We start from the raw sequence: 60,948 nt of genomic DNA on the forward strand, positions 1-60,948 counted from the left end.
TTTATGTAACGTTTTGTACAAGACAATCTCAAAAATCATTGCTATCAGAATAAGGAATGTATTATCTATGCATCTGTCCCCTGAACAACACGGTTTTCTCAAGGATAGGAACATCTTGGACGCGGTGGCCCTCACTCAAGAAACACTTCATTCTATACATACTAGGAAATTGGATGTTGCTATATTAAAAATAGATCTAAAAAAGGCTTATGACAGCGTGGACTGGGGCTTTATCAGATGTCTTCTAGCGAGGGTTGGACTTGATTACAGGTGTTCCAGGTGGATCATGGCGTGCGTGGAGGAGGTAAATTATGTTGTCTTGATCAACGGATATCCTACTCCTTTTTTTAAAGCAGCTAGGGGGCTTAGGCAAGGATGTTCCTTGTCTCCACTCCTATTCATCCTAGTAATGGATTCTCTCAGCCTCCATATCAAGAGGGCGATTCAGCAAAATCTCTGCCGGCCTCTTCCTATATGTAGAGGGATATTCTTATCCCATAATTTGTTCGTTGATGATATTCTCATAACTGCAATTTTGTGCAGAGCAACCTGGATGTGCTTACATGTGATCTTGGTAAGATTCCAATTCGCCACTGGCATGTTTATATAATGAAGGTAAATCTTCATTTCATGTTGAAGACATAAATGGGGATCTGATTCCTTTTCTTACTCAACTTTTCAACATCAGAGCTATTCCACTTCGAAATGGGCTCAAATATTTGGGATTCAATTTGAAATCAGTCGGATATAGAGTGGCGGATTGGTCTTGGATTGTAGACCGTTTTTACAAGAAAATTGCATCATGGGAATATATATGTTTATCTAAAGGAGGGCGCATGATCCTGACTCAAACAGTCCTTGTTCAAACAATGGTCTATTGGGCGCACCTGTACTATATCCCATCTGCTATTATTAACAATTTGAATAGGATGATTGCAAATTTTATTTGGGGATGCAACAAAGACCAGTATAAGTTCCACTTAACCAAACTTTCTGTGCTGGCGCACCCAAAACATATGGGAGGATGGGGCATATTAGATTTATCACATTTCAGGAAGGCACTGCTTTGCAAATCTATGTGGAAAGCATTAATGGGTGACTCGCTGTGGAGCTCGGCCATTCGCGCCAAATACATGGACAACAAGGACATGTCTTATTGGATCAGGGAAAATCATATTGGGTCCTCACTTGGATCTGCTATTTGGAGGGGCTTCAGGAAATTGGAACCATATTTCAGGCAAAATCTAATTTGGAAATTTCAGACTGGAGCAAAGATTATGATAGGAAGGGACGAATTTGCTGGAGGGGCTGGAAAAATAACTATATCTCCTCGGTTATTGAGACTGCTTCATAACAGGGGTATCTTTTTCTGGGCTAGCGCCATTCGAAAATGGGAAGGAGCCATCCCCATATGGAAAACAACGAACGAATTGCAGCTCCGAGATGACATGGAGGCTCAATGGAATTCTATTGTGACATCGTTGAGTGCTCATGGAATATATCGCTCCTCAGATAAGGATTTTCTCATATGGAAGGGTCTGGGAGGCTCATCGACAGTACAGGTAAAACATATATACATGAAGTTTCTAATCTCTGAGGACAGCAATGCTAGGGATATTTCCCTTTCCCTTCTGGAAATTGGGATGCCCCACAAAGATCATTATCTTTGCATGGCTGGTGTATCACAATAGCAATCTCACTTGGGAAAATTTACATAAACGAAATTGGCACGGGCCTGCCATATGCCCTCTCTGCAGGAATGACTCTAAAAACAATATGCATCTTTTTTCACTTGCCCACAGGTGCAGCCTATCTGGCAGAATCTTGCTGGCCACTATGGTTTCTCGCTATGCTCCTTCCCATCCATTACAGAAGCATTCAAAGTTTGGTGCTCCATGAAAAAAGAATGGCGGGCCATCCCATTATTGACCATATGGGCCATATGGAAGTGGAGAAATGGCAGGATTTTCAGCTCAAAAAAGGAATCTAACATTTCTATAGCTGCATCTATTATATCTCTATACAGCGCTCTCGACTTGACTGGACAGATCAGGAACAGGAAAGAAAGAAGTCAAAAGGCATCAACAAACAAGAACAGGAATGGAAGAAGATCCACAACATCGATGACCACAGTTTCTCCATGTGCATATTTCGATGGAGCTGCCCAACACGGGATATGCGCATGTGGTGTATACATCAAAATCACAAATGACCAGGCTATTGAAATTTATTGGAATGCTGGACCGGGGTCCAATAATAGAGCTGAGGCGGTGGCATTAGGGGGCCTTCTTTCCTTTTGGAACTTTCTTGACATTCCGAAGTTGCAAATCTATGGAGACTCGAGGATAATAACTGATCATGTTTTGTCAAAACACAACATAAAAAACATTCAACTTGCTAGATGGCTGGACAAGATTGCAGCTATATGGAACAACAAGAAGGACTATTCGATTTCACACATTGACAGGAACAAAAACAAAAAAGCAGATGCTTTATCCAAAATGGGCCTAAATTCTCCCCAAGGCGTTTGGAGGATGCAGATCAAAATGGACAACAACCGCTTCCAGATCCAGGACTTTTGTCTTCCGGGTATATAACTCTTCAGCTATGGAAAATTTTCTGGTATGTTTCCTACACGTGCTCATACAATGGCTTATCTCATAAGTGAAGGTATGCATATATAATTTTACTAATATGGTAATCTTTTTGTTTTCCTATATCTGTTGATCATAAGTATCTAAATCCACAAAAACATTATGCAGCATGAAAAAGACATCTTTCAAATGTTTTTGTTAATACTCTAGATGTGGCGTGGCCCACACATTACCCTAAACAAATGGAAATATCTGCTAATATGTATGTCTATGTTTGAATATAATAAAAATACACTGCTTTTTTTCGTGCTCAAAAAAGGAAAACATCGACCGCGGTTCTGAAAGTTGTTAATAGAAGGCGAAGGAGATAAATAGAGCATTATAACTTGGTGGGATAGATAAATATAGCATTATAAATGGGATGAATGAACATCCCTGTCTGTCGCCTGGGAGCTTGGGAGTGAGTTTTCTGGTGAGTTGGTGAGCTGCAGGTGCCGATTCGAGCCCGGGAGTGAGTTTTCTGGTGTTTTGGTGAGCTGCAGGTGCCGAGTCGAGCCCGGGAGTGAATTTTCTGGTGAGCTGGTGAGCTGCAGGGGAGTGCCAGATGTTGAAATATAATTTCAACTGCAAGTTTATTTTATTTGCGATGCGATCTATCGCATATCGCAAATTGCAACTCACCTTGTCACCCTCCGATATGTGTTGTGTTTTCTGGCGATGCGATCCGATCGCATATCACAGATCGCATCATATGTGTGTGCCCCAAATTTTGTGTTCCGACCAAATGGGATTTTGCGATGCGATCTAATTAAAGTCAAAGGGTGAAGTATAGGCCAGCATTAAATGAAATTTTAACGTGAAGTAAAAGTTTTTTTTCTTACTGCCAGTAAATGTCAGTAAAACAGTAAATGTTATTTACTGTGGGTTGGTAAGTTTTGATGAAGTTTTTAATTTTATTTCAGCAGGAGTATGGGCACAAGTAAAAGCTAGTATGGGCACAAGTAAAAGCTGGTAAAATCATTTAATTTTATTGTTTTTTATTTTACGGCAGCTTGGCAAGTGAAAACGTATGTAAGTCCTTTTGTTGTCATATATATTGTGTAATGTTTTTTTTTGGGTATGTAGAAGAGGAATGGTAATGCACAACAGTGCGAAGTAATGAAATTGAAGAGTGAGGCACAACAGTGCGATGTATTGTAACCCACGCAGCAGCGTGAAGAAAATCTGTATAATTTCCACACAGCAGTGAAAGTAATTTTTCTGTAGTTGAAGTCTGTTTTTACAACAGTGAATGTAGAAGAGATTCTTACACACAGCAGTGTAAAATCTCAGGAGAAGACTGAGTAAATTTTTTTTAAATGTTCTCGGTGAATCCCTCTGAGAGAGAGGAAGAAGGTTGTAACAGCAGTTGCTTTTATTAATGAATAGAAATGTGTGGTGTGTGAAAACTCTGTCTGCTGCAAATAATTTTTTTTGTTTCCGCTGTGTTAAAGATCCTGTGTGTTTGAAACAGAGCATTGTCTCTGTGTTCTGTGATTTTGTTTTTGGGATTTTGACAGAAAAATCCCCAACAGTGGTATCAGAGCCAAGTCTAGGCTCTTTGAAGGGTTCAAAGAAGCTGAAGGAAGGATTCTTATTGCAGCAACTTCTCCAGCAGTGTGAAGACTCAGGAAAAAGAATCCAAGGTATTTCTCTTAAATACTTGACTGTATTTTGAAGCATAGTTAAGAGTACAAAAATGGCTAGCACCAACACCAGCAATAGCATGGGTATGCAACTCCCATTATTTGATGGTAAAAATTACGACTATTGGGCAATAACAATGAAAGCCTTGTTTGCTTCCCAAGACTTGTGGGAAATAGTTGAGGATGGTTTTGAACAACCAGCAGATGAAAATGAGTTTAATGCATTAACTCAGGGAGAGAAGGATCTATTAAAGAGCCACAAGAAGAAGGACTCAAAAGCCCTCTTCTTCTTGTATCAGGCAGTGCATGGAAGCGTGTTTCCAAGGTTAGCAGCAACTAAGACATCCAAAGATGCATGGCAAACTCTCAAGACAGCCTATCAAGGCATGGAGAAAGTGAAGACAACAAAACTACAGTTGCTGAGGAAAGATTTTGAGAACCTGTGCATGAAGGAGTCAGACAATATTGACTCATTCTTCACTCAAGTAATTGGTCTGGTCACACAAATAAGATCTCATGGAGAGATACTTGAAGAAAGGAGGATTGTGGAGAAACTATTGAGGTGCCTACCCTCAAGGTTCCATGTGATTGTCACCACCATAGAAGAGACAAAGGATCTCTCAAATTTTTCAGTTGATGAACTTCATGCATCACTGATCACACATGAGCAGAGGTTGAGTAGAAATGAAAACTCATCTCTAGAGCAAGCCTTCAAGACCCAGAGGTCCTTTGGAAGAGGAAGAGGTCAAGGTAGAGGAAACAAGAGAGGAAGAGGCAGAGCCAGATCAGAGGTAGAAGGAACAGTCCAGCAAATGCTCAAGGAAGAGGCAGAAATCCAAATCAGAACCAAGGTCAAGGCAGCAGCCAACAAGGAGGACAACATCATGCTCAAGGACAAAGGTATGAAAAACCCAATGTCCAATGTTATTATTGTAAAAAATATGGGCATTATGCCAGTGAATGTAGAAAGAAGAAGCATGATGTGAGTAATAGCTCTAATGCAAATATTACTAGAGAAAATGTCAGCCAAGATAATGTATTGTTAGCTTGTAATATGGCTGAAACAAATAGTGAAGATATATGGTTTCTATACTCCGGTTGCAGCAACCATATGACAGGAAACTTAGCCCTGTTTTCTGCTTTAGATCAAAGTGTGAAGTCACAAGTCACACTTGGGACTGATAGCAAAATTTCTGTTATGAGTAAAGGAGAAGTTAAAATATTTACAAAGCAAGGTGAAAATAAAACCATAGCAGATGTCTATTATGTTCCTGGAATGAGATGTAACCTCTTGAGTATTGGACAGCTTGTCCAAAAAGGTTACAATGTTTTCTTTGAGAATGATGTATGCACCATCATGGATATTCCACCCAGCAAAAGATGTATTGCTAAAGTGAAGATGACGAGGAACAGGATGTTCCCTCTCAGAATAAGGGAAGATTTGAAAAACAAAGGAGAAATTGCAGCAGTTACCCAAGAGGCTCTCCAAAGCCAACCAAAAGATGAAAATTGGTTGTGGCACTTGAGATTTGGACATCTCAACTTTGGAGGTCTTAATTTGTTGAGCAGAAAAGGAATGGTAAGAGGATTACCATTGATAGAGAAACCAGACAGCCTTTGCGAAGGCTGCATATTGGGAAAACAACACAGAGAAAGTTTTCCAAGTGGGAAAAGCATAAGGGCAAAAGCTCCCTTAGAAATTGTCCACTCGGATTTATGTGGACCAATGCAAACCCCATATTTAGCAGGCAACCAATATTTTCTAACATTCATTGATGATTTTACAAGAAAGACTTGGGTTTATTTCTTGAAGAACAAATCGGAAGTGTTTGAAAAATTTCGAAATTTCAAAGCACTTGTGGAAAATCAAAGTGGGCTGCGTATTAAAGTCTTGAGAACAGACAGAGGAGGTGAGTATATCTCCAAAGAATTTTTATGTTTTTGTAGAGAAAATGGAATTCACAAGCAATTCACAGCAAGGTACACTCCGCAGCAAAATGGAGTTGCTGAAAGGAAGAACAAAACCATTATGGATATGGCGAGGAGCATGTTGAAGGCAAAGCATTTGCCAAATGATTATTGGGCTGAAGCCGTAAACTGTGCTGTATATATCTTGAATAGGTGTCCTACAAAAGCTGTAATGAACAAAGTGCCGGAAGAGGCATGGAGTGGGAGAAAGCAAGGAGTTACCCACATGAAAATTTTTGGATGTGTGGCCTATGCACACATTCCTGATCAGCTAAGGAGGAAGTTGGACAGCAAAGGGGAGAAATGTATCTTCATTGGATACAGTGAGGAATCCAAAGCTTACAGGCTGTATATCCCATCCACCAAGAAATTCTTTGTGAGCAGAGATGTTCAGTTTATTGAGGAGGAAGCTTGGGATGGAAGCATAGAGAAAACAGTTAATGTTAAAAACTGTTTGTCTCATGATGAAGATGATGAAGAGGTGGCTGAAATGCATCCCCAAACAGTAGCGCCAACACAAGGACAGCAAGGAACACCCTTGAGGAGAAATGAGAGTGCTTCTCCAAGCACACCACAAGGAGGAAATTCAAGTGCATCTTCAAGCACTTGCACACCAAGTGAACGAGGTAAGAAGTTCATAAATTTAAGTGACATTTATAATGAAGGAATGAATTCCTTATTTGCCTTGTATTGTCATGTTGATGACCCTATTCATTTCGAAGATGCTATTAAAGATAAGAAATGGATAGAAGCTATGGATGAGGAGATGAATGCCATAGAAAGAAACAAGACATGGGATTTGGTTGAGCTACCAAAAGGTAAAGAAGTCATTGGAGTTAAATGGGTCTATAAGACCAAGTGCAATGCTGAAGGCAAAATTGAAAGACACAAGGCAAGACTTGTTGTCAAGGGATACAAGCAGCAATATGAGAGAGATTATGAAGAGACTTTCGCACCGGTTGCAAGAATGGAAACCGTGAGAGCAGTGTTGTCCATAGCAGCACAAAACAAATGGAAAGTCTACCAAATGGATGTGAATTCGGCATTCCTAAATGGAGTGTTAAAGGAGGAGGTTTACATTGAGCAACCTCTAGGCTATGAGAAGAAAGGCCAAGAGCACAAAGTGTGCAGATTGAAGAAAGCTCTTTATGGGCTGAAGCAAGCGCCAAGAGCGTGGTACAGTAGGATAGATTCCTATATACTTGAAAATGAATTTGACAAATGTGAGGGAGAACCCACAGTCTACATCAAAGAAAAGGATGGCAAGATTTTAATTATTGTCTTGTATGTTGATGATGTTATTTTTACAGGTAATGATGACTACCTCATTGAAAACTTCAAATCAGTCATGAAAGAGGAATTTGAGATGACTGACATGGGTTTGCTGAGAAACTTCTTAGGAATAGAAGTAGATCAAAATGAAAATGGAATTTTTATCTCTCAAGCAAGATATGTAAATGAAGCGTTGAGCAGGTTTAATATGCAAGAGTGCAAAGCAGCAATCACTCCCACGGTAATGGGATTAAAACTCAGCAAAGAGGGCAACAGCAAGGATTTTGATCCTAGCTTATATAAGAGCATAGTTGGCAGTCTTATGTATTTAACTGCAACTAGGCCTGACAAAATGTTTGCTGTTAGTTTGATTTCCAGATTCATGGAGAGGCCAAAAGAGGCACATTGGCAAGCAGCAAAAAGAATTTTGAGGTATGTCAAAGGTACAAAAAGATTTGGCATTTTGTATACTTTTTCAGAAAGTTCAGATTTAGTTGGATATACTGATAGCGATTGGGCTGGAAGTGTGGATGATCGGAAAAGCACTTCCGGTTATGTCTTTCACATGGGTTCAGGAGCAATTTCATGGGCTTCCAAGAAGCAGCCAATTGTGGCGTTGTCTACAGTAGAAGCAGAGTACGTGGCAGCTACAGCAGCAGCATGTCAAGCAGTTTGGATGAGAAGGATGTTAAGAAGTCTATCCCAAGAGCAGGCAACAACAATGGTGATTTTCTGTGACAATAGCTCAGCTATTGCATTGTCCAAGAATTCTGTGTTTCACAAGCGAACGAAACACATTGATACAAGGTTCCATTACATCAGAGAATTGGTGAACAATGGAGAAATAAGTTTGCAACATTGCAGCACTCAGGAACAGGTTGCAGACATTCTGACAAAGCCATTAGACCAGAAAAGTTTTGAGTATTTAAGGAAGCGTCTGGGTATGATTGATAACCCAGCAGTTGAAATTAAAGGGGAGTGTTGAAATATAATTTCAACTGCAAGTTTATTTTACTTGCGATGCGATCTATCGCATATCGCAAATCGCAACTCACCTTATCACCCTCCGATATGTGTTGTGTTTTCTGGCGATGCGATCCGATCGCATATCGCAAATCGCATCATATGTGTGTGCCCCAAATTTTGTGTTCCGACCAAATGGGATTTTGCGATGCGATCTAATTAAAGTCGAAGGGTGAAGTATAGGCCAGCATTAAATGAAATTTTACGTGAAGTAAAAGTTTTTTTTCTTACCGCCAGTAAATGTCAGTAAAACAGTAAATGCTATTTACTGTGGGTTGGTAAGTTTTGATGAAGTTTTTAATTTTATTTCAGCGGGAGTATGGACACAAGTAAAAGCTAGTATGGGCACAAGTAAAAGCTGGTAAAATCATTTAATTTTATTGTTTTTTATTTTACGGCAGCTTGGCAAGTGAAAACGTATGTAAGTCCTTTTGTTGTCATATATATTGTGTAATGTTTTTTTTTGGGTATGTAGAAGAGGAATGGTAATGCACAACAGTGCGAAGTAATGAAATTGAAGGGTGAGGCAAAACAGTGCGATGCATTGTAACCCACGCAGTAGCGTGAAGAAAATCTGTATAATTTCCACACAGCAGTGAAAGTAATTTTTCTGTAGTTGAAGTCTGTTTTTACAGCAGTGAATGTAGAAGAGATTCTTACACACAGTAGTGTAAAATCTCAGGAGAAGACTGAGTAATTTTTTTTTAAATGTTCTCGGTGAATCCCTCTGAGAGAGGAAGAAAGTTGTAAAAGCAGTTACTTTTATTAATGAATAGAAATGTGTGGTGTGTGAAAACTCTGTGTGCTGCAAATAAATTTTTTTGTTTCCGCTGTGTTAAAGATCCTGTGTGTTTGAAACAGAGCATTGTCTCTGTGTTCTGTGATTTTGTTTTTGGGATTTTGACAGAAAAATCCCCAACACCAGAGTGGAATTGGTCACGAAGCAGCCCGCGGTTATGTAAAAATTTGAATTGAAACTTTCATTAACTTTCCGCAGCAAGAATGCGATGGAAATCAGGCAATCCTGTCCGACCATGACTTTAATGCGGAAAGGGCAGAGGGGGAAGAATTGCCGACGGGGAAGAATTGCCAGTGGCGAGAGCCAGAGGTTTTTCCTGAGGATGACAGAAATCGGGCAATTCCTAACTATATTTTTTATTTCCTTGAGATTCGCCTCTCCCCCAGTCTCCTCGGCGTTCTGTTCAATTTCAGGAGTTGGGGTCTCATTATCCTTTTGGCTTCTTTGATGGGCCTCTGCTGATGGTAATTGCGGATGTGGGGCCCTCATTAAGCTCTGTCCTAGCAGGGAATTTCATTTTTTTGGAACGGCGGTGGCGGCACAAATTGTCGGGCAGAGGTCGTAGGGATTATTTCAGAGCGCTGTCTGGCTGGCCATTGACTCCATAAAGATCGTCGGTGATTTAAAAATTGTCATTGGTTAGTTGTTGGAGTGGAATTCTCTAGAGGTTGCACTGCTTCACTATTTGGATGACATACATTACTATTCTTCGCTCTTCTTTTAATGACATATCTTTCCTCCACCTTTACATGAGAAAAATGTGGAAGCGGATGCTCTGTCTAAGCGTGTGATTTCTCTTCCTCCTGGCAGAATGTTTTTTGAAGTCTTGGTTGATGGGTACATTTTCCATTTGGGCTCCTTTGAACTCTGATTTCTTCGGTTGATCGGACTCATGGATCCTTTTTCTTTCCTGACTGGGCTCGACTAAGTTGCTGCCTGTTGATTTTATGGTGTTTTGCGGTTCTGCTTGGTCCTCTTTGATACTGTTTTGTTTTTTTTCTGTCTTTTTTGTCTGGTTATAAATGCATCTCGTTTTTTGCCTTGCTCCTAAATTATGTAACTTCTTTTACTTTAATGAAGAAGATCTGTTTTTTTTCAACTGAAAAAATTTGTTGCCAGAAGCAGACAATACCTTTCTTAGTAGAGCTTTGTGGTTTAAATTTTGAGATTTTGGGTTTTACTTTTTCGAAGATAGGTTTCCTCGGATCTTTCCTTTTTTTCCTTGAATATACAAAGAGGGAGATTGACCATTCAACCACAACTTACAATAACAACTATTAACTATCCGAGTTTAAACCTGTAAACTATAACCTCTCCATAAATTGCTTTGTAACCTTCCCGCAACATGCTTTGTGCTTTGACGAAATAGGTACATGGTATTGAACTAATACCTTGAGACCCCATCTTCTGTGCCTTTCACTTTCCTTTTATGAGTTGTTTTTGTATCCCTCGAAATTGCCCAAACTATCTGACTGCTCAACCAGTGTCAATTATCTGACACTTGAAAATTGTGCGGCTTCGTGATCCCGAAGTTCCAGAATTTGAGCTCTGTTTCACCTCTCATTTACGCACTTTCTGAAATGCTGCTGCCCTGCAACTGAAGCTTCTCAAAGACACTGTCAATAATAATCCCCCAAGATGCCCTTTTAATTATTCAACCTCCTCTTGCTGCAGAAGCCCATGATGGTCTTTTAATAATTCCGAGTTTTCTTTCAATGATAAGCGTTGAAAAAGACACTAGAAACAATCTCAATTATAATAATAATTTACTATCAAACTAGACCTCAAATCAAATTAATATAGGAGAATTTTTTTGTTGTGGGTATCTCCGATAAAATTTATTCTCTTTATATTTGAAATTACACATACAACACTAATTTAGATGATTATATAAAAATAATAAATTAAAAGGAAAAGCTAGGAAATATGTATTGCAATGAGCATTGCTTCACAGAATTGTTATGAAATTGGTTGCCATGACAAACGCTTTGGCTGATAAGTGAATATTGTGAAATTCGTTGTATAAATAGCCTTATCATCTTATAATTTAAGAATAATATTAATAACTTAATAATACTGAAACCGAGAAAAATGTATTCCAAAAGATGCATCAACAAATTTTACCAACATCAAAGAAATTACCCCTTAAGTTTTAACGGGAAGCTAATAACAATTTCTACCTTGTAAACTGGCTTAAAGCATCATAGTTTTTACAGCTTTAAACATAGCATGAATTGTGAGAACATTTATCATTATATTATGAAAGGCCTGATATATTTCCATAGACAGACATTACCAATCCTTTACCAATTCTCCTACAGTGACTATCAATTGGGATGTCATTGCCACAAACATCAAACTTGTGAATATTATATTCTACCATAGTGCAAATCTCCATCTATTTTAGGGAAGCAACAATCAAATAAAAAAATGCAATTTAATTTTTTCTTAGTTATCCATTGCAAGTACTCCAGACTTGTAAACCATATGACTTTAGGCCATGTTTTCCTATCATCCACTAAATTTCTTTTTGCATTCTCTTTTTATCACAATACATTTGTGAATGTCTCCAATGTTTTCCAATGTTTACATATGTAATATTCCTTTTTCTTGATATGGTCAAAATGGACGAAATTTGCCCATGATATTTACTATGGTATTTTCCTTATTTTTTGAGGGAAAACAATAAAATAAGGTTTCTTTGTTGAGAACTTGACAAGGTCAGTTCTGGTTTGATCCGAAAACCTCGTGGGTGTAATTTTTCTGGTGGATCCATCCAAGGTTCACGATTGTGCTCCAGTGTCTTTGATTTCTCATTTGATGAACAACCATGCATTTCATTGCAGAGGTTCTCATATTATTTTATGGGCATGTACTATTTTCTTGACTTAATAATATAAATAAAGGGTTGCATTTCCATATCTTGTTTGTGTTCTTGTTTCTTACCTAAATTTTTTTATTAGAACACTAAAGTGTGTTATATCCATTAAAATTTTCAACGTTTGGAATCTTACAATGGTATCAAAGTTGTGCACCCTCCCAGCCTAAGAGATTTATGCAAGGAACTTTGATGGAATTTATTCTCACCCTAGCTGGCATTTCCATCTTCGGTGGTATTTAATATCACCCTAATTGATCTTTTTTAGAAATTTTCCGCTACCCGTTCGAGGAAATGATTCTGATCTATATTGAGGTGGAGGATTTCGCAATTGAAAAAAAAATCTTTTTTAGAAGTTTTCCGCTACCAGTTCGAGGAAATGATTCTGATCTATATTGAGGTGGAGGATTTCGCAATTGAAAAAAAAAAACTGTGTGGTTGCATTAGTTACATACTTATACCCAAGGGTTGACCACAACATTCAACAAGACTGCGGATCTCTACGTCAAGACAGGTTGCAGTAAGAAAGAAAAGGTTGTGTGGTGATCACAGCACTCTGGGCACAACATAAGAGCAAGGGAACACCATTGTGTTGCACATAGCTCGTAGCACAGGTCGGTGAACAAATTTTCAACACCGTCAGGAGAGCGGTGATTTGGTCTCGCTGAAGGATCGAGTAGGGGGTCAAAACTGTCGGGAGAGTTGCGTGAGGGCATCAGCGATTTGGCCGCATTGAAAGAGATCTCGTAGAAGGTTAATTTGGGCTTCCAGTAGCATTTGGTCATATGGTGGGCCAATACACTAACTTGCAAGTGTGAGAGCGCCATATAGACAACACACCAAGGATGAAGGGCTGAACAGCCAACTGCACAGTAGCTTGAACCTCAGATTCAATTCGCCAATCAAACAACTGGTCGTGTAGGAGCAGAGGAGGTTGAAGGAAGTAGGCACCATGTCATAGATCAGTGGGACCATAACCCATCGCAACAGAAACTCAAGGTCGAAGCGAATCATGCTGATAGGCCACAAAATTATACAGAGCGTAAGCCATATTCCAACGACCGCCAAATTTCGAAGACGGACCATACTTTGTTACAGCAAAGGATCTAGCATTGTGGAGACAGGGATGAGAGGCAATTTTCTCGTTCTCGGGTAGTGATTACAAGGTAGAGAGAAGTAGCCTTGAGGTCTTAGGAGAAGGGTCGAGCGACCACCGATTGATGCATTGAGTGATTCTAGGTTGGGAATCAATAGCAAAATTAATATTTTTAGGCCGAAAGCAAACCATGACGCTGAATCATTAATTTTGTTAAAGGGACCAAATTTTTAGAGAAATTTTTCGGCGAAAATCACATGGAATTTTATTTGTCAACGCGTTTCGAACCAACTAGTGTGGTTCATCATGAGGACAAGTTGAAGAAAGAGATCCAGTCTAGCAAGTTAAATAGTCCTCCAACGGCTACAAAAGATTAACGGCTAATTTCTGACTCTAAAACCCAGGTTAAATTATTATTTTATTAATTTAATACTATTATTATTATTTATAACCAAGTAAAAATGAATTAATGGTTAGTTTTTAAAATATTACTTTTATATATATATATATATATATATATATATATATATAGATATATAAATTTTAATTAAAATAATAATAATCGAATGATAAGAAAAGATTAGGATTAATAAAATAAATACTAGGTTGGTATAAAAGTTAATTTCATTGTTATATATTAAATTAATATATATTAATTATTATTAATATTTACTATTTTAATTTTATAGAACTAATGTGAATTAGGTACAAATAAACAAATTAATGGTTAGTAATTCTTATATTTATTTAAATTATGTATATATATTTAATTAAAATAATATGTATAAATTAACCAATGGCTAATATAAGGACCATTGTCAAAATAAGTTATAATGGGTGAAATATATATATATATATATAAAGTAATTATAATTAGTATTAAAGGATGGTTGGAAAGTCAGTAGGTGTTAGGTCCCAGCGCTCTCCTCCTAGTCGTTTTTCGTCTTCTGTGGTTTTTTTTTAGCTCATAATTAATTTTCTAAATAGCTCATAATTATTAAATAATATCTTTTAAACGGACTATTAATACTAATAATAATTACTTCACCTAATATAACTTATTTTGACCATGGTCCTTATATTAGCCATTGGTCAATTTATACATATTATTTTAAACGTATAGTATTTATTTATAATTTAATTTATTTTAATTAAATATATGTATATATATATATATATATATATATACATAATTTAAATAAATTAAAGAATTACTAACCATTTATTTGTTTATTTGTACGTAATTCCATTAAATAAAATAGCAAATAATAATAATAATTAATATAATGAACAATGTAATTAACAATTAAATTTAACTTTCTATACTAATCTGATATTTATTTTATTAATCCTAACCTTTCCATTTGATTATTATTATTTTAAGTATAAGATATATATATATATATATATATATATATATATATATATATATATAAAAGTAATAATTTAGAGAAACAAATGAATAAAAAAGCTAACCAATAATTTATATTTTTATATAAATATAATTTAGTCTTATAATATCAGGGAAGGTCCTACCTTCCTTTTGATTTCTAAGTAGCTCACAATTATTAAATACGATCTTTAAACTAACTATTAATACTAATTATAATTACTATATATATATAATATATATATATTTCACCCATTATAACTTATTTTGACCATGGTCCTTATATTAGCCATTGGTCAATTTATACATATTATTTTAATTAAATAATTTTATATTATTTTAATTAAATATATATACATAATTTAAATAAATATAAGAATTACTAACCATTAATTTGTTTATTTGTACCTAATTCACATTAGTTCTATGAAATTAAAATAGTAAATATTAATAATAATTAATATATATTAATTTAATATATAACAATTAAATTAACTTTTATACCAACCTAGTATTTATTTTATTAATCCTAACCTTTTCTTATCATTCGATTATTATTATTTTAATTAAGATTTATATATATATATATATATAAGTAATATTTTAAAAACTAACCATTAATTCATTTTTACTTGGTTATAAATAATAATAATAATATTAAATTAATAAAATAATAATTTAACCTGGGTTCTAGAGTCAGAAATTAGCCGTTAATCTTTTGTAGCCGTTGGAGTCTCTGCTTGGACTATTTAACTTGCTAGACTGGATCTGTTTCTTCAACTTGTCCTGATGATGAACCGCACTAGTTGGTTCGAAACGCGTCGACAAATGAGATTCCATGTGATTTTCGCCAAAGAATCTTCTCTAAAATTGATATGGATCACAGAAGCCTTAACTCTATTAAGGTTAAGGTTTGATAAGAAAAGAGGAGAGGACTATGTTCTTAAAGCCATATACATATTCCGGTTAGTGGAATGATTAAAAGGAGCGAATTTATTTAAATATCAAAAGTCATATCTCTTCAATTAAAGGGCTAATTATTTGCAAGGAGTAGAGCCACATTGCTAGTGCGAATTCGTGGAAATTTATTTTTGTCTTAGTGGTACAGGTCAAGATTAATTATAATTTCCGAAGGAGCCACAAGCCAAATCTGAAGACAGAGAATTAATTTTGCAGGGTTTGATTTACGCATCAGAGGCACATTTCTTAAGCAGTGGATGAATCATGTTGGAAAGGCGGAGGAGACAAATCAAGAATTCACACATAAAACACGAGCTGCTGCTCTTCTATTGATCATACAAAACATGATGATTACAATGAACCCAATGAAGGGTATTTATCCTTTTCCAGCTAGCGACTTGCCTAAAATATCTTGACATGCATCCACATGCAATCACACACTAAAAGTCGTCTGTCACTTAACTTGACTTGACTCAACGCTCAAATACTCAATCACTCAATCACTCAAAGTCATCTATCACTTAATTTGACTTGACTCAACACTCAAATACTCAATCACTCAGTTAACTGACTCTCTAAGTTTAGCCAACTCCACATGCGGGAGTAATTACTATTTCTAACACTCCCCCTTAATTACGACCGTATGACTCAACATAACTCAAACATGACTTGACTTAATTATCACTCAAACATGCCTACTGGTCTATGTCTCAGCTAGGCTTACAACGACTCAAGACTTTCACAATTTTGCATTTTCTTTTTCTCTTCTTCCAAATTTTATTTCCTCGAAATTGCTTCATTCTTTGTTCCGGATTCTTGTTGTAGGCTCTGTTATCACAAAACCTTCTCCTGATAGGCTGCTGGCTAGGAAGACTTTGAGTAACTGTTTCAAACCAACTTTTGGCTGAGGCTTAGCCTCCTCAATCTGAGAGGGCTCTCTCACTAGGTTAAAGATCTTAGTTAAAGATTAGATGGCTAACTCTATGAAAAATAAATGAGGAAGTATAATTGGTTGAACTTAATCAATAAACATCCATTGGGCTTATGGAGTCAAAAAATGTTTCAGAATGATAACAAAATTAGCTTTACATGGAAGTTAGGGCATCAAGAGTTCAATATATCTGTAAATACATAAAAATATGTAGGAAACACAGTCTACAAATGCATGAAGGAAGTTAGAGTATTGCCAATGAGTTCTAAGTAACATGCATTCATACCACTGCAAATGAGGAAATGAGGACGACCATAAGACAATCAAGCATTGAACTCTCTTCTGAATCCTGAATAGTAAAGCCAAACTCTGTATTACATAAAAACATAGTTTTCCACAATGACACAATATGAGTGTTCTTCTCAAAAATTTCCAACCCTTGGTGCCTTACACCTCTTGTCCTTTATAGAGTTAATTACAATCTTGGATTCCTTCCTCAAACCTGAGGGGAATTCAAATTTACTTAACATTGACACCTATTCATACTTCAAACAAACTATTAATTACAACTAGCTGTTAACTGACAGTCCTAGAATCCTAATACAACTAGGAGTGTAACTCCTTATTATGCTAGCAACAACCTTGACTATGGAATAAATTCGATCTTTGACAGTTGTCCCTCCTCAACTTTGGCTTTGGTGATGGCTTTAAACTCCATGCTAGCCTTCGATTACCTGTCCTATGACTGTCCTGGAAACTACGAAACTGCCCCCTGTATTGCTGCTTTGGTTTTCAAAAAGTTTCTTCGAAGTCTCTGCTAACCATGTTGTCTCTTTTAATCACATGACATGCATTAAATTAACCATAGACCCTGCTCCTACACTTGTGCCAAGACAAAAAAACTCTTAAATGTTTCCTGAAGCATGACAAACTGATTGAGCTACGAAATAACTGTTATTTTCGTAGCGCAGGACTTGGTGTTTGTATACGTCTTTCGTTTCTTGCATCTACCTTTGCTTAGGGTTCAAACCTTCAAAATAATCTCCTTTTCCTTTCAAGATAGATCCACAAAAAACAAAACTGGCAGCTACAATAGTTTCGTAGCGCGCTACGAAACTGCTATGCAATACATGTCACCTACAACAGTTTTGTAGTGCGCTACGAAACTACTGTGTGAATTGAAATACACAATTTTTTCTCAAAAATTGTCTTCCTTGAGATTTCTTCACAGCTTCACCTTATGCTATTAGGCCCCATATATTTGACATTATCCAACCATAAACAACTTCAAACAGTAATGTCCCAATCAAAATTGTGTCAAAACTTCTTCACTTATTGTCTGGTTCATTTATGCTGAGGCTGACCTCCAGACTTGTTCAACTAAATCTCCAGGTCTTCAATTTGTCTTTTCATCATCCTGATTTTAGTTCTTAATTTACCATTGATCCTTCTAATATATCTTTCCTCCTTTATTGCAGGGACAGTCCAAGTAAAATATTGAGCATGACTGTCAACTACTTCATGTCTTGGAACTTTTCCATCTTCCCAAATGGCTTTTACTCTTTTGAAAATAGCTTTTTCAACTGCATGTTTCCTTGCCCTTTTCTTAAATTGAGCAATCTCAAAATTAGCAGACTTCAATTTCTTTTTGACCTCCTCAAAGCTACATTCTTCTTCTTGAGTACCAACTGCTTTGTTTCTGTCATCTTTGTGTATTAGCGATGGTTGCACTGGTGGAACCACAGGTTCTTCAAAGAACTTTGATATCTCTACTATCTGACTCACCTTCAATTCTTCCTCCTGTAACTTTTTGGAACGCCTAGTTACAAGCCTTCTAGGCTTAAAAACAAACTCTGAAACCCGATCATCAAACTATAACTTTTTGGAAGATTTCATCTTTGTTAACCTGCTTTCTCCTGCTTTAATTAAGTCTACTTGGACCAGAGGAGACTCTTCTATGTCAATGGCCTGGAGAAGATCATGCAAATTACCCTTTGAAGTTGGGCTTTCATCAGTAACCATTGTCTTACCCTTTTCCTTGGCTAATTGGCTTCTAATTACTCTTCTCTGGACTGTTTCACCAATGGACTGTTCTTGTGCTGGTACCTTGATTTGAACCTTATTCTTCTGTGATTGTTAAGGGGTATCTTGAGCAATCATAGGTGTCATTGGTTCCTTAACTTGCTTTCTAGATTTTAGTTTCATAAACTTGCTTGACCTAGCTTCTTCTTACTGACTAGCTGTTGGTGATGCTATTTCCATAGCCCTAGGGCTAAGTCCTGTTTCAGCTCTAAAAACAGACATAAATAGGAAAGCAGACCATTCCCTATCTACCTTCTGAAGCTCATGTAAAACAATTAATTTGATCAAGCCATGATGGAACAACGATGTTTCACAAGCTTCTTTCTTCAACTGAACCCTATCAGACATCTTGCCTAAGCTTCAGAAAAGATAAAAGGGTAAGTCTAGAGATATTTTTCAAGTGAAATGTAATAGAAGCTTGAAATGGTAAGAGTACACCTTATGGTATCTTCCTTCACAGGTAAAGTATCTTTGGATGTGTGTGAGTAAGTTGGCAAATGAGTCTTTGACATAGCTCTTGGGCACCGATTTAGTTAAGTCTGAGTCTATGAATTCGGGCTTCGGGAATACCTTGCAAGGTGCCATTTCAAAGTTGAAGTTCTTAAACCATCTCTCTTGGCCTCTAGGAATCTCTGTGACTACAGAAAAGACCTCAGGAGAAACGGGTAATTCTAGCACTCCAACCTTTGAATTCAAACTTGTGAAATTAAAAGCAAAATCCTTGGTGACTTGACTGTGACCTCCCTGAAGTTTTTCACAGAACCTCCAACAGCCCACCTGTTTAAATGCTTCTTCAACCTCTCTAGTCATCATGAGAACATCTAAGCCTTCAGGCTCAACTCTCAAACACCGGCCTGATCTATGGTTCTTCTTTTCTTCAGACATTTCTATGAAATTCCTGTAAAAGAGACTTGGAAAAACTTGCCCTGTTTTAGTTCGAACACAGCCTCGTTTGAGTTGAAATGGAGAACTGCCTCGCTTGAGCTTTCAAAGAACTCTGATGTATGCTGACCCTGAACTTTCCAAGTGCTTCTTACGCATGAAAGGAACAAGAAAATGACCAAGACCAATTCACCCTTACCTTACCCTTTTTTGAAATTTGAAAAGAGTGCGTACAAAGACCCCTAACGAATCTAATGATGAGAGTGAATGGCTGCATGTGATGAGTAAGGTTCATGGACTGACACCTAATGATGAAACATTAATGAATTCAGGTTGATTTGACAACTAGACTTGATTTGACATGAATCCCCGATTTCGTAGCGCATCCAGTGCAAATTCTGGGTTTTGCGCTACGAAAACTCCTAACTATGAATCCCTGATTTTGTAGCGCATGTAGTGCATTTTTTGAGTTTTGCGCTATGAAAACTCCTAGGCAATTTCGTAGCGCATGTCAATTTTGAAACAACCTAACACATGACACTTTTGAAATAATGTGGCATCTATGATAGGAGAAATAAGGTTGTTGACCTTTATTAAATAATAGGAACAAGACTCTAACTCTATGATTTAGACTCTAAAACAAAAACAATAAAAATGACTTGACCAAGACTAACATAAAACTTTGGAACCATACTAGTTGTCCAAAATTTTAGAGCTTTTTACAGTGATAACAGGCTCCATATTCCTTTACTTGCTGTTTCTGCAATTTTTCTTTGACTTTTCTTGAATTTGTACTGAAACACAATCTGATATTGTCTTCTACACCTTCCTCTTCAAATATTCGTTCAACAATGGACTTCTGCCAAAACATTGCATCTTCAAACTGTCTTATTTTCTTTGCTTCTTGCGCTTCATATTCCTGACTTTCTTTCTACCATATTTCTTGACAGCAAAATCTTATCTCTTCTTGACTCCATTGCTGAAAAATGGTTTCAATACATTCATCTTTTTCTTCAGAAACATCCATATCATTTTCACTTTCATCATCAGGTACTGCTGCTTTTTCCCTGTAATCTGCATCAAATTTATTAACAACCTTGTTTTCAAATTCTGCTCCAATGCTATTCTGAACACCTGCATATTCAAAAACAATGTTAAAAACATATTTAATATTACTCTCTTCAGTGAGAGCTTCCTTCTCTACATCTGCCTTCTTTTCAAATGCATGGAGGTTGTCTTCCACTGTTATGTTGTTAGTGGATTTCTCATCAAAATCTCTTCAATAACTTTATCATGTTCTTGATCATCAACGACTGCTAGATGACATACTGTTTCATGAGCAGTTCAAACTGCTTCATATCTTGCTGCTACAGTGGTAGCTTCACCCTTCAATGCTTCATCAAACATGGCGCTTACCATATTGCCACAATCAATCCCTATTTCAAAAACGAAACCACACATATCAACATGATGTTCATCCACACTATGGTGGGATATCTGAGCATGCATGTGGTCGTTGTCAATTTCAACTTTACCAAATCCATCAACAGCGGCTGGATTCACCAATTCGCATATAAATTTGCATTCATCATCCACATGTGTCTCATTATAGTGGGATTCATAATCATATGCATCATCCACATTACAGTGGAGTCCTTGAGAATTTATTTTCTCTTGGTCTGTTTCACACACAGAGGCTTCAACTTCTCTCTTTGCAACCTTCACTGCATCTTCTTCATTCATATGCATGCTTGCATAATTGGTTTTAATTTTATGGTCCTGATAACCATCATCCAATTTTGAGTGGAGTTCTCCAAGCTCTGTTTTCCTCTCAGATTCTTGCTCATATACTCTGAGATTTGCGGCTGACTTCTTTGCCTGTGACATAACTTGCTACTGCATGCCACTCTCTCTTGCACCAAAATCTGCTTCCAGGAATTTCAATGCTTCCTTGGAAGTTGTAGCTTTTGCTACCCTGCACAAACACTTCTCATCTAATGCTTGTTTTATAAAATTCAATGCTAAAACATCACATACTGCATCATATGGGTTATTAGATTCATACTCAATTACCTCTTTAGCTTTAAGAAAAGTTAGCATCTTGATAACCCAATGATCAAAATATTCACCTGTAAACATAAGAGGTGGTAGCAAATCAAAGCTACACCAATCACCATCGATTTCTTCTTTGTCTTATGCTAGAATTCTTAGTTCCTCGATTACGGCCTGAACCTATCTAACCACGGAAATGATCTTTGCCTCTTTTTTTTGATTTCTTTTCCTCATATGTTTCAGTCGCGCTTTGCAACCCATGACTGCGGTATTTCCTCTGTTTTATAGATTCTTTCCTGATTGCATGATGCTATCTTCCATATCGCCCTCGTAAGGCACAATCTTCACCCAAAAACTTGTCATGCTTGACAAAAAACCAAATAATTTTATAGACTCACAGACTTTTGCAAAGCCCTAAACACTCTTCTCAATAAAACCCTTTTCTTTTTAAAAAAAAATCACTTTAGAAATTTCCTTCTCAAAACCAACTTTCCCTTTTTCTTTAATGAGAAAAAAAAAACCAACTTTATAATAGTCTTGAAAAATATATTTTTGAAAACATCTCTGTAAACCTTTTCAAACCATGAACTTTGTTTAATATATAAAAACCAACTTTTTTAATAGAGCCCTTTTATAACTCTTTACCAACCTTTATAAGCTTCCAACCACTTTTCAATATATCAAAACAAACCCTTTATTTTTAACAAAACAAATATCCCCTCGTATAATTATATGATCTGACCACTAAATCTTACGCGGGTCACTTTAAACTTGTGTTGACTTTTCGAGCTTAAAAAAAATTGGAATATTTTTCACACCCTTTGAACATCCAACTTTACTTGGTGTGCATGACTACGACCCTGAAAACAAAAACATGTAGATTTTTACCACCCGTATACATGAATTATGCAGTAACATAATGAATGTTAATTGGTCAATTGAATGTATTTTATGCAAAGCAAGTATGCCGCATGGTAAACCCACCCGGACACAAGGAAATTCCAGAACTGACCAGGTCATAGTTCGTAAACCGACTTATCCGCCACACACTACAAGGGGTTGGGTCGGTGAGATCATGGCACGACCAGCAAAGACTCGAGGCTGAGGTAAGAGGCCAAGCATGACACAAAACCTGGATCTTTGGGTGGCCGACGAGGTCGAAAGTCTATTGAGCATTTAATCAGTGAAGCAACAACTGCCTACCAAGAGGGAACCAATGAATAAATTAGAAAAATGTTAAAAGAATGGGAGGAAGACATGAAGCAGGAGAGTGAGACAGATACATAGCTGGAGGACACGAGAGTCCTCGTCCTGGATCATGAGAACACAAGAGGGAGAATCACCCAGTTCAAACAGACCCTCTACTTGTACTAGCTAATGAAAAGCCTGTTGGGAAAGGCGATGGAGCAGATCTCAGTAGGCATGGCAGTCATGGTCCAGGGAATGCCAAACTACAAGAAGGAATTTCAGAAGGTGCAGTTCCAACTGCAAAAAGAGGACATCTTCCCCGATCAAATTGAGCAGCACCTGCCATGCATTCAGGTTCAGAAAGAGCTTCCTGGATCGAATGCCAAATATCCAACTCCGATTGAATCAACATCAGCTAAACAACATGATTAGCATGCCTACTTACTGATAATTTTGTTTATATATGCGGCTAGCTTTTAAATTTGTCTATGTATTTGCATATGTGTGTAGAACTCTAGAGTATGGAAGTCGACAAGAAACTGAAACTTATATTGCTTGGATAGAGAGACTTAATATTTTTTTTTCTACTGGATGGCATATAATGTGGATAGGTATCCAACAGACTTGGTTTCCCATTGGGCAAGTTGAGGCCCCCTAGCCAGTAAAATGTGGTGTTAATTTGCTTTCTATTAATGAAAAAGAAGGATCTACCAGGCTTAAAAAAAATAAAATAAAAAAAATTAAGAGTTTACCTTGATGGGGGTGATTGAACATGATTCATTAAGTGGAGATGATGGGAAGGTGAGCCTCCCAAGGGAGATCTGACAAGTTATTATGACACTTAGAGCCAAGTGGTGGCCAAGTACTTGGTTGGCTGGAAAATTTGGGAGATTAGAGAGCATTAAAGGCTAGAGGGATTTCTTCATGTGGCAGTTGATCACACTGGTTGTTGGAGTTTTGAAGGGTGGTGTAATGGTCAATGTCGATGCATAGGTTATCATCATGTGCATGCATGCCCATTCAAATTTTGCAATTTGCATTGAGGGAGTTAGATCGAGGGGTGGCAAATGGGCTGGGAGGTGTAAGGTTTGGGACCCTAGTGAGAGTAGAGGCGATGAATCCTTTGCTAGTTGGTCGAACATGAGGTGGAGCGGGGCTATGAGGGGTATCTTAGTGGTGGTGGTGACTCAAATGAGGGAGCTCATATCTATGGATTTGGTAAGATTCAGTATTCTCCTCTCACTTTCTCAACTCTATTATGTATTTAGCCTTTCTGGGGTGGTGGTAGATTGTATTAGGTGGGATTTCTCTTCTAAGATCTTGGGGAATTATATCGGTGTGGAACTTTTATTATGCAGCCTTAGTTGGGTTTTTGTCATGTTTATTAATCTTCTTATTGTGTGAGGGGGTTGGATTCACAGGCCTCTTCGTGTCTCTCCTAGTTCGTATTGGATTCTGGTGAGAAGGGGAGTGGTGCCTTGGTTGAGCCCTTGGGTTATGAGGGGAGAATTCTCTTTGGTGAAGGGGCATAGACCTCAGGGAGTAATAATGGTGGTTTTTGTTCGAACTAAGGGAGCCTTGGAGGTTTTCTCTATTATCTTTTGGTGTTTAGTTCTTAGATGTGATATATTAAGACAAAAGAGCCAGGCCCGTTGGGACATGGCCGTCCGTGGGTATGGTGTGGTGGGCGGGCTTCCGATGGTGAATTAGCTCATAAGAATTTTCCAACGCCCATCCTAGCCGAGGCTCCACCTTCACTGGAGTCACTTGATAAACAATGCAGAGTATAATGATGCTCTTGGTAGAATTGCGTCAGTGGAGGCATGATGACAGGAATGAAATGATTGCCTTCATAAACAATTTGCAACACAATTAGTGGGTGATGTTGGGCATAATGGACTTGATCCAAAGGATCCAGAGATGCTTAGTTGAGAAGCTGGACCAGATTTAGGGCAAGATAGATCACTTGGAATTCCATTGGCACATGCATCCATTACCCCCTGATCCTGTAATTATTTGGAAAGCCTCGACCCCTCATCACATTCTTCGTTGTCAGTTGGTTATGTATGTATTCTCATTTTTTTTGGAGCTTGTGTGTTTTTGGGATAAGGTCACATTACAATTTTTGGCATTTTTCTACCAGTTTTAGTTTACCTCTCTTGGCCAACAAATTCGGTTGGATTGAGGCTAAGAGAGAAAAATTATCATTGCAAATCTCATGTAAAATTTTTATCAGCTAATAAAATCTCGTTAAACAACAATAAATAAATAAATAAATAGGGGATTTAATGATCGGGAATTTAAGAAATAACTAAATGTTTTATGTCATTTTTTTTTTAAATAACAAATAGTATAGAATTTTACAATTAAAATTTACTAAATTTTTTAAAATAACAAGGAATTAAGAGTTTTAAAAAATGGTAATTAATATAGGTAAAAATTATATGTATATATATATATATGATCCATAATGAATTAAGCAAAGTTTTTGGGTAGAAATCACACAAGAGAAATTTTTAGCAAAGGCAAACCAACAACTTATTGGTTCCAAATGCATCCACCAAAAAATTCTCTTATGTGATTTCTACTGAAAGACTTTGCTTAATACTTTTATAATGTTTAAATAGTTAATTTTTTAATATTAATTTAATAAATATAAAAATTCAATGATAATAAATTTATTTTTTATACAATTTAATATTAACATAATAAATTTATGAATTTAATAATAACGATACATTTTAGTGTAGATATTTTTAAATTAGATTAAATTTAATAAGATGAATATATTGAAATGAATAAAATCAGATAATATTTATTTAATGAATATAAACTAATTTTGAGATGATAGATTTGTATTTTTTATTAAGTATATTTAAATCATTAATTTTTTTTAATAATAATAATTTTTTTAAATAAATTAAATAATAATAAATTTTAATATAAATATTTTACGTCAAATATATAAAAGAGCAAATTTTTCTTATTTCCTTAAGACACTTTGATCTTTCCATATGTATGTTGGATAGAATTGTGTTAAATAATCAGGGTAGATTTATTCCTTAAGACACTTTGATCTTTCCATATGTATGTTGGATAGAATTGTGTTAAATAATCAGGGTAGATTTATGTAATTTGTGTTAAATAATCAGCGTAGATTTATGTAACTTGCGTTAAATAATCAATAAATATATTTATAGAGGATTTTGATTTTAAATTTATTAAATATATTAAGTATGGAGATAAATGAAATTTTTGAAAGCGGACTTTTTTTAAGTTCAAAATTTGAAAAAATATTAGCTATAACTTTTTTTTTAATGAGAGTAAATAGATTCAAATTTACTAATGATATGTTATGATTTTTTATAATAATATTTGTCTTATATATAAATTGTACTATAGATTTTTTATTTTTTTAAAACTCATATAATAAATTAACATTGGATTAAAACTCACATACTCACATAATATATAGTAGAAATATAAATATTAAGTTTTAATATATTTACTAATTAAATTTAAATATAAAATTTCAAAATATCACAGTTATAAATATGAATCATTATTTTGTGTGGTTATAAATATCATTGTTTATATATAGATATATAGCTTGCACATAGCTATTTGACAATGAAAATCTATAGAGATGTACATACTCCACCCCTTTAAATTCAAAGTTATTATATATAATTAATTATGTGTGAGAGACAATTTTAACTCATTTTATAAAAAAAATATTAATGAAAATAAAATTGTGATATAAAAAATTGAATTTAGTTTTTAATTGAGTGAATTTTTGAGCCGAGAGACTCATTCTATATTCGAGTGTGAAGGTGATGTGCGAGTATATCTATCCCTCTTAAAATAAAAATAAAATAATCTCTAAATAGAAAAGCTATATATATATATATATATATATATATATATATCTGTGTGTGTTATGCATATTTAATTAGTTGTCCATATAACCTAATATAATTTCATGTAAAATAATTAGAAGTAAAAATAAATTTGTGAGTATTTAAAAATTATTTTAATAGTTGATGTCAATTTCATATATATCAATATTTAATGATGAATTAATATTTAAATATAAATTAGTATTTACCTGTAATTAAAAATACATTAACAACAAAAAATCAATTTAATGTGCACTGATAAAATGACTCAATGCACATGTTATGTAATCTCTATAACATTCAAAAATACAATTTAAACAACAAAAAATTACACCTTATTTTTTCACTCTAAAATAAGTTTACATGTGAAGAAATTTGATCCCTCTCGCCTTATGTTAGATCCTTGGTTAAATCTAAAATTTTATTGATTTAATTCATACTACAACATTGTAACAATCCCGAAATTAAAACATGCAACTAATTATATTAATCATGCGAATTATAATCAACACGCAATTTATCAACTATTTAACATCGAAATTCGGAAATATGAGCAGAGACAACTTACCTGTGGCGATGATATTGCTTACTTGTGATTTTGGAGTTGAACGCTATTTGAATCCTGCTAACCACAACAAAGTTTTGGGGACGACTCTCCACCCAATCGTAAGCTTAGTTGCACAAAATCTTGCTATAACTAGCCACCCCCGAGCCCTCAATCAATGTACTACTGCCAAGGAATCCTTTGTCTCACAACATTTTTCTCCAAAGAGAATGGATGATGGAATCATGGAATGATCTCTCATCTTCCTCACTATCTATTAAATAGAGCAAACATTGGAAGGGAAACTGCATGCACACATTCCATGTGTCAACATGAAACTTTTATTTCTTTATTTTAAGTTTAACTTAATTTAGTAATTCTTTTAATATAATTTTTTCTTATTTTATTCTTTTTTACTTTTTGATAACTTTACTTATTTTTACTATTTTTATAGTTATTTTAATTTAACTCTTTTTTATTTTATTTTACTTTTTGTTAACTTTACTTATTTTCACTATTTTTACAGTTTATTTTTATTTATATTTATTTAGAACTCTAGTATTGTTATTTATTATTATTATTTTTTTTTTTCTTCACAAAGTCGGTTGCTGTATTAATATCTGAAAAAAAGAAGGGAGTTTGGACTCCTGAGATACATTAAGTGCAGAGGACAGCCAGGATCGGTGGAGTTACAAAACAGAATTTTCTCCTTGATCCTGCTTGTTCTGGCTTTGAGAAATTCTTGACTAAAATAGACTCTTACATATTGAAGCAACAGAAATTGACATTTGTAGAACATATCTAATCTATGTTAATGTGACTAATATGCCTTGTTGTGGATTCCTCTGGTTTTTCATCCCCATCTATTTGCTTGGCGCTTGAAGAGCTTGGGGCTACGTTGTTGCGTTTTTCCATCATGTATTTCAGAATCGCTATGGACTCTTCCGCATGGCTGCACCTGTTAGACAGTTGGTTGAATTGCTCATGAAGAGAAGAGACCCTGTGCAGGAACAAATCAATTTCTGCTCGATACTTGTCGTTGATGATGCGATTCTGGTTGTCGATTTTTGCTTCTAAAATCCTCTGTTGATTGTCTAATATATTCTATTGGGCTTTGATTTCTTCCAATTCAGCTTGAAGGTCCGAGCAGTGCAAGAAATCCTCATTGCGAGCCATTGAAGAAGCTAGGAGGGAGAGATTAAGAAGGCAGAGAAAGGCGAAAAGGAACTGCCTGAGGTTTCGGACAAAAACTACAGCGCGGGCAGCAGGATGCAAAACAGAGGTAGGGATAGTATGCTGAGAGGGGCCGCACAGAGAAGCAAACGGGAAGAGGGGCGCAGGGAGTAGGAAGAGGGGGGGAATATAAAGAGAGGTGGGAGGGATGAGGACCAGTCACGGGGAATGAGAGGGAATCAGAGAAAGGCGCGGGAAGATCAGATGTCTGTCCAGAGAAGCCCGATAATCAAGAGTGAAAAGATAGAAACCGGCGAGATTACTGAGTATGTGCAGAATTTTAAGGAGATAATATCTGTGCCAAATCCCTATGTAGATAATGATCTTGCTGTAGATCTGGAAATTCTGAGTCCACTCCTTTTTGTCATAACTATCCGATTTGATGCAAGGTGGATTGATTCGGATCATGGCAAGGGCTGTTGGATCTCCTCAGCATTACAACGTAAGTTGCCTGCTGTCCTTTCACAAGCCCTGTTGGCGTGTCTGTCAGCTTGCTTGTTGAGAGTACGAAGAATATGGTAAAACTGCAGGTTATCCATTGTCTGGTGCAACAATTGACTTCTCTGAATGACCTGCTGGAGAAGAACATTAGGCGACTCTTTCTGATGAACCATAAGGTTAATGACAACAGAGGAATCTCCGAAGATCCTTTCAGTTCTTATTCCCAGTCTGCTTAGCTGAGTTAGTCCCTGATAAAGGGCTAACGCTTCCGCCCTGTTGTTCGATATGTTCCCTATACCCCATTCATAGTATAGGATGCATTCTCCATCAGCATTAAGGATCAATCCCCCTGCTCCAGTGATTCCTGGGTTTGACTTAGATGCCCCGTCAAAGAAAAGATAAAAGCTGTTGCATTTTTGTATCCAGTTTACAAACTCCTCCTCTTTTAGCCTGATTTTCCAAGAGTGAGTTTCCTGACTGCGTTGATCGTTCACCATGTTACCTTTTTTAGCGTTGTTATTTTTGTCCAGAATGTAACTAATGAAACTTCTTTCTTCCACACTATACATTGCTACATCTATGTTGCTTTGGGTTTTGACAAAAATAGTTTCCAAGGCGAGATTTTTGGCCTTATTGCAAATAATTCTTGTGGCTGAGCTCTTGTTCTTGAAGATTTTCCGGTTTCTTGCTAGCCAAATACGCCATAGCATGGTATAGGGGAGAGTATTCCATACTCTCTTCACTAGATCGCTCCTTTTATTTTTCCAGGGATAGCTCTTTTTCCAGATGTGGATCACTTCCACTATAGAGCACTGAGAGTTCCATGGTAAGTTATTAGTGAGAGACAATTTTTTCCAACAATCAGCAGCAAAGGGACACTCGACAAAAAGATGATACATAGTTTCTTCAGCATTGTAGTAGTTGGGGCAACGAGATGGACCGTTGATACCCCTCTTTTGCAAATTCTCTACTGTTAAGATTTTCCCCTTTAGAAGGACCCATATAAAAAATTTAATTTTTGGAAGAGCCTCTGACTTCCAAACCATTTTCCAGTGATTCCATAAAGTCATGGGGAAAGTGCTATTGCAGATGTGCTGGTGGCCTGCTTGGACTATGTAATTCGATCTGGTTAAATCCCAACGAAAGCCATCCAGCTCATTCTTCTTGATGGGAGCTTTACTGTGAAGGAGAGACTGCAGAGAGCTTAGGCTAGAGTTAAGATCACTGTGGATAATAGGAAAGGACCACCCTAGCCAGATATGAGACTGTGGATCCCAGCTAGAGATTTGATCTAGATAGTGGATACCCCTATTGCTGAAAAAATTTAGAATAGGGATGGTTTCTTCGTGCCTGTTTATTGGCTACTGTCCCACGATTTTATCAGCCCCAATATTAATACTAGCTCCTCCCATGGGGACTTTGGATATATTCTGAGTCATGAATGGAATAGATTTTTTTACATAATCACCAGATTTTTGAAGAGTCTCTGTTGGGAATATCAGAGTCGAGTAACTGCTGTCTGGGGAAGTTCAAGTATTTGGTTTCCAGAACCCTTTTCCACCACGAAGAAGGACCAGTTATGAGCCTCCAAGAAATATTTCCACCAAAGGCTAGATTTAAGAACTTGGGAGACCTAATACCGAGACCTCCTCTGTCCAGAGTTTGAATGACATGTTTCCAGTTGACTAAGTTGAACTTCCTTTTGTCGTTCTTCCCTCCTTGCCATAGGAAATGGCGGAGAACAACTTCCATTTTGTGATGAAAGGTAGCTGGGGCTTGGTATAGAGAGAAACGATAGAGGGGAAGAGAAGAAATACCTTATTTAAGGAGGATAAGGCGGCCTACTGGGTTGAGCCACAGTGATCCCCATTGCTGCACCTTCCGCTTCACCTTGTCAATGATACTGTCCCAGGTTCCAGCCTTCAGAGGTCCTAGGCTCACTGGCATGCCCAGGTAAGAGAAATGGGTCCAATCCAAATTGCAGGAGACACCAAAAATATTTGCGATATTGTGAATGACCTGATTTGAAGTATTCCATCCATATATACAGCTTTTTAGCTGATTGACCAAGCCTCCAGAATACCCCATAAATTGATCAAGTAGTTTCTTGAACCTCCTTGCTATTGTAGTGGAGGCCCCTCCAATTAACAAGGTATCATCGGCAAACTGTGAGTGATTGATGTTCTTGGCTCCATTCCCAAATTTGATTCCAGTGATGAGACCCACTCTTCTGTTGTAATCCAGAGCTTGACTGAAGGATTCCGCCATAAGGATAAAGAGATAGGGAGAAAGGGGGCAACCCTGTCTAAGACCCCAGGAGGATTGAAAGGCTTCACCAGGTCTGCCATTAATCAGAGGGGAAATCCAGGGCCTAGAGATGCAAGCAGTGATAAGACTAATGAAGGGCGACTCAAACCCCATCTTTTTAAGAACAACTATAAGGAAGGAATGCCTAACTCTATCAAAGGCGTTGGCCAGGTCAAGTTTGAGGATAAACCCTTTCTCCTTCCTGGAGAGGCTCGAATGAATGGCTTCTTGCACTAGAAGAATGGAATCAGTGATTTGCTTGTTGGGCAAGAAACCTCCTTGGTTTTTAGAGATCAAGGAGGGGAGGAGGGGTTTGAGGCGAGATGCTAATATTTTGGACAGAATTTTATAGGAGGAATTGCAGAGGGAAATGGGTCTAAATCGGGGGAAGGAAGTGGGCCGGTTTTCTTTAGGGATAAGAGCGAGAAAGGTGGCATTGGTGTAACCGCCTATTTTACCCTTTCTCTGAATCCATCTGATCATCTTGATCAGATCCTTTTTTATTAAACCCCAGAACGCCCTGTAGAAGCAAATAGGGAATCCATCAGGCCTAGGGGCCTTATCAGGATTCAGATTCCAAATCGCTCTTCTGATTTCCTCCTCTTCAATTTCCTTATTCAGGCTGTCATTCATCTCCTTAGTGATTCCTTTAGGTAAGTGTTGAAGCAAATCGGAGTAATCCTCTTCTCCTTTAGTTTCAGTTAAAAGGTCTCTGTAATGCTCAGAGGCAGCCTTTCTGATGGCCTCTTGGGTGTTGTGCAGATTTCCTTCATTATCCAAGATTGAGCTTACGTTGTTCCTGAGCTTTCGAGCGGTGGCCTGTTTGTGAAAAAAGGTTGTATTTTTATCGCCTCCTTGAAGCCAGAGTTGCCTAGACTTTAAACGCCATTTGGATTCTTCCTCCCTATTTATGTGGCTTAGCTGTGAATAGAGAGTGCTTTCTTGCTCCTTATTGTGCTAAGAAAGGCCATGTTCTTCTATCCTTCTTTGGACGCTCTCTAATTCATTCTTGATTTTCTTTCTGGTCTCCTCAGGTTCCTTGTAGTTCGCTTTTGCCCATTCCTTAATCGCCTGTTTGGTTCTTCTTTGTTTAGTTTCCCAAATGAAGCCTGGTGAGCCTTCTACATGCTGGTTCCATGTCCCCTGAACAATTTCTCTGACTGCTGGGACCCAATTCCAGAGGGGACTGTATTTAAACGGTATAGGTCCGAGGGGGAAATGAGTTTCCAGTGTGAGGGTTATAGGATAGTGATCAGAGGCTGAGGTAATAAGGACACTAGCATAACCTATGGAGAAGGAGGAAAGGAACGAAATATTGATTAAAAACCTGTCGAGCCTTTCCATTATATTGCCAATGCCAAGCTTGCGATTGCTCCAAGTGTACCTGCGGTTTTTAGGAGCAACATCCACTAATTCATATTCTTGACTAATAGTCTCCAATCGGCCTCTAAAGGGATCTGGAGTGAAACAACCTCCCCATTTTTCGTTGGCGTGTAAGACAAGATTGAAGTCGCCTGCCACTATGATATTTAAGTTTAACTCCCCATCAATGCTAGCCTTAAGATCATCCCAGCAAATTTCCTTTTCTCTGTAATGGTTGGGGGCGTAAACATTATAGATGATTACAGTATGGTTGTCTATTCTGCTGTCCAGAGCGGTTCTGATCCAATGCTGATGAAGATTTATTGAAGTGCAGTTCCATTTACTGTGATCCCAGATGGTGGTGATTCCTCCGGAAGCTCCTCTTGAATCACTGGTGCATCCTTTGTATTGTTTCTGCTGATCTATTATTCTTCTCATTTCTTGCTGGTCTTGTTTTGTCTCATGAATCAATAAAATATCTAGCTTTTCATTATGTATTAAATCTCTGAGGGCTGCGACTTTGGAGGGGTGCCCTAAACCCCTGCTGTTCCAAGACAGGATTTTCATCATTGGGTATTTGGCGTGCGGAGAGGTGCTCGCCTCTCTTGATCTTTGTGACTTGTCTCTTTCTCTTGATGCCCTAGAATGAAAGATTCTATAGGAGTTTGCGTACCTATGGCTATGTCTTTCTAAGCGTTCTCATCCCTGTGCTGCTTGGCTGATTTTCTACTGGGTCCAGGTTTCTTATAAGTGTCGCTGGAAGTTCCATGATCTTTAGAAGAGCTTCTGGTTATCCTGGAGAGAGAGGGCTTAAGGGAGGCCTGCGATGAGATGATATGGGAGGGGTGAGGATCGGAAGGCTCGGATAAGACCAAGGGGGGCAAGGAGGGATCCTCGGAAGGAGGTTCAAGGGAAGAAAGGACTAGAAAGGGATTAAAAGAGGAGGGGAGGGGCAGATCAGGAGGGGGAAGGGCAGATGAAGAAGGGGAGGAGGAAGAGGGACGCGATGCAAAGGGAGCAGGAGGATCAGATTCCAAGGGAAGCTTGGAAGGAGGGGCAAACTTCTTCTTTTTGACTAATTCCCAATGGCCTTCTTGTTTGCCGCTCTCTGCATCAACAAGTTTAGAACATCTATTGGCAAAGTTTCCGTATTCGTGACATACCTTACATTTAAATGGTATATGCTCGTAGTCTAGTTGCTGGACATGGCTCCATTTGTCCACTTTCAGTTTTATTGCTTCGGGAAACCCTTTGTCAAGATCCACTTCGACATAGATCCTTGCGCAGGCTTGCATGTTGTCCTTCGGTTCGCTATGGTCAATATATTTGCAAACAACGTTCCCAATGGCTCGAACAGACTCATCTCCCCAGCGGTGGAGAGGGAGATGAGGGAGACGGACCCAAATCGGAACAACACTGGGGACATCCAGTTCAGGGTCAAAGTCTGGGGTCCATTTGTTGAGGTAGAGGCCCCTGGAGTCCATGAAATAGGGCCCATTTCTGAAGATTAAATCCTTATTCTCTTTGGATTCAAAATGGAATGTGTAATACCCTTTCCCACAAAACCTAATGGATATTTTCCCTTGAATTTTGTGAGACCAATTTCTTTCAACCCATCTTTGAACTGTTATAGGAGAGGGCCAAAGGCCTATAGATTGACCTATGAGACCTTTTTCAGCAAGAGACAAAGCCGCCATGCGAGGCAGGACTGGAGGTAACTAAACTTCCTGGAGTACATCCAATTTCTTAACAAATCTTAAGAGTGCAGGTCTGGGGCGTTGCGGAGGGGGGGATTTCACCAAATTTGAGAAGGCTCTTTGAGGGTCGACTCCCTCCAGAGGAGAATCCGAAGGGGCCATGGCAGGAGGCCAAGGCCCAGGCGGCCGTGGAGCCGGAGAGTAGATGCATTCTTAGAGAGTGCACCCGGGCCAGAGCTTCGATCCTGAGCGGCATCGTTAATGCATGTAGCTGAACATTTGTTATTTTATTTATTATTATTATTATTATATTTTCTTCATTATTTATTATTTATTTACTATTATTATCTTTTCTTTATTGTTTATCATTTATTTTCTTATATTTTAATATTATATTATATTATTTCTTATTTCTTATCTTTATTATTATTAGGGGACATTACATACTCCCCCTCTTTAAGGAACTTCATCCCGAAGTTAAGTTGAGTTATTTAACATTTTATTTATTTAGTTATTTATTACTTCATGTTTTCCCTACACCCTCTGCTGAACTAGTATAACCAATATGCATCGAAAGTTTTCACAACACCCTGGAAATCTCAAAGAATCTCTGTCCTTTTTCCCACTTTTGGAACCAGGCATAAACCTCCTCGATCTGTATCATAGTCCAAGGCTGGCCCCAAGGCTCGCGCCTGACTCAGACCTCATCTGGCCCAAGGCAGACATCCAGTATGGTACTCAATGACTCCGAGCATCTCGCAAGGCTGGCCCACTCCCTCCACAACTACTAAGGCACACAACCCCAGGCATCGAAGTCCATACACCCCCACCAGACTTCGGCATCCCAATCTAATACTAAGCACCTAGCCTACAATATCAGGCATTTGGCCTTCTCAAGATGGTCTCATAGCCCCTCAAGAGCTATCCATCAAGAGCTATACAAGACAAAGGAACCACTGGCATATGTAGTGTTGATTGAGTTTGTCCCCAGCCCATATGGTGTTACATACTCTCCCTCGCAAGTATGGGCTCCCACGAGATCATCAAATAAACGGCCCTCTCGGCCCATTTGTGGAGTTCCTATCAGTCACCACATCTCAACATGCAACCACTGCATTAGTTATAATCATAATATCATAGACAATAATCCATATGCCAACTCTTGCATGTCATCGTGATAACATACCATTATTGTTAATCACCACATTCTCATGTTATAAAATCTTCTTGCAATTACCACACGCTTCACATCATAATATCCTCATAAGTTACAACATCAACATATGAATATCAAAGACATATCATCACATAATAAATGAACCACATGTCAATATACCTCATATCATAACATCATAATCCCTATGCATATCATATTAACCATGAGCATACTACATCATTATCATAAATAAGTAAGAACTACAAGTGCATCATGATCCTCTCATCAGAATTATGTCCAATTACCATATATCATCACATCATTACAACATTCTACTTCACATTCCTATGTTGACATAACAATTAATTGAAATCATGATATATAACAAAATTATTTGTTTAATTTAAACTCGCAAAATTAAATAAATATAATAAGAAATTATCTATTTATAATCTCTACTACTAAATTATATCTATATATAATATTAAAAAAATATTTTTATTAGAAATATCAATTTACTCCCACACTTCAATTCTATTATTTTATAAAATTATTTTACAACATTTTTTTTAATCTCACATATATATATATATGATATATTAGAACTTAATAATATTCAATAATAATAAAAAAACACATCATTAAAAAATTCCTATTACACTTTTATATCAACCAAAAATATAAATATAAATGTTAATCGTTACGTACAACATTAATGTAACATAAAGGATTCACTTGTCACTCTTGAATTGAACTCCTCCCGACTTTTATTGAGAGTTGAGAATAAGAATTTAAATAGATTTAAGCAAAAGGTCATAAGAGTTAATTATTGCATGAATGTATTTTAATAAATTGAATATTTCACACTATGAATATCTCATTTCCCATAGAAAACGAATACTCAACGCATTAAAATCACTCAATATCTTAAAGTTTTAAATATATTGTTATTCAATTCATAAATATTTATTTAAACTCAATATTATTTTATTTAGATATGAATACAAAGATAAACACTACATTTTGTTTGTTTTGGAATATCCACGGTGAAGAGTGACTAAATTTGTTTTTCCTGGCCTCAATATAGTATCATATATTTCGATGGAAGTAAGGGAGGTTGCCATTTTAATACAATTTTAAGAAAATGGGCTTAAAATTTGGATCTTATAGATCCTCCGCCCCATCTCGCGATATTAGATTGTTGAGAAAAGTCTCTGTACGGATGCACTCGTACAAAGAAACAAGATGCAAATATGCTAAAATTTTAAACGCGTAGTCTTCTTTATTCAATAATTCATAATCAAAGGACTAATATAAACGAAGCAAAACAATGAATTTCCAGCGTATATTCTACTGGCAAGGGAAATTTAAGGAACGAAAAGAGGAATAACGTATTGTCGGAGCATGATTATTAAAAACTAATAATCACACTATGAAGATTAAAGAAAAATGGGGTATAATTACTGAAAACGTTGAGGAACTCCCAAAATTCAATACTAAAATAGCTTCAGCAAAATAACTATCTCGACAATAGGATCATCCTTTTGCAATATATTGGAATGGGGTGAAGGGACTAACAATAAAGCGGAAGCCATGTCTCTATATGGTCTTCTTCTTTTTTGTACATTCCTTAATATTGATTCCTTGTAGATCTATGGAGACTCAAAACTCATAATAGACCATGTAATCGGTAAGATTTTCATAAAAAATCTCAATCTGTCCAAATCGATGAACAGAATCTCTTCTATCTGGAAATCTACAAAGGATTACTCCATCATCCATGTCGACCGATCCCAAAATATTCTCGCAGATTAACTATCAAAGAAAGGACTCCTCACTCAGACTGGAGAATGGAATATGAGCATATCACTAGGGAACGTCTTGCATCAAATTTAGGAATTTTCATTGCTGGGTATATAATGATCTTCCTACATGCCCTGGTATGTATCATGAACCTGTCTTTCAGATTATCGTCAAATGTACATGTATTTCAGGTTCTAATATCGCCAGTTGTGGGTATGTTTCCACTCTACAGAAACTATATATGATTGGTATCTAGAACATTAGTATTTGTTATACTGCAGTATTATTTCCATATACTGTATATACCGGGCCACAAGATATAGCCTCTCTATCTTACTATTTGTATTTGGAACAATATTATATAATACTATCAAGCTTTTTTTCTTACTAAAAAAAACTATCTCGATAATCAAGTTAACTCAACGACAACTCGAGTTATTAAATAATAAGGAAAAATAGAATTGGTCGTTTATGACAAAGCTTAATAAATTTACTAACCAAAATCGCTGAGTAGACTGATTGTATTAATTTTAACCCTGAGTGAACTAAGCCATGGTGGGCACATGAGACTATATTCGACGCAACAATTTAAAACAACATGAGCTTTCTCGAAATTTAACTTCCTTCACAATTGCATCAATTGAGAGGTGGATCACATAAGGATAGAAAACTTGAAAATTAAATTATTTGACAATCTTTCGAAAGACTCAAAATTTAATAATCCATAACTCAGTTCCCTCCTGCGTGGAGGCACACAAAAAATTATTAACACTACCGAAAGTTACAAATAAATAAATCTTATTGCGTTTCATTATTTCAAGGAAGAGAATCGAGTATTGTAGATTCGATTTCATTATAATATATCAGGAGAAAACACCTGAATGTAAAAGGAATAATTTATGGGCTATCAAGCAAGGGTTTTAATAATCAAGGAAAGAGGGGCTTTACAAGAATAGAGAAAATCTGGTGGGTTCGTGTGTGTTTTTTGTTTTTTTATTCTCATCCTTCCATTTCATCACCAGTGAAACTGTCTGAAAGCCCGGTAATAGATGATCATTTTATTGGCATCAAATACCATGTTGGTACCACGTTGCTTAAGTCCACCACCGAATTTGACGACAAAACTAAGGCAACAAGTCAAGGGTTCAAAACCCGATAACTTCCAAACTCCACACGGTATTAAAACTCTCTTGCATCAAGAAATTTAAAAATTGTTGCATGTCTTTACACAATTATTTAATGAGTTTTAAGTGTTTTATTGATTTTAATCTATATTCTATATTTATTATACCGTCCATTGTTTATTTAATTATCAAACTTCCAAATATGACATTTTGATGTTAATATTAGAATGATCGTAAATTTATTTTATATATATATATATATTACCATATAATTAAGATGAATGGTATGGCGGTCGAGTCAAAATGCACAATGAGGGGACTTCAGGGTTTTCGGATGGCGGCCAGTCAACCAATAGATGGTATTGAGTAGGTATGGGGAACCGTAGGACAAAAATTGGAAACCAATAAAATACCACTCAGTTAAAGTCGAAGTCACCCATGAAAAGCCAATAACACATCACTACATAACGAATATAATATATGATGTATAATGGTGTTATGGTTGCAAACTCCAAGGGATCATATTTATTTAACCATCTATATAATAATATTTAACTAAAAATAATATTTTTTTAAAACATGATGATTTTGAAGGTATATATTGTAAAATGAAAAAAAAAGGTGTATTATTTTTTTTATTTTTTATTTTATTTCACAAACATATATTTAGAAGTCACACAGAGTTGAAACTTTGCTCTGATACCATATGTAACAATTCCAAAATTAAAAGATGCAACTAACTAGATTAATCATGCGAATTATAATCAACACGCAATTTATCAACTATTTAACATCAAATTTCGGAAATATGAGCAGAGACAATTTACCTGTGGTGATGATATTCTTTACTTGTGATTTTGGAGTTGAACGCTATTTGAATTCTGTTAACCGCAACAAAGTTTTGGGGACGACTCTTCACCCAACCGTAGGCTCAGTTGCACAAAATCTTGCTACAACTAGCCACCCCCGAGCCCTTAATCAACGTACTACTGCTAGGGAATCCTTTGTCTCACAACACTTTTCTCCCAAGAAAATGGATGATGGAATCATGGAATGATCTCTCATCTTCCTCACCGTCTATTAAATAGAGCAAACATTGGAAGGGGCACCGCATGCACACACTCCATGTGTCAACATGCAACTTTTATTTCTTTATTTTAAGTTTAACTTAATTTAGTAATTCTCTTAATATAATTTTTTCTTATTTTATTCTTTTTTACTTTTTTCATAACTTTATTTATTTTTACTATTTTTATAGTTTTTTTTATTTAACTTTTTCTTATTTTAATTTACTTTTTGTAAACTTTACTTAATTTTTTTTTTCTCTGCAAATACTAACTTCTATTAACTGTGAGACAAAATATTTTTACATATGGTTGAGGCCTCAGGAAACATAGTTTGAGGGCACTCAACAGAACATAACTGCTCCCTTACAAACAGAAGCTTGGGAGACCAGTTACAAAGAGCAAGAGACCAGATGAAAGACACAGAGAGACATGTTTAACTGAGAAAGATAGCTGAGCCACAGAACCCAAAATCAGTACAAACCAACGTAAAATATAACACTAAATCCCCAGCTGGAAGCCAAAAATTACAGGTCATGCGCACTAAAACCAGGCGGAGAGCCTGAAACAGTTGCTGAAACAAAAAGAGAGAGAGGCAGTCCCAGGTGGCGCTACCCCTCCTTTGCCTTGCCATAATTCTTCTCCTCTACCATACCTGCACCACCAGTCTTCAAACTTTCATTGTCGCCCAGATCGCTGACAGGAATTTCCATGGAATGGCTCGCTTCACCCTGAGTCCCTTCCTCAACAGCATGTCCTATAACTTCCAGTGGAGGAATAATTTTGAGAAATTCCTCCTGACCGGACTTCTCACGATTCCAATTCTCCAGACTATCTTTGTCCATGGAATGCTCACTGCTTTGGGAAGGCTCAGGAGCAATGCAAGCCAGAGGGGTGACCTGATTATCCTCTTTCGAAAGAATAATGGTGATGTGAGCAGTAATAAGAGGCATGTTCAAATTACTTTGAAACTTGAAGTGTGTGGTTTGGAAGGCACAGTTCGGGATTGGCCTACACCCAGAGCTCAGAGGAGGCACAACCTCGTGGATGGGAGGGGGATTGATGGATGCCGGATTAGTTTCCACCGTATGACCGGCCGAGGAAGGCAAACCACTCTTACGATGCCCTCCTGAGCTGTGTTTCTTGCCCGAACGAACCATGGTGACAAGTAGGTGGTCGGGCGGCGAGATATTATAGACAACAGAGACGACATAACAGAAACGGTTGAGGCGATAAGGATGCCAGACAGAAATCCCCAAAAACACCTCAGACAACACCACAATGCTTCCAATGCGAAAATCCAGAACAGGAGAGAGCTTACCCTTGGTAACGTCGCCCTGGAGCTTGCCGCAGTGAACCAGAATCAATCCATTAACCTCAGCTTCTGCTAACCAGGTTCCGTTGCCGCAGAACTGAGCAAAAGGCGTGATGAAAACACTGGAGATCGACATGATTTTAACCCAGAGAATGCTGCGTCGAACAGCGCGAGACATTAATGTGTATCTGCAAAACGAGCCTACCTTAATACCTTCCTCCTGCTCGCATAAGGTGAGGTCTCGGGATGCCACGCTGCTCTGCAGCTGGCAGTACCAGACCTTAATTGCCTGCATGATTTCCATTACGGGAATTAATGTCACCCGCATCCGGGGTAAACTTTACTTAATTTTATAGTTTATTTATATTTATATTTATTTAGAACTCTAGTATTGTTATTTATTATTTTATTCATTTATTATTATTATATTTTCTTAATTATTTATTATTTATTTACTATTATTATCTTGATCATTTATTTTCTTATATTTTAATGTTATATTATATTATTTCTTATTTCTTATTTTTATTATTATTAGGGGACATTACAAACAATTATTTCATAAATGTAAATGAAGTTGACATTAATTTTTGAAATTGAGTGAATTTTATTTTTATTTTAAATCTAACATTTTATCAACTTAACCATTATAATATATATAATGTGAATTGATCTAAGATTATTCAGGTTTCATCTTAACTCCACGCTTCGAGGGTTTAAATATCTTTTCACTCTAAATTTGCATATGGAATCTAAGATGCATTTACAGTGGTTTAATTATTACTTATAAATATAAATATGATTATTAATTTTCGCTTTTTTTAGTCTTAATTAATTTGACTAAGTTAAAATGCTTTATTGATAATTATAATTATTAATTATTTTTATTTTATTTTATTTTATGTTCACCCAGTGAAAATGTTAAACACTGCAACATTGCAGCCATTCTAGGCTCGAGAGCGCCTCTGCAATAATTATAATTATTATTTTATTTTTAAAATTTAAATGTTATTTTATTTTGAGTGCATCAAAATGTTATAGCATTTGTACCATACTGAGAGGAAGAGCATCTTTGGAGGCAATAATGATTTTTCTTACATAAAATTATATTATCATTCCATGTAAAAAAAATCCATTCCTTATCCACCTCACCCCTTTCAATTCATCTCTCTAAATAAAATAACCATTCCCTTTCATAAAAAAGATTTGATCTCTCAAAGCTTAGTAGATGGAGAATAAAACTAAAGCTGTAATCAAGGAAAATTTGACAATATTTTAATAAAATCCTACGGGGATTTTTGTAAATCTAGGCTATAGCTATCAAATTTCAAGATTTTAGGTGCACATAAGTTTTTGATGGTGTTGAATCCATTTCCACCATCAAAAACATGATTCAAACACTGCTATTGCAAGATTTCTTGAATTTTTTTTGCCCAACTTCTAGCTACTTTTAGTCATTTGAGCAATTCCTATAAACGACTGCAAAAATAAATATAAACAAATTTAATTATTAATTATAATAAATTATAATTATAATTATAACTATAATCTTTTTTATTATTATAATAAATTATAATTATTAATTTTTTTTGGGTATTTTATTATATTTTTATATAATTTAAACCCACATAAAATTATAATTATAATTTTTTTTTTTATAATTTGATAAATAAAACATTATATATTATTGTCTGAACCATATTAAGCTGAATAGACTTGTCACACTGATTTTTCTTATATAAAATTATATTATCATTCCATGTCTCAACCATATTAACCTAAATACTCTTGTCACAATGGTTTTTCGTCTATAAAATTGTATTATCATTCCAGGTAAAACACTTCATTAGTTATGCAAGACATCTCACCTCTTTCCATTCACCTCAGTTATCTATAAACGATTATATTCACAATGCATATAAATGATGATATTCAATGTGTGAGAATGTGATTGTGTTATTCATATTTTTCACTCTTTTCACTTAATGAAAAACAAAACCAAAATGTGTGCTGGATCACTCTCGAAATTTTGATTACAACGATGTTCAGAAATAAAAAACTTTGAAAAAACAAAATCTTCGAGAATTCAGAATCTGATACACCGATATCTTTTTAACACACAAAATCAGAGTACCACTTTTATTTATATCGAAAATTCAACCTCAACTGTCTTAGCTTCCAAAATTTACACTCTGCACCATTGTAGTGTGATTAAACCAGAGAGACTGATTCTAGCCGAAGATCATCACATGATGAAAATACAGAAAGGAAAAACCTCCACGGTTGAACGTGTGGATACAAAAACCATACTCGATATTCACTGTAATCACATTATTGATTTCCTCTTTTTCATCTGGGCTTTGATCTGGTCTAACTTGTACACTTCGGGGATACTACTTGTAGCGGGGTCTGCAGAGTGGAGCACGACCTCAAACAAAGACTTTGGAGGCCCGTCAGGTTACCTACCGATTCTGGGAGCATCAAGAGATTGAAGCACCCAGTCAAATCAAGACTTTGGAGGCCTGTCAGGTTCCCCACCGACTTTGGGAGCCTCTGCAGATTGAAGCAACCAAACAAGTAAAGAGTTTTAAGGTTCGTCAGGTTCCCTACCGAGTCTGGGAGCGTCTGCAGATTGGAACACCTGGCCAAGTAAAGATTTTGGAGGCCCATCAGGTTCCCGAACGACTCTGGGAGTGTTTTCAAAGTGGAGCACCAGTCCAAGCCAAGACTTTGGAGGCCCGTCAGGTTCCCAACCGAGTCTGGGAGTGTTTGCAGATTGTAGCACGCAGCCAAGCCAAAACTTTGAAGGCCCCTCAATTTCTCGACCGATTCTGGGAGCGTCTGCAAATTGGAGCACCTAGCCAAGTTAAGAATTTGGAGGCCCGTTAGATTCCCGACCGAGTCTGGGAGCGTCTGCAAATTGGAGCACCCGGCCAAGCAAAGACTTTGAACCGTCAGGTCCCTGACGGAGTCTGGGAGCGTCTGCAGATTGGAACAGAAGGGCAAGTGAAGACTTTGGAGGCCCATCGATTTCCCGACCGAGTTTGGGAGTGTCTGCAGATTGGAGGACCAGGCCAAGCAAAGACTTTGGAGGCCCGTCAGGTTCCCGACCGAGTCTGGGAGCGTCTGCAGATTGCAGCACATGCACAAGCTAAGACTTTGGGGGCCCGTCAGGTTGCCGACAGAGTCTGGGACCGTATGTAGATTGAAGCACGTGCATAAGTCAAGACTTTGGAGGCCCGTCAGGTTCCCAAACGACTCTGGTAGCGTCTGCAGCTTGGAGCACTCCAAGTGAAGAATTTGGAGTCCTGATAAGTTCCAAAATTCATTTGAAAAAGTTTCAAGATATCCAGTGTGCAGAACAACTTTTACGAGGCCCTTGAGCTTGTCAATGGACTTTGGAACTTTTGAAAGGGGAGCATCAATATGCAATTCCCTCAATTGCAGAGGTGCCTGCAATGTTCACATGCATTATTAAAGTGAGTTTGAACCTCTACAACTTTTTGTCATTGTGGTATATGATAACAAAAACTCAGTTCAACAATTTTTACAATATGAAAAAAAAGTAAATAGATCTGTTTAAAAAACGAAAAACAACACTATACGTGAGATTCATGTCGCCAGAGTCTTTTCAGTCGTCGCCCCTCTATATGCAACACTCTTAAATTCTTTAATGGAATCGAGCGAGGTAAAGAGGACTTAGGACAACGCTCCCAACGGAGATATAATAGTGGTGGTGACTGTTCACTGCTCAATACTCGTTCAACAGAATGACTTTCAGCCCTAAGCAGCTGCAACCTGCTTAGGTTGCATCTGCCGGCAAGGTTTTCCAAAGATTGTTCAGGGCAATTTCCGTGAACCATGCTAATTCCATGCACCTGAATTGTTCACCCAGAGCTGTTAGAAACAAGATTGAAAACATTGGGTGTTGAAATACTAATTTCAACAGCTGCGTTTATTTCTGAAAACCGCCTGAGGATTCCCCGCACTGCCGTTCACGGAAAGGTGGTATTTTTCGAGGGGGCAGCGAGCATATTCAACAGCTGACACGTGCCTAAGTGGTTTTGCAAGTATAGCTTTCCCCGACGGGTAAAATTCAGTCAGAAAGGGCCGTGCGATATTACTGACAGTCGTAGGATTAACGTGGAGTAAAATCCACAGTTAATAAAAAAAACATATCGCCATACTAAAGTAATTAATGTAATTTATTTCGGTCAGTAAATGTAGGTAAAAGCTTTTAATTTTATTAGTTTTATTAATTCACGGGTGTAATTTTTTTTTACGGCACAAGTCAAACAAAAGTTATGTTCTGTTGTTATTTTTTTGTTGAGGGTCTTGTAATATACGCAGCAGTGTGAGTGTCCTGTGTTTGTTCAGAATGAAAACCCAATATGCAACAGCGCGTATGTAAGAAAAGTTTTTACACACAACAGTGTAAACATATATAGAAAAGAAAAAAACTACACAGCAGTGTTGATTTTTTTTGAGAGACAAAGTGTTTTGTAATGCACAACAGTGCAAAGGCAGTGAGTTAATTTTTAAGCAGAGACAGAGTGAATTTTTTTTTTGGAACTACATCTGAAGAGTTCTTGGTGAAATCCCTCTGTGAGAGGAAGAATTTGTAACAACAGTCTTGTTAATGAATACAAAGTCTTTTTAGTGTGTGAAACTCTGTCTTCCTGAGACAATTTTTTCTTTGTTTCTCTGTGTTAAGAAACATAGCATTTTTCTCTGTTCATTTTTTTTTTGGAATTATCAGAAATTCCCAACATGGTATCAGAGCTTGTCCAGACTCTTTGAAGGTGTCAAAGAAGCTGAAAGAAGGATTTCTTATTGCAGCAGCTTCTCCAGCAGAGTGAAGACTCAGTCAAGAAAGAATCCAAGATATTTCTCAAGTTAGTTTTTTGTGTTACTGTTGAGGACAGTTTGTTATTTTAAATACACAGTCAAGTATTTTGAAGCATAGTTAAGAGTGCAAGAATTCCTAGAGCCAGCACTAGCATGGGTATCTGTAATACTCAGCTCCCACAATTTAATGGAAAAAACTATGACTATTGGGCAATAACTATGAGAGTTTTGCTTGCTTTCTAAGACTTATGGGAATTTGTTGAGGATGGTTTTGAAGAACCAGCAGATGAAGATGAGTTTAATGATTTAACTCAGGCAGAGAAAGATCTGTTGAAGAGCTATAAGAAGAAGGATTCTAAAGCCCTCTACTTTTTGTATCAAGCAGTGCATGAGAGTGTGTTTCCAAGGATAGAAGCAGCCAAGACATCCAAAGAAGCATGGCAAACTCTCAAGATAACCTATCAAGGCATGGAGAAAGTGAAGACAACAAAACTACAGTTGTTGAGGAGAGATTTTGAGACTCTCTGCATGAAGGAATCATATAATATTGACTCATTCTTCACACATGTGATTGGTCTGGTCACACAGATAAGGTCTCATGGAGAAATTCTTGAAGAAATGAGGATTGTGGAGAAACTATTGAGGATCCTACCCTCAAAGTTCGATGTGATTGTCACCACCATAGAAGAGACAAAGGATCTCACAAACTTCTCAGTTGATGAACTACATGCATCACTGATAACACATGAGCAGATATTGAGTAGAAATGAAAACTCATTTCTAGAGCATGCCTTTAAGACCCAGATGTTCTTTGGAAGAGGAAGAGGTCAAGGCAGAGGAAACAAGAGAGGAAGAGGCAAAAGCCAAAACAGAGGTGGAAGAAACAGTCTAGCAAATGCGCAAGGAAAAGGCAGCAATCCAAATCAGAACCAAGGCCAAGGCAGCAGTCAACAAAGTGGACAACATCATGCTCAAGGACAAAGGTATGATAAATCCAATGTCCAATGTCACTATTGTAAAAAATATGGGCATTATGCAAATGAATGTAGGAAGAAGCAGCATGATATGAATAATAGAACTAGTGCAAATTTCACTAGAGAAAATATCAGCCAAGATAATTTGTTTTTAGCATATGATATCGCTGAAGCAAAGAGTGAAGATGTATGGTTTCTAGACTCCGGTTGCAGTAACCATATGATAGGAAACATAGCCCTGTTTTCTATGTTAGATCAGAGTGTGAAGTCACAAGTCACACTAGGGACTGATAGTAAAGTTTCTGTTATGGGAAAAGGAGAAGTAAAAGTCTTAACAAGGAAAGGTGAAAAGAAAACCATATCAGATGTTTATTATGTTCCTGGAATGAAATGTAACCTCTTAAGTATTAGACAACTTGTTCAAAAGGGGTACAATGTTTTCTTTGTGGATGATGTATGCACTATCATGGATAAAACACCCAGCAAACAATGTATTGCTGAAGTGAAGATGATAAGGAACAAGATGTTCCTCTTAGAATCAAAGCAGATTTAAAAAATGGAGAAGAAATAACAGCAGTGACACAAGAGGCTTTCCAAAGCAAACCAAAAGATGAAAATTGGTTGTGGCATTTGAGATTTGGACATCTCAACTTTGGAGGTCTTAACTTATTGAATAGAAAGGGAATGGTAAGAGGATTACCATTGATAGAGAAACCAGACAACCTTTGTGAAGGTTTTATCTTGGGGAAACAACACAGAGAAAGTTTTCCATCATGGAAGAGCATAAGGGCAAAAGCACCCTTAGAGATTGTCCACTTAGATTTATGTGGACCGATGCAAACTCCATCACTTGCAGGAAACCACTATATACTAACATTTATTGATAATTTTACTAGAAAAAATTGGGTTTATTTCCTGAAGAACAAAAGTGAAGTGTTTGAAAATTTTTGCAATTTCAAAGCACTTGTAGAAAACCAAAGTGGGCTACATATTAAAGTTCTAAGAAATGATAGAGGAGGTGAGTATATCTCCAAAGAATTTCTACGTTTTTGTAGAGAAAATGGAATTCATAAGCAGTTTACCACTAGGTACACTCCGCAACAAAATGGAGTTGCCGAAAGGAAGAATAGGACAATCATGGATATGGCGAGGAGTATGTTAAAGGCAAATCATTTGCCAAATGATTATTGGGCTGAAGCGGTACACTATGCAGCATACATTTTGAATAGATGCCCTACCAAAGCATTTATGAACATAGTACCGGAAGAAGCATGGAGTGGGACAAAGCAAGGAGTCACCCACATGAAATTTTTTGGATGTGTGGCTTATGCACACATTCCAGATCAACTAAGGAAGAAGTTGGACAACAAAGGGGAGAAATGTATTTTCATTGGATACAGTGAGGAATCCAAAGCTTATAGGTTGTATAACCCATCCACCAAGAAGCATATTGTGAGTAGAGATATTCAGTTCATTGAGGAGGAAGCTTGGAATGGAAGCATAGAGAAAACAATGAATGTTAAAAACTCTTTGTCACATGATGAAGATGATGAGGAGATGGCTGAAATACATTCCCAAACAGCAGCACCAATACAAGGGCAACAAGAGACACCCTTGAGGAGAAATGAAAGTGCTTCTCCAAGCACACTACAAGGAGGAAATTCAAGTGCTTCTTCAAGCACTTGTACACCAAATGAAAGAGGTAAGAAGTTCAGAAATTTAAGTGACATTTATGAACAAGAGGCAACAAATGAAGGTATGAATTCTTTGTTTGCTTTATATTGTCATGTTGATGACCCTGTTCATTTCAAAGAAGCAATTAAAGATAGGAAATGGATAGAAGCTATGGATGAGGAGATCAATGCCATAGAAAGAAACAAGACATGAGATTTAGTTGAACTACCAAAAGGAAAGGAAGTCATTGGAGTTAAATGGGTCTACAAGACCAAGAGTAACGCTGAAGGCAAAATAAAAAGATACAAGGCAAGACTTGTTGTCAAAGGATATAAGCAGCAACATGGAAGAGACTATGAGGAAACTTTTGCACCCGTTGCTAGAATAGAAACCGTGAGAGCAGTGCTATCCATAGCAGCACAAAACAAGTGGAAATTTTACCAAATGGACGTGAAGTCAACATTAAAATGGAGTGTTAATAGAAGAGGTTTACATTGAACAACCTCTAGTGTATGAAAAGAAAAGCCAAGAGCACAAAGTGTGCAGATTGAAGAAAGTTCTTTATGGGCTGAAGCAAGCACCAAGAGCGTGGTGCAGTAGGATAGATTCCTATCTACTGGAAAATGGATTTGAAAAGTGTGAGGGAGAACCCACCCTCTACATCAAAGAAAATGATGGTAAAATATTAATTGTTGTGTTATATGTTGATGATGTTATTTTCACAAGTAATGATGATTACTTTATAGAAAATTTCAAAACAATCATGAAAGAAGAATTTGAAATGACTGACATGGGTTTGTTGAGATACTTATTAGGAATAGAAGTAGAACAAAATGGAAATGCGATTTTTATCTCACAAGCGAAATATGTAAATGAAGTGTTGGAAAGATTTAATATGCAGGAGAGCAAAGCAGCAATCAGTCCCACAGTGATGGGATTAAAACTCAGCAAAGAGGACAACAACAAGGATTTTGATCCTAGTTTGTACAAAAGCATAGTTGGCAGCCTCATGTATTTGACTGCAACTAGGTCGGATATAATGCATGCTGTTAGTTTGATTTCCAGATTCATGGAGAGGCCAAAAGAAGCACATTGGCAGGTAGCAAAAAGGATTCTGAGATATGTTAAAGGTACTAAAAGGTTTGACATTTTATATACTGTTTCAGAATGTTTAGATTTAATTGGATACACTGATAGTGATTGGGCTGGAAGTGTAGATGATCGGAAAATCACATCCGGTTATGTTTTTCACATGGGTTCAGGAGCCATTTCATGGGCTTCTAAAAAACAGCCTATTGTAGCGTTGTCTACAGCAGAGGCAGAATATGTGGCAACTACAACAACAACATGTCAAGCAATTTGGATGAGAAGGATGTTAAGGAGTTTATGCCAAGAGCAAGTAAAAGGAACTGTGATTTTTTGTGACAATAGTTCAGCTATTGCATTATTCAAGAATTCTGTGTTTCATAAGAGAATGAAACACATTGACACAAAGTTTCATTACATCAGGGAATTGGTAAACAATGGAGAAATTGTTTTAGTACATTGCAGAACTCAGGAGCAGGTTGTAGACATTCTGACCAAACCATTGAGGCAGAAAAGTTTTGAGTTTTTGAGGAAATGTCTGGGTATGACTGATAACCCAACAGTTGAAATTAAAGGGGAGTGTTGAAATACTAATTTCAACAGCTGCGTTTATTTCTAAAAACCGCCTGAGGATTCCCCGCACCACCGTTCACGGAAAGGTGGTATTTTTCGAGGGGGCAGCGAGCATATTCAACAGCTGACACGTGTCTGAGTGGTTTTGCAAGTACAGCTTTCCCCGGCGGGTAAAATTCAGTCAGAAAAGGCCGTGCGATATTGCTGATAGCCATAGGATTAACGTGGAGTAAAATCCATGGTTATTAAAAAAAAACATATCGCCATACTAAAGTAATTAATGTAATTTATTTCGGTCAGTAAATGTAGGTAAAAGCTTTTAATTTTATTAATTCACGGGTGTAAATTTTTTTACGGCACAAGTCAAACAAAAGTTATGTTCTGTTGTTCTTTTTTTGTTGAGGGTATTGTAATATACGCAGCAGTGCGAATGCCCTGTGTTTGTTGAGAATGAAAACCCAATACGCAGCAGTGCGTATGTAAGAAAAGTTTTTACACACAGTAGTGTAAACTTATACAACAAAAAAAACTACACAAAAATGTTGTTTTTTTGAGAGACAGAGTGTTTTGTAATGCACAGCAGTGCAAAGACAATGAGTTAATTTTTAAGCAGAGACAAAGTGATTTTTTTTTTGGAACTCCATCTGAAGAGTTCTTGGTGAAATCCCTTTGTGAGAGGAAGAATTTTGTAACATCAGTCTTGTTAATGAATACAAAGTCTTTTTAGTGTGTGAAACTCTGTTTTCCTGGGACAATTTTTTTCCTTTGTTTCTCTGTGTTAAGAAACAGAGCATTTTTCTCTGTTCATTTTTGTTCTGGAATGATCAGAAATTCCCAGCATTGGGAAGTTCTAAGATTTCAGAACTTGACAGGCAACTTTGATGGCACAAGGCTATTTCGAAAGTCCATCAAGAATACTTACAAATGATTGGCCAGACATATTATGAAGAAGATTCTCTGTGAAACGCCAAAGACGACGTGGATATTCTGGATTCTCGGCGATATCTCTGCCGAGGTCTCGTAGGTGGTCGTGCATTCTGAGACGGTTCGTACTGTCCACCTCCACCAGGCATCTGTTTTCCAGCTTCCAAAGACCCAGCAACCCTTCCCAGTCGGATCCATCCCATACTCTTATAGCGGTATCCCTGTCTTCTCCTATAAAGAAACAGGCTACGTCTAAGAATATTTGCTTCTCCTCTTCATCGAGAGCATCATAGCTAATTCTAAGTGTGCTTCGTATATCGTCCGGAAGTACTTTGGAGGTTTTCCGCAATTGCGCACTCCAATGCCTCAAATCATCTTTTCCACGAAGAAGCGCCCCAAGCACTTTAAGCGATAGTGGCAAACCATTGCAGACATGCAAAAACTTTTTAACCACTTCTTCAAATCCTATAACAGGACGGGGTTGACCGAAGGCATGCCAGCAAAAGAGTTCTTGCGAGTGCTCTGGATTGATGCCTTTCAGTGTGTAAATGGATGACTCTCCAATACCTGCGCTTATTATTGGGAATTTTTCTGGTAAAATTCCAAAAACAAATTAACTGCACACAGAGACAATGCTCTGTTTTTCTCCACAGGATCTTAGCACATGGAAGCTTTAAAATTTATGAGCAGACATAGTTTTTCTCATACAAAATAAAACTTGTATTCATTAATCAAAGAGAACTTCTGTTACAAATTTCTTCCTCACTCTCAGAGGGATTCACCAAGAAGATTTCAACAAAAAATTACTCTGTCTCCTCCTGAGATTTTACACTGCTGTGTGTAAGAATCTCTTTTACATTCACTGCTGTAAAAACAGACTTCAACTACAGAAAATTACTTTCACTGCTGTGTGGAAATTACACATAGATTTTTCTCACGCTGCTGCGTGTTCCTTTTTGCATATTCAAAACTATACATATGCACTATTGTGCCTCTCTTTACAAAATTACTTGGTCAACACAAAAAACATTACATATATATGACAACCAAAAGAAAATTTCTTCACGTTTTCACTTTCCATGCTGCCGTAAAATAAAAAACAATAAAATTTAAATGGTTTTACCAACTTTTACTTGTGCCCATACTCCCACTGATAGAAAATGATAAAATTAAAAACTTCACCAAAACATACCAACCCACAGTAAATTACATTTACTGTTTTACTGACAAAACTGGCGGTAAATGAAACTTTTACTTCACGTCAAATTCATTTGCTGCAGGCCTGTACGTCAACCGTTGACTTCAATTGGATCGCATCACAGAATCATAATCTGCGGGAGGAAAAATGGAACACTATTATATTGGTGCGATTTGCGATTGAATCGCATCGCAAAATCGCATTTGGCAGAATGGAAAAAAATGGAGCACAAGCATATGGTGCGATCTGCGATATGCGATCGGATCGCATCGCACCATCGCAATCGGAGAAATTAAGTGAACAAAACGGAGGATCCAAGCATGCATGCGATTTGCGATCTACGATCTCATCGCATCGCAAAGGTAAAGAAAAACAGTTTGTTGCAGTTGAAATTATATTTCAACACTCCCCTTTAATTTCAACTGCTGGGTTATCAATCATACCCAGACGCTTCCTTAAAAACTCAAAACTTTTCTGTCCCAAAGGCTTGGTCAGAATGTCCGCAACCTGTTCCTGAGTGCTGCAATGTTGTAAAACAATTTCTCCGTTGTTCACCAATTCTCTGATGTAGTGGAACTTTGTATCTATGTGTTTCGTTCGCTTGTGAAACACAGAATTCTTGGACAACGCAATAGCTGAACTATTGTCGCAAAAAATCAATGTTGTTGTTGCCTGCTCTTGGCATAGACTTCTTAACAGTCTCCTCATCCAAACCACTTGACACGCTGCTGCTATAGCTGCCACATACTCTGCTTCTGTTGTAGACAGGGCCACAATTGGCTGTTTCTTGGAAGCCCATGAAATTGCTCCTGAACCCATGTGAAAAATGTAACCGGATGTGCTTTTCCGGTCATCTACACTTCCAGCCCAATCACTATCGGTGTAGCCAACTAAATCTGAACTTTCTGAAAAAGTATATAAAATGCCAAATCTTTTTGTACCTTTGACATACCTCATAATTCTTTTTGCTGCTTGCCAATGTGCTTCTTTTGGCCTCTCCATGAATCTGGAAATTAAGCTAACAACAAACATTATGTCCGGCCTAGTTGAAGTTAAATACATAAGGCTGCCAACTATGCTCTTGTACACGCTAGGATCAAAATCCTTGCTCCTGTCCTCTTTCCTGAGTTTTAATCCCATTACAGTGGGAGTGATCGTTGCCTTGCTGTCCTGCATGTTAAATCTGCCCAACACTTCATTTACATATTTTGCCTGCCAAATAAAAATCCCATTTTCATTTTGATCTACTTCTATTCCTAAGAAGTATCTCAGCAAACCCATGTCAATCATTTCAAATTCTTATTTCATGACTGTTTTGAAGTTTTCAATGAGGTAGTCATCATTACCTGTAAAAATCACATCATCAACATACAACACTACAATTAAAATTTTACCATCCTTTTCTTTGATGTAGACGGTGGGTTCTCCCTCACACTTTGCAAATTCATTTTCCAGTAGATAGGAATCTATCCTACTGTACCATGCTCTTGGTGCTTGCTTCAGCCCATAAAGAGCTTTATTCAATCTGCATACTTTGTGCTCTTGGCCTTTCTTCTCATAGCCTGGAGGTTGTTCAATGTAAATTTCTTCCATTAACACTCCATTTAGGAATGCTGACTTCACATCCATTTGATAAAATTTCCACTTGTTTTGTGCTGCTATGGACAGAACTGCTCTCATGGTTTCCATTCTTGCAACCGGTGCAAAAGTCTCCTCATAGTCTCTCCCATACTGCTGCTTGTATCCCTTGACAACAAGTCTTTCCTTATGCCTTTCTATCTTGCCTTCAGCATTACTCTTGGTCTTATAGACCCATTTAACTCCAATGACTTCTTTACCTTTTGGTAGTTCAACCAAATCCCATGTCCTATTTCTCTCTATGGCATTGATCTCCTCATCCATAGATTCTATCCATTTCTTATTCTTAATTGCATCTCCGAAATGAATAGGGTCATCAACATGAAAATATAAATCAAATAAAGAGTTCATACCTTCATCATAAATATCACTTAGATTTCTGAATTTCTTACCTCTTTCATTTGGTGTGCAAGTGCTTGAGGATGCACTTAAATTTCCTCCTTGTGGTGTGCTTGGAGAAGTACTCTCATTTCTCCTCAAGGGTGTCTCTTGCTGTCCTTGTGTTGGCGCTGCTGTTTGGGGATGTGTTTCAGCTAACTCTTCATCATTTTCATCATGAGACAAACAGTTTTTAACATTAACTGTTTTCTCTATGCTTCCATCCCAAGTTTCCTCCTCGATGAATTGAACATCTCTGCTCACAAAAAACTTCTTGGTAGATGGGATATACAACTTGTAAGCTTTGGATTCCTCACTGTATCCAAAGAAAATACATTTCTCCCCTTTGCTGTCCAACTTCCTCCTTAGCTGATCTGGAATGTGTGCATAAGCCACACATCCAAAAACTTTCATGTGGGTGACTCCTTGCTTTCTCCCACTCCATGTTTCTTCTGGCACTTTGTTCATGACTGATTTTGTAGGGTATCTATTCAAAATATATACTGCACAATGTACAGCTTCAGCCCAATAGTCATTTTGCAAATGCTTTGCCTTTAGCATGTTCCTCGCCATATCCATGATTGTTCTGTTCTTCCTTTCAGCAACTCCATTCTGCTGCGGAGTGTACCTTGCTGTAAACTACTTGTGTATTCCATTTTCTCTACAAAAACGTAGGAATTCTTTGGAGATATACTCACCTCCTCTGTCAGTTCTCAAAACCTTGATACGCAGCGCACTTTGATTTTCCACAAGTGCTTTGAAATTTTGAAATTTTTCAAACACTTCACTTTTGTTCTTCAGGAAATAAACCCAAGTTTTTCTGGTGAAATCATCAATAAATGTTAGAAAATATTGGCTGCCTGCTAGTGATGGAGTTTGCATCGGTCCACATAAATCTGAGTGGACAATTTCTAAGGGTGCCTTTGCCCTTATGCTTTTCCCTGATGGAAAACTTTCTCTGTGTTGTTTCCCCAAGATACAACCTTCACAAAGGCTTTCCGGTTTCTCTATCAATGGTAATCCTCTTACCATTCCTTTTCTGCTTAGCAAGTTAAGACCTCCAAAGTTGAGATGTCCAAATCTCAAGTGCCACAACCAATTTTCATCTTTTGGTTGGCTTTGGAAAGCCTCTTGGGTAACTGCTGCAATTTCTTCATTTTTTTTCAAATCTGCCCTTATTCTAGGAGGGAACATCCTGTTCCTCATCATCTTCACTTCAACAATACATCTTTTGCTGGGTGCTCTATCCATGATGGTGCACACATCATTTACAAAGAAAACATTGTAACCCTTTTGAACAAGCTGTCCAATACTTAAGAGGTTACATCTCATTCCAGGAACATAATAGACATCTGCTATGGTTTTCTTTTCACCTTTCTTTGTAAATATTTTAACTTCTCCTTTACCCATAACAGAAATTTTTCTATCGGTCCCAAGTGTGACTTGTGACTTCACATTCTGATCTAAAGCCGAAAACAGGGCTATGTTTCCTGTCACATGGTTGCTGCAACCAGAATTTAGAAACCATATATCTTCACTGTTTGTTTCAGCCATATTACAAACTAACAACACATTATCTTGGCTGATATTTTCTCTAGTGATATTTGCACTAGATCTATCATTTATATCATGCTACTTTTTTCTACATTCATTGGCATAATGCCCATATTTTTTACAGTAATAACATTGGACATTGGATTTTTCATACCTTTGTCCTTGAGCATGATGTTGTCCACTTTGTTGGCTGCCGCCTTGGCCTTGGTTCTGATTTGGATTGCTGCCTCTTCCTTGAGCATTTGATAGACTGTTCTTTCCACCTCTGTTCTGGCTTTTGTCTCTTCCTCTCTTGTTTCCTCTGCCTTGGCCTCTTCCTCTTCCAAATGACATCTGGGTCTTGAAGGCTTGCTCTAGAGATGAGTTTTCATTTCTACTCAACCTCTGCTCATGTGTTATCAGTGATGCATGAAGTTCATCAACTGAAAAATTTGAGAGATCCTTTGTCTCTTCTATGGTGGTGACAATCACATCAAACTTTGAGGGTAGGCACCTCAATAGTTTCTCCACAATCCTCCTTTCTTCAAGAGTTTCTCCATGAGACCTTATCTGTGTGACCAGACCAATTGCTTGTGTGAAGAATGAGTCAATATTGTCTGACTCCTTCATGCACAGGTTCTCAAAATCTTTCCTCAGCAACTTTAGTTTTGCTGTCTTCACTCTCTCCATGCCTTGATAGGCTGTCTTGAGAGTTTGCCATGCTTCTCTGGATGTCTTGGCTGCTGCTATCCTTGGAAACACACTCTAATGCACTGCTTGATATAAAAAAACAAGGGCTTTTGAATCCTTCTTCTTATTGCTCTTCAACAGCTCTTTCTCTGCGTGAGTTAATCCATTAAACTCATCTTCATTTGCTGGCTCTTCAAATCCATATTCAACAAGTTCCCATAAATGTTGTGAGGCAAACAGAGCTCTCATGGTTATTGCCCAATAGTCATAGTTTTTTCCATTAAACTGTGGGAGCTGAGTATTAAAAATACCCATGCTAGTGCTGGTACTGGTGCTGGCCATTCTTGCACTCTAATCTATGCTTCAAATACCTGAATGTGTATTTAAAATAACTCACTGTTTCTTCAGCAGTAACACAAAAAAAACTAATCTGAGAAATACCTTGGATTCTTTTGCCTGAGACTTCACTCTGCTGGAGAAGTTGCAGCAAAAAAAAAACTCCTTCCTTCAGCTTTTTTGATGCCTTCAAAGAGCCTGGATAAGCTCCGATACCACTATTGGGAATTTTTCTGGTAAAATTCCAAAAACAAATTAACTGCACATAGAGACAATGCTCTGTTTTTCTCCACAGGATCTTAGCACAGGGAAGCTTTAAATTTTTTGAGCAGACATAGTTTTTCTCATACAAAATAAAACTTGTATTCATTAATCAAAGAGAACTTCAGTTACAAATTTCTTCCTCACTCTCAGAGGGATTCACCAAGAAGATTTCAACAAAAAATTACTTTGTCTCCTCCTGAGATTTTACACTGTTGTGTGTAAGAATCTCTTTTACATTCACTGCTGTAAAAACAGACTTCAACTACAAAAAATTACTTTCACTGCTGTGTGGAAATTACACATAGATTTTTCTCACGCTGCTGCGTGTTCCTTTTTGCATATTCAAAACTATACATACGCACTGATGTGCCTCTCTTTACAAAATTACTTGGTCAACACAAAAAACATTACATATATATGAGAACCAAAAGAAAATTACTTATATATGAGAACCAAAAGAAAATTACTTCACGTTTTCACTTGCCATGCTGCCATAAAATAAAAAACAATAAAATTTAAATGGTTTTACCAACTTTTACTTGTGCCCATACTCCCGCTGATAGAAAATGATAAAATTAAAAACTTCACCAAAACTTACCAACCCACAGTAAATTACATTTACTGACAAAACTGGCGGTAAATGAAATTTTTACTTCACGTCAAATTCATTTGCTGCAGGCCTGTACTTCAACCGTTGACTTCAATTGGATCGCATCGCATAATCACAATCTGCGGGAGGAAAAATGGAACACTATTATATTGGTGCGATTTGCGATTGAATCGCATCGCAAAATCGCATTTGGCGGAACGGAAACAAAATGGACACAAACATATGGTGCAATCTGCAATATGCGATCGGATCGCATCGCACCATCGCAATCAGAGAAATCAAGTGAACAAAACGGAGAATCCAAGCATGCATGTGATTTGCGATCTGCGATCTTATCGCATCACAAAAGTAAAGAAAAACAGTTTGTTGCAGTTGAAATTATATTTCAACACAAGCACATCCTTATTGCGAGATGTAATTAAAATTAAGCTACCTACATCAATAGTATCTTTAACCGGTGCACATAATGCATCCATTTGATCCATATGATCAATATCATCTAAAATGATACGAGCCCGTTGAGAAACTGTTTTGAGCCTCTCTATACCTTCATCAACGTTGTTTATTTGTGCATTCCATTGAATCAACTCCTTAAGAAGGCTACTCTGCAGGGAAGGTAAAGATGTGGATCTGGTATCAAATAAGAAGCAAGATCGACTGTAATTTGATCTCTCTCAGTTGAACAACTGTTTAGCGAGGGTAGTTTTTCCGACCCCACCAAGACCTACAATTCCTAAAACTTTAGCCTTCTGGCTTTGCCACTGCAGTAACAATGTCCTGTCCACATCTTTTATTTTCTCATCGAGGCCAGTAGGATATTTAGCAATGTTCAAAGGTGGTTTGCGAACCTGTTTCAAAACTTGTTGGACTACCTCCTCGACCTGCTGCCACTCTTCCCTGAACAATATTCACAATCACAGTTAATTGCCTAATAAGACACATCTACGTAAATAATATGTGATATACTTATCAATCCAGCAATGTACAAAACTCAAATAATAGGGAGAGTTGGAGGCTCTTACTTGTCCTTCAGCTCAAAACCGCTTATATCTGCCACGCCAGAAAGAAAATTCCTCCATTTTTCTATTGTGCTGGGGTCATATCGTGGTTGAGAACCAAATGTTCTCTTCCTTTCGAGCACGCCCAGAGCTCGCGCATAAACTCCATCTTCGCCTCGCGTCCACCGAAGATTTGCGGGCCCGACTTTGTAGAAGACCGTAATTATTGCCGACCCCGACTCCAACATCTGTACCAGCTCGTCGAGGCACCAGTTGATTGAGCATATCGCGGAGAAAAAATTGCAACATGCACTGGGCTGTTCGAATAGCCCCTTCGATCTGAGGATTCAAGCCCTCGCCTCTTTCCAATTCTTGTTGGTCCAGAAAAACTGTCAATCCAAGACTTTTAAGGCGATAGTAGATATGGGTAGCGAGTCCTTTCTTGACATCAGGGCCGCGGTGATTCAGAAAGGCATCATAAACATAGCAGTTGTTATTGCCATGGGAGGGGGCCGTGGAGGTGGATGCTAAGGATGTACCGTCAAGGGATGGGGTAAAGTCTGCCATTAGATACAGAATAAAAAGGAAGCAAGATAGAATATATTTTGTAGAGATTGAGAAAGTGCGCTGAGCCTCAATATTTGCGTCTGAATGATTAAGGAATGCAGAGAATTTACCAGCTACGTCTTTGCTACTCTTTTCTGTGTATCAAGACCTCAATAGTTGGGCACACGATTGAAAACAAAACAGCTCTGGTATCTGGTTGATTACTGCGCTTCTTATTTCCTTGAGCAAATCAAGTGGCGATATACCTTAATCTGAACGATGGAAGCATGAAGTTTCCTGCCAATTTCCCCTTCCTCCCGTCACAACATTATTGACCATTCCCATCTATCGGTTCCTGTGCGCAAAAAGCGTTTGGCAGACCTGCGTAATTGGTACGATCTTTCCCTCATCTGGTACGATCTTTCCCTCACTTATGGTTTCCCTCACCGATTCTTTTCTTCTGTTCAAGATGGCTTCTTATGGTGGTCCGCACAATGCCCCTCTTGGCATGCTCTTTTCATTCTCACTTGCTGGCATATTTGGAAGTGGCGGAATGGTCGTATTTTTCAGGGCAGCTGTCAGCCTCTTGACTCCATTCTCATTTCTATTTCGGGGTTCATGCCCTCTTCGGCATAAGCGGGCCATCTTCTGCCCTTCTTTTTATCTGTTTATGTTACAGTCATGTGCTCCATTATGTAATATCTACAGGTCACTTTCTAGACGGTTACTACAGATTTCACATGCTTCATCGCATGTGCTCCATTATGTATTCTCTTCAGGTCACTTTCTGGACGGTTTCTACAGTTTCCATATGCTACATCCCGGATGTTAACAGCAGTTTACCTATTTGAGGATTTCCGGACAGCCACAACAATTGTCTCTTTTGGGGAATTTCACTCCATTCATATATATTTTTTGCTCAATATGACCGAGATTTTCAAATCCTATATATTTCTGATCATTATATATCCTTAATATAATCTATATCACTTTTTTTCTCTGAAAAAAAACTGAGTTGATTTTCCTGCGCAAATCTGCTTTACCACACGGATAAGATTCCTTTATTTGGGACCCAATTCTTTATGCAATTTGGTAGTGGAGCCGTCCATTTGAATAGACTATTCGTGCGTAACAGTTGGCTGGTTTTTATTGTTATTTTAGTTTCTGACCAATATCGTTCGAGATTGGATTCATATTTTAGTTTTTACAAAGATTGCACGTGATTTTATGGACGATATTTTAAAGGTTGGTGGTCACTTATAACGATGGTTGTGGTTCTTGCAACCTTCCATTTGGACGTCCTTTGCAAGTGATTGGACATTATAACATGTTAACCATGTTGTAGATTTTTTTTAATATTGTTATATTATTTTTAAGAATATTTTTTTAAATAAATTTATTTTTATTATAATTTTTTTTTTTTAAGGTTTATAAACGATTTCCCCCTTAATTATAAATGAAGAGTTTAATCACTTTGAAAAAGTCCATAGGGCATTCTATTTTTACATATTACATGTATTTTTACATATTACAACATGATAACTTAAGATTCTAAAATTTCTGCCAAAATTAATCAGAATAATTGTCCAAAAAAGTGTAAAAATGTCTAATGTTTAGGTTGCTATGTTATATATAGTGAATTGTAATAGCAATTGTCCGAAAAAGTGTAAAAATGTCTAATGTTTAGGTTGCTATGTTATATAGTGAATTGTAATAGCTTTTGCTCAATTCATTAATCAAGATCATTGATTTGTTTCAAAATTCCATGGAAAATACAAGTTACACTTCAAATGTAAACTTGTTATGATTGTTTTGAATGAGATGTTTATTTACCAGCATAGATCCATCTTAAGTAGGGATCTAACATGAGCCAAGAAGGATCAAATTTCTTCACATTCAAACTTTTTTAGAGTGCAAAATATAATGTGTTATT

General features: G+C 37.1%; 2 protein-coding genes and 1 pseudogene across 2 annotated transcripts; all 3 read right to left on the bottom strand.

Moving 5' to 3' along the window:
* Window positions 1-30,735: 30,735 nt before the first annotated feature.
* LOC149189091 (uncharacterized) lies at window positions 30,736-31,185 on the bottom strand. Its single transcript, XM_089410120.1, has one exon. The coding sequence runs from the start codon at window positions 31,183-31,185 to the stop codon at window positions 30,736-30,738; it is 450 nt and encodes a 149-aa protein (XP_089266246.1).
* Window positions 31,186-32,181: 996 nt separating this feature from the next.
* LOC149189092 (uncharacterized) lies at window positions 32,182-33,024 on the bottom strand. The gene has a single exon (XM_089410121.1). It carries the CDS (start codon window positions 33,022-33,024, stop codon window positions 32,182-32,184), a length of 843 nt encoding a protein of 280 aa, XP_089266247.1.
* Window positions 33,025-50,758: 17,734 nt separating this feature from the next.
* Window positions 50,759-59,329, bottom strand: LOC149189093 (disease resistance protein RUN1-like; annotated as a pseudogene).
* Window positions 59,330-60,948: the final 1,619 nt, after the last annotated feature.

Source organism: Pinus tabuliformis, chromosome 3_1 (assembly GCF_031772625.1).
Source record: "Pinus tabuliformis cultivar Carrire ecotype Pingquan chromosome 3_1, CPIR1, whole genome shotgun sequence".
NCBI lineage: Eukaryota > Viridiplantae > Streptophyta > Pinopsida > Pinales > Pinaceae > Pinus > Pinus tabuliformis.

What these genes read in the sequence shown, in the direction of transcription:
- LOC149189091 (XM_089410120.1), bottom strand. Translation starts at nt 31,185, where the DNA reads ATGGCGGAATCCTTCAGTCAAGCTCTGGATTACAACAGAAGAGTGGGT.
- LOC149189092 (XM_089410121.1), bottom strand. Translation starts at nt 33,024, where the DNA reads ATGAGAAGAATAATAGATCAGCAGAAACAATACAAAGGATGCACCAGT.